The following is a 72,089-nucleotide window of genomic DNA, read 5'->3' as shown; positions in this document are numbered from 1 at the left end:
TTATACAAAAGGCAAAATATTCAGAAGCCACCAAGAACTTTTGCCAAGGGATACCTGAGTGGCTCTGTGGTTGAGTTCAGAGCATGATCCTGGGGTCTTGGGATCGAGTCCCACATTGGGCTCCTTGCATGGAGCCCGCTTCTCCCTCTGCCTGTGTCTCTGCCTCTCTTTCTGTGTCTCTCATGAATAAATATATAAAATCTTTAAGGAAGAACTTTTGCCAAAATAACAGCACACAGCAGTGCTTTATAGTCTGTATTCCAAGGATCAACTCTGATCACATTCAACGTCATATATCTTTTTAGCAAATACATTTTTACTTGCAGAGAAAGCAGACTCAGAAGCCACATACATCCTATTAAGGCCTTCAGTGAGACTCTACTGCACTAAAGGACCTGGCATTTGTGCTAATTTTAGAAAAAGACATATTTATTAGGATTTCTTTCAACACATTACAATTCTTCTGTGCTAACCCAGGACAGTGTCTTGGTAATTTATGTAACATTTCTTACATATTTCAATGATCAACCTGCAAACCATTCAAAGCTCCAAGTCCTCTCTGCAGCCTCACCCTGTGCCCTACCCCTCATCTAGAACTTCCATGCTATCACTCCGAGGGCTCCTGAAGTCCACTGTCTCTATGAAGCCATCTCTGATCCCCTGGGAGTCAGGGACATTTTCAGGCACCCTATCAGAAAATGAACTTCACAGAATTCCCCATCACTCAACACCCCACAGGCTGCATTTACCATAATGTAAATACTTTATTCATAATAGATATTTACTTATGTCTTCAATGTGTTTATTTATATCTCCATTGTATTATTGATCATGAGCTTATCAATGTCAAGGATCTTGTCAGATTCACTCAAATTGAACAACAAGGAAAAACCATAAAGCAAATGGAGCACTCATCATTCACTCTCCTCTGCTCTGGGCATGCTGCTTTTCAGACATCTAGTGCTGTAGAATACCTCTGACCTCAGGTCATCTGCTTTGCCTCCTTCCTTTTGCTTTTCTTTTCTTTTCTCTTTTTAAGATTTTATTTATTTATTCATGAGAGACACACAGAGAGAGGCAGAGACACAGGCAGAGGAAGAAGCTGGTTCTCTGGAGCCCAATGTGGGACTCAATCTCAGGACCCCAGGATCATGCCCTGAGCCAAAGGCAAACATTCAACCACTAAGCCACCCAGGCATCCCTCTTTTCACTTTTCAAAATGGATCTGCCCCTTCCTCCAGGACCTCAAAGCTCTGCTTTCTGCTAAGTCTTCAAATAACCTGCATTATAATGAACATGCCTTACTATGTCATCCCATCCACTTGCCATAAAATCAGGACAACTGATGGATATTTGATGTAACCCAACAAGGAGAGGCCTTTGGCTCTAGGAGCCAGAGCTGCTCCATCAGGCAGGAATCCATGTTAAAGTGTGCAAGCCAGCCTTGGTAAAGGTCCAGCCATGACACTCTGCAAAAAGCAAAGCATTAATAAGGGCTGTTGGAGTAAGAATCATTTCCTATACATGCTTCTTGTACTGTTTATAAAGCACTTTCACATATATTATTTTGTTAATGATGAGGTGATACACAAACACACACACACGTATGAAAATAGACCCTTAGAGTACAAATGCCTCTTTAAGCATGCCACTAGCATGTTATCATACAGGACAATTAAGCTACTTGTAGTTTCTTTTAAGAAAATTTTTGCAAATTTGAGGAAACTACTGTTTTGTTTGTAGGTTCATTCTTCTACTTCCTCTAGATAGGCAGAAAGGGATTTGGAGCCATTCTCGACTTATTTTCTATTCTATATCTCTAAACTATGACCATCCCCACACCTTGGAATGCTTGTGGGAGGGAAGGAAAAGCTATTTCTTCCTGCTAAGAAAACTGATCACAAGACAAGCAACATGTCAGGAAGCAGTATTCTTCAGAGGAAACACTTATGACTCTTTGATCCTCAAGGACTAAATAAGGGAGATATCCTTCTTCAACCTCTCCCTCAGGACGCCCCCACCACCACCACCCAATCAGGACCTTACCCACTGAGGGTGGGATGAGAGAAGTGACCTCAGGGAGAGGTAGAAGCTGTGGACCCAGGAAATTGGGGTTTGATTTCCCCGGGCATCAACAGCCTGTTAGACCCAACCCAAGAGAGGAGTTTCCAGCCAGGACCTCTACACCTTCACACAAACATAAACACCGCATGCAGGGGTGTGCCTGCCCAACCTCCAGGTGGTACTGCAACTCCTGCCTTCTCCCCAAACACGTACATTCACAACTCCCTGGATTCCAAATGGGAGTAGGAGGTAGAGAGTGGAAAGGCAGGTCAATCAGATACTTAAAGATGAAACATCCCAGGTGTGAGGCCAGAGGCCAGGTGGCTCTGCATGAAAGGAAGGTGGCAGTTTTTGTTTATCTAGAAAATGCAGGAGGGTAGGCCTGGCATTCTCAGATACCTGTTTCTCTATTCTTTTCATCCAAACTGAAAGTTCAGCTCCTCGAATCACTGCAAAAGGATGAGCTTTCACAACATTTTGTGGATTGAACAAATTCTAGCCACTGCTTATCAAAACCTTATTCTTTGCAAAATACCCAGAAAGATATAAAGGCTAATCAGGTTAGGGTTATAGAAGAGGCACCAAATGGAATTCAAGGGCATTGTACAGTTCATTATTTAGTGCTTCCAAAACCTTGCCCCATGGAATACTTAGGGCTCTACAGTCACACTATACTGGAAAATGCTCCATGTGATTTCCCCCTCATTAGAATTCCCAATGCCTGTGAGTATATTCAGTGCTTTGTGGATGGATGGATGGATGGATGGATAAATTAAAATCTTTATGTCAAAAAATACAAGAGATAACAAGTGTTGGTGACGACAGGGAGGAAAGGGAATCCTTGGGCACCAATATTGGGAATATAAAATGGCACAGCCACTATGGAAGAGGATGAAGTTTCCTTGAAAATTTAAAAATAAAACTATCATATGATCCAGCAATTCCACTTCTGGGTATCTATCTGAAGGAAATAAAATTGCTACCTTGAAGAGATATCTGCACTCCCATGTTCACTGCGGCATTATTTACAATAGCTAAGACATGGAAACAACCTAAGTGTCCGCTGACTGAATGGATAGAGGAAATAATAAAGAAATATTATCCAGCCATTAAAAAAAAAAAACACAAGGAAATCCTGCCATTTGTGACAACGTAGATGAACTTTGAGGGCATCATGCTAAGTGACATAAGTAAGACAAAGACAAGTAACATATGATCTCATTTTTATGTGGAGTCTGAAAAAATAGAAATCACAAAAACCAGTAGTTTCCAGGGGCATGGAATGAGGGACAGGGTGGGTAATGGGAGAAAGTGGTCAAAGGGAACATACTTCCAGTTGGAACATGAACCAGTCCTGGGGATATATCACACAACACTGTGACTATAGTTAACAACACTGTATTGTATATTTGAAAGTTGCTTAGGGACAGTAGATTTTTAAAGTTCTCAACACACACACACACACACAAATTATAACTTTGTGGGGCACCTGGGTAGCTCAGTGGTTGAGCATCTGCCTTCTGCCATGGTCCTGGGGTCCTGGGATCAAGTCCCGCATCAGGCTCCCCGCAGGGAACCTGCTTCTCCCTCTACCAATGCCTCTGCCTCTCTCTCTCTCTGTGTCTCTCATGAATAAATAACTAAAATATTTTTTTAAAAAAGTATAACTGTGAGGTGATGGATGTGTTAACTAACCTTATTGTGGTGATCATTTTGCAATATACACATTTATCAAATCACTACAGTTGTACATCTTAAACTTATATAATGTTACAGGTCAATTACATCTCAGTAAAGCTGGAAAATAAAATAATAATCTCTAGGTGGTTGCCTCTAGGTGTGCCCCCTGCCGGAACCGTTAGGTTGGCAATAGTTCTCTTTGTGAGCTCTCAGTGTCAACTAGGGCAGCCACCTTGGAGACAACGGCGCTCTTTATAGTCTGCCAACCTAAGACCTCTGGCATGTATTGAAAAGCGTGTGTCTTTTTGACACCTTGTAACCTAACCAGGCCCAGAAGAGCTAAATAACAAATTCAGCACCAGGGATAACAGGCACTTACCTGAAAAGTTACATGTTAGAAACTACTGACAATAAATCTGTTCTGGGGGAGGATGAGATCATTTCAAGAAGAATCCCAGTAAATTCTACTGCCAACAACTTCAAGAAACAACCTCAGGGAGATAGGCATATAGACTTCCCAGTCCTATGAAAGTCTGTTTATTCTCACATCCTTTTGACCTTCAGAAGTTGATCTTCTAAACTTCTAGCCTTGTCCATTTCAAGGAATATGCACTCAGATGACTGAGTTCAGTTCCACATTTAATCTAGATGTCTAGAGTAAGATCTGAGTCATGAACCTCTGAATCGTGGCACGTTCCACTTCTAAATGTTCTCTCAACCACTAATTTGCTGACATTTCAAACAAGTGGCGTCCACAAAGTGGATCTGAACCCAGGCCTTTACTTCCCAGGACCAAAGAACTGATTGAGCAAATGAAGCCAGTGAAGTGGATAAAAACAAAGTGGAGAGATGACATGACATAAATATTTGAGTGTCAGCCTCTCGGTTGCTCTCAGAACCATTGGACAATGATTGCCTGGCTCTCCTCCGTATGGCCTCCTTGCACTGGGAGCACTCCTTGCACTGGGCTGTGCCCAGAGCAGAACTCTGAATGCTGCAAACACAGCACCCACACCCAGGCCTTCCCTGGTCCACTCCCCACTTGAAATGACATATTCTGCACAACAGCATGAATGTACATAAGCCACAGATCTGTACACTTAAAAATGATTAAGATGGTAAATTTTATGTCACATATACTTTACCATAATTTTTCAAAGATTTCACTTATTTACTTGATGGACAGAGAGCGTAGAAGCAGGGGAATGGCAGAGGGAGAGGGAGAAGCAGGCTCCCTGTTGAGCAAGGAACCCGATGCAGGACTCGATCCCAGGACCCTGGGATCATGACCTGAGCCGAAGGCAGACGTTTAACTGACTGAGCCACTCAGGCACCCCTTACCACAATTTTTTTAAATGAAAGAAGGAATGTACTCATTACCAATTGAAGAGCAACTTAACATCTATAACACATTTGAAGAAAAATTAGCCTTTATAATAAATACAGTTAACCTTTACTAAGCCCTCACTAGGCTTCTCACTTAAAAGCAATCAATCTAGGTAATAACCCTATGTGGTAGAGACTAATATTATCTCCATTTCATAAATGAAGCATAGAGAGATAAAGTCACTTTCTCAAAGTCACACAGTAGTAAGAGTGGATGTACCAAAAGACTCTAAAGACATATGTAGTCCATTCGTGTAATTTAATTAAAAGATAATTTGAATACAAATGGTTTATCTATTAGCAGTCAAAAAAACAAAAACCTAAAAAAACAAACAAAAAAACCCGTTCACCTCTGGTAGGGCACCAAAATGTGTATCAAGGGGAGCCCAAATCTCCTGCCAATTCCAATGAGCATTATCAGGGCAGCACCACCTGCGGTATTTCTGGGGCAGTTATAGCATTCCAAAAACGACTTAGTAGTGCCAACTCTCCTTCAACTCACACGTTGGAACATTTCTGTTTAAATGCGTCATGTGGGCTTCACATGGTGTCTAATGGATGCTTTCAGCTGACCGGCTCTCCTTTCCTCCCCCTTCCAGTTCTGTTTCCTGAAAATCCCTGAGGCTGCCATTTCTGGGCTTCAGGTATTGGCTATTTCACCAATACAAAGTCCAACGAGTTCTCTGGAATTTTAACAACACAAGAATGATACCCATGAGATAGGCGATAAGACGAGATGACGAGGGCAAATCACTAAGTACTCATAAAGACAGAAAAAGGATGAGATTGCACCCGAAATTACCATTATTTTCCATATCTGAGAGACAGCATGACCCTCGACAAATGCTGCTTGAATGCTGAGTTTAAATTCTGATTCAATAACTTTCACCTTGAATCCCTTCCCCTCTTTTGCTTCCATATTCACCTCTATAAAATACAAGTAGACCTACAATCTACTCCACAAGTTGTTATGAGACTTGAGAGAAATGTCTATCAAAGTGCTCATCAAACTATTAAACAACATGTAAACAGTTATAGGTATCCTTCCTATGCAATTTGTATTTAAAATTCCATAAATTCATAACCATCAACACATTTCAAATCCAAAGACAGATTCTGCATTAGATTGTAGAAACAATCTACTCATCTTTGTTGTTTGAAAACCTGATGTGAAAGGCCCTTGACCACACAGGGTTTTTATTTCCATCCTATTTGTAATTCCCATTTAACTAATGAAAGACCTTAACTAAAATCATCAAGGGAGGCTAGGTTTATACTACTAATATCTTAGAATAAAGTAAAAAAGGATAACTGCTTACCCTTGGTTGATGTCATGGAGAATGGGCAGTCCCAACAAGAGATTCCTATACTTGAAAAATCCTCTATAAAGTTTACCCTCCATTCAGAAATATTAAAACGTAAAAACTGTCAAGGAGTTCCAGTCTCATTGCTCAGTGTCACTGATGGAGTATCTCAGTCATGTTTTTGGGTCACTACCTTGTCTAAGGCCCTGAATTTAACCTGGCACACAAAACACACTATAAAGTGTTGTTCAAGTGGATAGCACCCCCTTTCAAGTGTCTATTTGGCTGTCAATATCCCCAAGTATCACAAACCCAGACTCTTCCCAGAACACGTTGGTGAAAGCTCAGGATCACCCCGTTCTTGTGAAGACCTTTACCTTACTGGTCTTCCCATTCCATTCATTTCTACCTCTGAGAATATCTACTCACATCTTCCAATTACTAACACCTTACAATGACAACATTCCGAGTGCCAGCAGCTCTCTCTGTTCTCCATAGTACATGTAGAGGCATGGCCCTTGCCTTGAGGGTTTGTGACATAAGCAGGACAAGAAACAATATTTAGACAAGACATCAGATCGAGAGGCTGATAAGATTCAAATAGGAGTTGTTCTCCCCTCTCCATCCTTCTGAGGGCAGATCTTCCAAAAGGAGCCAGGACAGAAAAGAAGTATTGATCGTTCAGAGGAGACCCTTCTGGGGATGGGTGATAGATGTTCATGGAGTGTCCAAGGGGTGGATTGATGCTGAGGAAAGATGGTTGGAAGAAGGAACATGAGGAGAAGAAGGCAGAAGTATAAGTAGGAACTGAGGAGGGATAATTTTTTTTTAACATTTATTTATTTATTCGGCAGGGGGAGGTGCTGAGGGAGAGAGAATCTTAAGCAGACTTCTTGCTAAGCACAGAGCCCAACTCAGGGCCTGATCTCCTGACCCTGAAATCACGACCCTAAGGTTACAACCTGAGTCAAAATCAAGAGTCCAACACTTAATGGCCTGTGCCGTCCAGCCATCCCAAGGAGGGATATTTTAAAGGGACTGAGAAAGTATTTCAGAGAGCAGCACTATGAGATGGCTCAAAAGCACTGAGCATCCTCTTCCAGCGGGGACAGAAGCAGAAGCCTGGAACCATCCTTCCAGTAACCTCCTTTCAATTGTCACTGCTGCTATTTCCTTAAGGAAATGATTTCAAAGAGGACAAAGTTTCTACACACCAAAATGTTCCTGGCCATTTCAATAACAGAAAAAGTAGAAACAATCAAAATGTCCACCAAAGGGATTGGTTAGTACGTTGGGGCTATCAGTGTGGTCAAGTATTGTGCAGACACATTGTGAAAATGATCATTATTAAGGCAGTATATAAATGTGGAGAACATGCATGGTTAATATCAGGAGAAGACAAGCACAACACTAAATGGGTATATTATAGTGAACTTGCCACCAGTGCCCAACAAACATATATGTGGACAAAGACTAGGAAAACTGCAAATATAAAAAAGGTACTGCAGTCACATTAGGGTAGTAGTGTTATAGGTTTTTTCATTTTTTTCAAACTTTTTTAGCATTCTTTTTACATGCATCTTTTCAGTTTAAAACTTCAATGCTATGGTGGTTTCATTAATGGAAACATCCTTCCAGTGTTAATCCAAGTATCTCAGAGGGAGCAGAATGGAATGAGAGTTGTTCTTTTTAAACAACCACCTACACTGCTTCAGCAGGCAGAGGGGTGCTAATTAGTCATTTCTCACATTTGCTAGTGAATGAGCCACCTGGGGGGGGGGGGGCACTACTGAGGTATGGAACACAGGTCACTTGGGGGGCCCAAGTAAGTTATTGGCTTGGGATGGAAGCTGTGAAAGCCAAAGATACTAAACAGCAACTTGGACCATTTGCTTCCAATTCTGATAACCGGTCTTGTCAGCAACAGCCCAGCTTCCCTGAGGGCATCATGGCTTCACCCAGCTTCCTCACTGCTCAGAGGAGATCTGAGCTAGGCATCCCTCAGCAGAGCAGAGCCGTTTCACTCAGCTTTGTTTTCCTTGGTATTTTGTTTCTTAAAATGTAGCACTATGGCTAAAAATAAGAAAGGCTTAATTAAGTGCTTGGCCACAACAGCACAGACAAATGGAAAGAAAAAAAAAGTTCTTTTAAAGAATCCTTTTGCCTATTGCTTTCTACCCAGATCCTAGATCTCCCAAGAAAGTGTTTTTTGCACAATTGCAAACACACAGGGTTAACTTTCTCCCTCAATAGTTACCAAGAAAAATATCACCTATTTTTGCTGACCTCGTTAGTACTGAAGCAACACAGGAGAGACCCCCAAGGCTTAGGAGGCCAGAAACATTAGGATGGGGAAGAGCCCCAGAACCGTGGCCCATGTTACCCACATCATCTAGTAGCACCGAGTGCACACAATTCACTCCGCTCACTGAATTTCTCTTTCCACAACCCAGAAGATAAGCATATATAGCCTCTCTAATGCCATCATTCACCTATCCATTGACATGATTGTATCATAAGAATCCAATGAGGGCACCTGGGTGGCTCAGTCAGTTAAGCGGCTGCCTTTGGCTCAGGAGATGATCCCAAGGTCCTGGGATTAAGCCCCCACATCAGGCTCCTGCTCCAAGGGGCATCTGCTTCTCCCTCTCTGTCTGCCCCTTCCCTGGCTCTTGTGCTCATTCTCTCTCTCTCCTCTCTCTCCCTTCCTCCCTCCCTCAAATGAATCAATAAAATCTTAAAAAGAAAAAATCAAATGAGCTACAAGAATGAAAAGTTTTAAAAAGCTTTATACATATTCTAAGAATATATTAAGTAAACAAGCAAAAAAACCCAAGCAAAACACATAAAAGGATGTGTTTCAGGCATGTTAACTGCCCCTAGAAGTTGCCAGTGAGGGCACAGTTTGGGAAGTGGGCTGGAATGTCTGCATGCTGAGATCCAGGGCTGCCTGGTGTCAGCAGAGCCCTTGAAAGAGGCACCGCAGATCACAACCATCTAGGGAAGAACAAAGGGGGAAACAGAGCCCAGAACAACAGAGAGAAGCAAAAGCCAGTGCCTGGCACTTCTGGGCAGGCAAGAGCCCAAGAGCCCAAGGTGGGAGCCTCCAGGCTCTCATGACTGATCAGTACAACCGAAAGGGAACAGAACGTCCCCTGCCCCCTCCCACCAACTCCAAACCAGGGGCTGCTCACTGTCAGCGGTGTGGGTCCCTGAGTCACCCACACGTCAACGCCCTGGGTTTCCCTTGGCTGCTCTCCCACCCGTGTTGCCAGATGATGAGATCATGGCACTTGACAAAACCCTCTCTTTCAAAAGCACCTTTTATCCAAATGGATAAAAAAAGAATTTAACAGGCTTTATCTTTCTGGCTGTCCCATCGTTGGCAAGGCCTACAGCTCACATATTCAATTGTGTGTGTGTGTGTGTGTGTGTGTGTGTTTTAAATATATATTTTTAGAGCAGTTTTCAGTTCCCAGCAAAACTGAGTAGAAAGTACAGAGTTCCTATATATCCCTTCTCCCCGCACATGCATAGTGTCCCCCACTCTGGACATCCACACTAGAATGACACATTTGTTACAGTCAATGAACTTCCTCATCACCTACAGTCCACAGTTTATAACAGGATTCACTCTTGGTGTTGTGCAGTTTATGATATATTCAGTTTTCAAGGAAGGAAAGAGGCAAGAAGAGAGCAGAAATTCAAAACCAGTCAGTGAGCAAGGAAGGACTTCACTCTTTCATCCTTAGTAGAAGGTTTTCTTTCAACCACTTGATGTGTATTAACATGTGAGATACGTTAAAAAAAAAAAAATCGAGTTGTCTAAACCAGTGCTTCTCAAACTTCCACATGAATATGCAACCCTAAGAGTTTTGTTAAATCCAGACTTTGCTTGGATAGGTCCAGGGTGGGGCCCAAGATGCTCCAACAAGCTCCTAGGTGACACCCAAGCTGCTGAACACTGGACCCCCCATTGAGAAGTGAAACTGAATTTGAGGTGTGATAGGTAAGGGTTGGGAGCTTTCAAAGTTCAGTGTATTTGGATTCAGATCATAGCCCTGCCACTTACTGGCTGCCCCAGTATTGGATCTATTGGATCTATAAAAAACAAGATGACCAAATTTCCCTTATAGGTTTCACGAGGTAATAACTGCAAAGTTCAGTTAGAAAGTGAACTGAACAGTAATTGCCATTATTTGTTTTCATTGCTTTTATTAATGTTATATCTACTTTTTTAAAAAAAAAGATTTTACTTGTTTATTTATTTAGAGAGAACATCCAAGAACAGGGGGAGGGGCAGAGGGAGAAAGAAAATCTCAAGCAGACTCTGTGCTGCACATGAAGTCCAACACAGGGCTCAGTCTCAGGACCCTGAGATCATGACCTCAGCTGAAATCAACAGTCAGATGCTTAACTGACTTGAGACACCCAGGTGCCCCTGTTATATCAGCTTTTGATCAGTTTCTCCTTTACCCATCTTTGTATAAAAAGTATATTAATCACTTAAAGGTAAAACCTGTACATTTTTTGGTAAATATTTCACATTTCATCTCACTAATAACACCTCATAAAACTAGATCAGTACATGAGTTAATACAATTGTGTAACCCAGAATTTTAAACAGATCCCCCCAATTTTTTTCCACTTTTGTGAAAAATCAAAAGGTAGATTTTTCTCCCTACCCTTCTCCATCAAGGCATTTGTCTGTATATCATCAGCCTTTCACACCTGGCCTCAGACGTATTCATATGAATTACATAATGTTAGATTTGGACAAAATTTTCAGAGGTCTCAGCCCAACTCTTTAATTTTAATAAGAAAATTAAGGCCAAAGAAGATTAGGTTATTTTCCCAAAGTGACAGTTACATTTTCTTAGAACCAGAAGAAATTGGGTTTAAATAGGTTAAATTAATTAAAGGAGGAGGCCATTAGATTGAGGTGATTCCAACACCTTAAGAGCCTATGTAAGCAAACCAAACCCAAAGCCTGTAATGCCTCAAGGTTAAGAAATCCAAACCTGGACAACCAGTCACAACCAGCTAGGCTTTCCAAATAAGGGAACTACTTAATCTTTAGCCAATCAAATAATTTCCTTGCTTTGCTTCTACATCTTCCCTATAAGATTCTTGCCCTAAGACTTTAGGAGTACTCCTAGTCACCTTGGATTTATTGTGACCCAGTTCCAGTAGATTTTTGTGTAAATAAACTCTTAAAATTTTTAACATGCCTCAGTTTATCTTCTAACACTTTCTTTAAGACAGCTTTGCACATAACAAAAGGCAACTCTCACGTATAGGGGACAGATGGGGGAGAGTGATACGTAAAAGCATACTCTGAAACCACACACAAATATAAAGGCAAGGCTCTAAATTAGTACTTCTCACGATGTGGCATTTCACAGGCCAGAAAAAGGAAAAAGAAATTATAATTCAGAAGGAACTTTTTTCTGTAGTTATTATCATTCACTATCACCATTATCTCATAAAAGGAAAAAAATATTTTAATGCCAACAAAATAGAATGGACATAATCCTAGAATAAAAGGCATTCTTATAATTTCAGGTTTACAAAAAAATCAATTATAGCTCCTATTGTTCTCATTTTATTGTAAATGAGCAATCAGAAGTGATCACTGACTCTTAATCTACTTTGAGTCACACGTGCCTCTGAGAATATGATGAAAAAAATGGACCTTTCCCCAGAAAAATGTACATACCTACATACATACATATGATATTTTTTAAATAAGTCCAAATATTTGCAGGCCCCGAGTCAAAATCATCTCTTTTAGCTGATAATTTAGTCTCCACCTGACTCTCTAGTGACTTCATCCTCTGGTCATCATTAATGGATCTGAGGTTCTCTACCAACTGGAGGAGACTCAGGACAAGATCCCCACCCCCCAGATAAGGCTCTCAGGACTAGCCTTCTGCACAGTGGCCTCAACTTTCATGAGAGGAATAAGAAGGAGTTTCTTCTTTTGCCTGGATCCTGCCCATCAATGATAATGCCAAATCCAAAAAGATCCACCACCACCCCTCAAATAGGCCCCAAAACCAAAAGTTCCTCTGGGTCCAGGGCCAAAAAGCTCCACCTGGTGGTGTAAGGTCATGGGATTCTAGGAAGGAGACTAAAAAAAAAAAAAAAAAAAAGGAAAAGTTGCTCTGAATCAAGACCAAGGAATACAGATTTACATCTATCTGGGTCTCACATCCAGATCATTCTCAAAGCCCTGTGGAGGAGGCAGCAGAACAGCAGAAGTTAGGACAGCTAAAACTGGTCCAGGTTCAGTCCAGCAGTCAGTGCTATAGGAATGGGGTGTAGAATACCTAAAAATCCTCGAAGACACCCAGAAAATGATGAAGCATATGAGTGAAAAAATCATCACAGCCTGCTTTTGAGTGATGAGCAATGAGAGAAGCTTCTTGACCTGCACTGATGGGTAGACTACTCCGTTCTATTCAGAATGGCTCCTCAGCAGTGTCTGTCTTAATATGATCAAATCTACCTGCACCATCTATCCACCCAGCTTATAGTTCCTGAGGTTGCCCACACAGAACATACAACAATATCATTCTACAGTATCCCTCTGGAAAAGGCCAGACAAAAGAAAGAAAGAAAGAAAAGAAAGAAAGAAAGAAAGAAAGAAAGAAAGAAAAAAAGAAAGAAAAAAATAAAGAAAAAAATAAAGAAAAAAAGAAAGAAAGAGTGATCTTTGTTCCAAGCCTCAACTGTCTGTTAAAAAAAAAAAAAAAAAGAAAATCATACTTGCAACCTCCCCTGCCGTTCCCCTACCCTGAAAGAAAGGCATCTGTTTCTTCCTTAAGTCTATAAAATTCCTGCCTCTAACATCTGCAGAATTTAGGAAGAAACAGGAAGCTAAATAGATGTTATTCATAGAAATAGGTCTTCCTAGATGGATTATCAACCTGTTTTCTGCAGATAAAGGTTGGGGGAAATCTTTAACACGGTTGGGGTAGGGGAGAGGCTAATGAGAAGGTTTGGGAAAAGTAGGGAATCCTTCAAATCATTAAAACCAGTTCTTATCTGGGATGCCTGGCTGGCTCAGTCATAGAACACATGACTTTTCATCTCCAGGTTGTGAGTTTCAGCCCCACTTTGGGTGTTAAAGCTTATTTGAAAAAATAAAAATAAAGCCAATTCTTATCCAAAGAATGTCAAAAGAGGTGACAATTGGCATACTTAAATGTAAATGTATAGTGGATTCAGATACTTGATATTGGTTATTTAAATGTAGGTAACTGAAAACTTGTTTCTGGAGCAGCACAAGGGATTTAAAAATACCGGTAATGCTCTATTTCTTTTTTTAAAGATTTTATTTAATTTATTCATGAGAAACACACACAGAGAGAGAGAGGCAGAGACATAGGCAGAGGGAGAAGCAAGCTCCATGCAGGGAGCCCGACATGGGATTCGATCCCGGGTCTCCAGGATAGGGCCCTGGGCTGAAGGCGGCGCTAAACCACTGAGCCACCAGGGCTGCCTAATGCTCTATTTCTTAAGCTGAGTGACGGGACCTAGGTATTTCATTATTATTCTTTAAACTGAATATATGCAGATACATATGTTCTTTGGGTTATCTATTTCATTTTTTTTTTTAAGATTTTATTTATGTGAGAGAGAGAACACACACATGAGTAGGGGGAGGGGCAGAGGGAGAAGCAGACTCCCCACTACGGGGCTCTATTCCAGGACCCTGAGATCATGACCTGAGCCAAAGGCAGACATTTAACCAACTGAGCCACGTTGGTTAACATGGTGCCCCTGGGTTATATATTTCATCAAAATAAAAATATTTAAAGTCTTCTCTAGTCCTACTGCCTACTCTACTTGCAGTTAAAGGAATGAGCCAATTAGTGGATCAGATCTGAGAGTTTATCTTTTCTTTGTCTCTCTGTGAGGTCTCTCCCTCTGTACTTCTTTCCTTGGTGTGGCTTCCTATTTCCTGACCCTGCTGGAATGTGAGCAGCAAACAGTTAAGAAGAGAACCTGCAAAAAGAACTCAGGCCTCTGTGGTCTTTGTGTGTTCAAGAGTGAGGCTGAGCCACAGGCCCCCTGCCCTCCACTGCCTGAAGGCAGAGGCAGATCAGGCCAGTGGACAGAGGACTCTCTCCTGAGGGCACATCTACCTCACGTGAGAGCTAAGAAGCTAGTTGTTGGACAGGCCACAAACTCCAGCCTCTTGAAAGAAACTGGTTAATGATAATTAGCAACAATTTAGTGCTTGAATGAAACCAGGTGGAACTAGAGGGTGAATACGTCTTGGTCCAGCACAAATGATGCTGTAAAGAAAATGAAATGGTCAGACCCTTGTGCCCAGCCCTGCCGGACAGCAGCATGACCCAGCCACAGGCTGCAAAGAATCATACCTTCCCCATTTTCTGCAACTGGAAAAGAGCTTTTTTCCAGCAACCCACAGAAGCCTATTTTTAGTTATCATTATTTACCATTATTCCCATTGCTGATGGTATTCTAAGTCTTTTGCTACGAAGTAGCAAAATAGAATCCCAAAGAATACCAAAAAATAGAATACCAAAGATGGTATTCTAAGTCTTTTGCTACAAAGCATTAAACAAATTTATTTTTCAATATATAAGCCCCTTGTGGCCTTGGAAAGATCACAACAGGGATTAAAACCATGACAGGATGAAATAACTCTTAACAGGTCAACTCCAATCCTGGGATGCCCATCTCCGTTCTGACTTCTCCCGAAACTGTTCTCAACTGAATTTCTAGTTTTAATTACTTTCATTGGTAAGGTACTTGAGGAAAAAAACACAATACAAAACTATTTCCTGTAATGATTAATCACTTCTTCCTAGAATGGAAGTACTGCTGATTCCTAGAGTACAGACTGTCTGTTTTAAAAAAAGCAAAGCACTCCACAACCTAACCCTTCCTTTTCTCATTTGAGACACTCAGATGGTAACCACACCCGGATGTGGGGTGTTGGGTTTTTTTTTTTTTTTTTTAAGGCAGATAAATTCTTCTGCATCCTTGAAAGTAAGCCTCTTGCGTCAAACTTACTATTGGCACCATTGGGTGCTCCAGAGCTTCAGAAACAATTGGGGGGAAGAGAAAGGAGCTCATCTTTATTTCAAGTTTCCTCAGTGTCCAGAATGATGCTTGGCAGTTCACATATAGCATTTCATTTAATTTCACAACAGCCCCAGAAGTTATCCCATTATTCTCACTTTGCATATGAGTAAACTGAGGCTCAGGGAAGTTAAATATTATGACCACGTTCGCACAGCTGGTAAGTGGAAAAGCAGGGTTTAAGTCGAGATCTATCTTACTCCAAAGCCTTGGTTCTTTCCAGTATACTCTACAGTTCACTAAATATCAAGAAAGCTAATACAGATGGTGAGTCTACCTATCATTACCCTGGAGCTTCTCCTGGGAACATGTCTTTTTAATGAGACATACTCTTTAAAAATATTTTTTAATCTAAAAACACCTCTCAAGCACTGACTAGATGAATGACATCATCACATAACAGTGATAAAAAGACATCCCTTTTCTGGTTAATAAACATGTGATGTCAATTTAAAACCGAAAACATGGAGCCATATCCAAAAAAGTGAAGCAATCACAAGCTGTGAATTCCTAACAAGTCTCTGCAAATCTTGTACCAACACTAGAGGAGCAGAGAAATGCAGTGTTAAAAAGTGAGAAGAAAATGTAAGGTGCATCAAGTCTAAATGTCCAAGCTGAAGTCCAGAAGAGCCCAGTGACTGGCCCAGAGTCACACAGCTAGAACACGGCAAGCCAAGCAAAAAAACTGAAGAGGTGGGAGTCAACAGCTCCTGCACTTCAGGATAGCACTCCTAGGAAACTTCCCCTGTCCAGTAAGAAACCCAAGAGAGTCCCCACCCAGTACTAGTCTAAATGTGGCTCTGGAGGTATTGTTTAGATGTAATTAATATATAAACAGTAAACTGAGTAAAACAGATTACCCTCCATAATATAGGTGAGTCTAGTCCAATCAATGGGAGGTTAATACTGAGGTTTTCTGAATAAAAAAATCCTTCTCAGGAATGCAACATAGAAATGCTGCCTGAGGGCAGCCCGGGTGGCTAAGCGGTTTAGTGCTGCCTTCGGCCCAGGGCCTGATCTTGGAGACCTGGGACCGAGTCCCATGTCAGGTTCCCTGCATGAAGCCTGCTTCTCCCTCTGCCTGTGTCTCTGGCTCTCTCTCTCTCTCCCTCTCTGTCTCTCATGAATAAATAAATAAAATCTTAAAAAAAAAAAAAAAGAATGGAATGCTGCCTGAGTTTCTAAACTACTGCTCTGCAAAACTAGGCAAGGTATCTTTTTTCTTTTCATCTTTTTTTCTTTCCTTTTTTTCATCTTTAACTCATTTCTCCTCCCTCCCACTCCCTGCCTCTGGCAACCACCAATCTCTTGTCTCTATCCATGAGCTTGGGTTTTTTTAGGAAGACTTTGTTTTTGTTTTAGATTCCATATATAAGAGAGATCATACGGTATTTGTCTTTCTCTGCCTAACTTATTTCACTTAGAATAATGTCCTCAAGGTCCATCCACGTTGTCACAAACAGCAAGATTTCCTTCTTTTTTACGGCTGAATAATATTCACATATGGTTAAAATTAATGTGATATATATATGAGATATATATATGTATATATCATATACATAGTGCATCTTCTTTATCCATCCATCTATTGATGGATACTTAGATTACTTCCATATCTTGGCTATTGTAAATAATGCTGCAATGAACATGGGAGTGCACATATCATTTAAGTTAATGTTTTTGTTTTCTCTAGATAAATACCCAGAAATGGAATTCTTGGATCACATAGTAGTTCTATTTTTACTTTTTTGAGGAACCTCCATCCTATTTTCCATACTGGCTGCACCAGCTTGCATTCCCACCAACAGTGCACAAGGGTTTCCCTCTCCTCCACAGACTTACCAACACTTGTTATTTCTTTTTTTTTTTTTTTTTTTTTTTTATTAATTTTTATTTATCTACGATAGTCATACAGAGAGAGAGAAACAGGCAGAGACACAGGCAGAGGGAGAAGCAGGCTCCATGCACCGGGAGCCTGATGTGGGATTCGATCCCGGGTCTCCAGGATCGCGCCCTGGGCCAAAGGCAGGCGCCAAACCACTGCGCCACCCAGGGATCCCAACACTTGTTATTTCTTATCTTTTTGATAATAACCATTCTGACAGGTGTGAGGTGATAGCTCACTGTGGTTTTGATTTGCATTTCCAGTGCTGTTGAGCACCTTTACATGTACATGTTGGCCACCTGTATATCTTCTTTGGAAAAATGGCTACTCGGATCTGCTCAGTTTTTAATTGGATTTTTGTTTTATTGCTGCTGAGTTGTAGGAGTTCTTCATATATTTTGGATATTAGCCCCTTATCAGATATATAAATTGCAAATATTCTCTTCCATTCAGTAGGTTGGTGTTTCATTTTGTTTGATGGTTTCCTTTGCTGTGCAGAAGCTTCTTAGTTTGATGTATCTTCACTTGTGTTGTCTTTGTTGGTGTTTGACTGAAAAAAATTATCACCAAGACCTATGTCAAAGGGCTTACCACCTATTTTTTCTTTTAGGAGTTACATGGTTTCAGTTCTTACATTTAAATCTTTAATTAATTTTCAGTTAATTTTTGTGCATGGTGTCAGATAGTGGGCCAGTTTTGCTTTTTGTATGTGGCTGTCCAATTTTCCCAATTGGACAAATGTCCAATCATTTATTGAAGAGATTGACCTTTTCCCATGTTTTCAGCCTTGTTGTAAGTTAACTGACCATATGTGTGTGGTTTATTACTGGGCTCTCTATTCTGCTCCATTGATCTATGTGCTTTTATGCCAATACCATACTGTTTTAATTACCAGAGTTTTGTAATATAGTTTGAAATCAGGGAGCATGATACCTCTGGCTTCCTTCTTTCTCAAGATTGCTTTGGCTATCTGGGTCTTCCATGGTTCCATACAAATTTTAGGATTATTTGTTTTATTTCTGTGGAAAAAAATGCCACTGGAATTTTGATGGAGATTGTACCAAATCAGTAGATTGCTCTGGGTAGTATAGACATTTTAACATTGATTCTTCTACTCCATGAGTATAGAATGTCTTTCATTTGTGTCTTCTTCAATTTCATTCATGTCTTGTAGTTTTCAGTATACAGGTCTTTTACCCTCTCCTTGATTAAATTTATTCCTAGGTATTTTCTTTTGATGCAATTATAAATGGGATTGTTTTCCTATCTCTTCCTGATAGTCTCTTAGCAGTGTATAGAAACACAACAGATTTTTGTGTATTGATTTTGTATCCTGCAACTTCACCGAATTCATTTATTAGTTTTTTGATGGAGTCCTTAGGGTTTTCTATATATAAGTCATGTCTTCTGCAAATAGTGACAGTTTTACTTCTTCCTTTCCAACCTGGATGGATTTTTTTTCCTTATAGAATTGCTCTGGATAGGACATCCAATACCATAGTGAATAAAAGTGGTGAGAATGGGCATCCTTGCCTTGTTCCTAACCTTAGAGGAAAAGCTTTCAGCTTTTCACTGTTGAGTATGATGTTAGTTGAGGGCTTATTATGCATGGCCTCTATTTTGTTGAGGTATATTCCTTCTATGCCCACTTTGTTGATAGTTTTTGTCATAAATGGGTGTTGATCCAACATTATCTAACTCCAACCATTAGGAGTTACCAGTTTGCCAGCCTGCCCTATGGATTTCAGACTTGCCACCCCTCACAATCACTGCATGAGCCAATTCCTTAAGAGAAGAGAGAAGATATATATACACACAGATATATATATACACATATATATACATGCAAATGCAAATACACATACATGTGTACAAGTATATACATACCTACATGTACATATACACATATGGTTCTGTTTCTCTGAAGAACCCTGACTAACATGGTAAATGAATGAATGAGTGAGGTTTTTCCAGGTTGCACATGGGAAATAAAAAGCAACTAAATAAGTGAGTGTCTTTCCTCTGCCTATGTGTCTGCCTCTCTCTGTGTGTCTCTCATGAATAAATAAATAAAATCTTAAAAAAACTCTTAAAATATTAAAAAATAATAAATTAATTAAATAAATTTGTGTCTGTCTCATATGCGCACTAAAAGCATCATGCCCAGAGTTACAAACGCTGCTCTTCCCTTCACAAAGTTGACTGAGGCTTCAAGGCTGATGACAGGGCTATGAAATAGTAATCTTGTTCTCCTTTTTGAACACTGAACTCTGCATCCTAGAGAGTTTAAGTAAGTTGGTAAGCCACAGAGCTGGTGTGTGGAGCTGGGATTCAAACTCATGATTGCATAACTCCAAAGTCCACAGTCTTTCCACTTCATTGCACTCCTGATTTATTTATAACATCATGAAAAGTCAAAAGGGGAGGTTTCAGCAATAATAGAGTAGGCCACAAAGTCAAATGCCTTAAGGAGGTCAAGGAAGGAAGGTTGAATCAAGAAGCAGCTTCCTCCACTGCCCCAATCGAAGATATAGCCACCAACCAAAGGCTTTTTCTAGTCAGTTTCAAAATAAAAGAATCTCTCACTCATTTGGAAAAGAAAGGAGGCATCTTCTGGAATTTCTCCTGGGAGGACTCAACTAGAAATTTCACCAATGAATCTAGTGGTAATAAAATATCAGAAATGTTTGTTGTAGACTCACATATTCAGCAAAATGTAAATGGAAGAACAGAATAAACAAAAAGAAAGTCCTGGTAAGAGTGTTTAAGGAATCATAAATGTGTAAGAAAGAGCAAAGAGTTATAGAAATGTTAAATATTATGCAACCTATGCCAGTATGTTCCCCACAGACCAACTGCCATTCAATATTGGCTTTATGATAGGTAATACACAACAGTTGCTCCCAACATGATCTTCCATGAATAAGATGGCTTGTGTTCTCAAAATGTAGGGTGCTCTGAGTTAAATATACTGGGTTTACAAAGTTAATTTGACTAGAGTCATCACTCTCAGCCAACCTAGCTACTGGTCATTGCCCAGCTGATTGGAGCCAGAGATCTTCCCTCTGCCAGATTCAACAAGAAGGTAGCATAAAGAATGCAGTCTCTTATTTATAAGCTGTGAGGCCTACAAAAACTTTTCAGAGTGTATCTGTCCATTTGGTGATAAGTGATCTCCAGGGGCTCAGAAAGGAAAACTGTTTGGGTTAGCAAGTGTAGGTGTTTGTCCTGAGTTCCTGCTCTCACAATGCTTTCATTTATTCCAGCAAATGCAGCCTGATGATTCACTGAAGACCAATGGTCATTTGTGCTACTCCCTGGAGGTAACTCTGAGCTGGTGTTTGGGGACATATGCAATCTTTGAACAACTCTATTGGCCCAAGTCTCAGTAGCTTGTTAATTTCTAAACTGATTAATGAAGCAATGCTCAGAGTAGTAGAAGTTACTAGCCTCTGCCAAAGGCCAAACTTTTGCTCACAATGTTTAGTTCTCTAGTTTCATTTAGTGACCTCTCAGCCTAGCCCAGAGCCAAGACCACTGAGTCAGGAACCTGGAAACTCACTGTCCACGCTGGCCAGCAGGATTTAACCTCTCACGACTCAGTTTCCTCTGCTGGACCTCGGCAAGATCCCTTCCATTTCTAAAGTTAAATGAATCCATGATTTAAGTGAACAAGTACATTAAGAGGTATTGTATTTCCTTATTTGAACAACACCAAGAGCAAGGTTTCCCACTGACACCCAAGTCACCAGCAGTGCAAACAGAAACTGCATGCCCCCCCAGAAAACACCAGAGAATCAACCAAAAGAAGATAGAAAAATTCAGAATGATTCTGGGAAACAAACTTAATAATACACTTAGCATATGTAACAAACATTTAGAAAAGCGAGACTAACATCAGAGAGTGTGAAAGATCTAGGGATAAACATAACTGGAAACATGCATAGGATCTAAATGAAAAGTTTAAAATAATAATGAGGGATGCAAAAAAAAATCTAAACAAATGAAAAGATATACTTCATATTGGACTGGAAGACTTAATAAAATATATTAATTCCCCCCTAAGTTACCTTAACATTTTAATATTATCCCAATAAAAATACCAATAGGATTTTTTTTTAATGAACAAGTCGATTTTAAAGTTTGTATGGAAAATAAAGTGAAAATAGTGATCAAGGCCTCATTTTTAAAAAAGATTAATGAGAAGGGGTTAGCCCTCTAAATACATTGAATAGTCAAAGCAATTTGGGATCATAGCATGAATAAACAGATCATTGGTAGAGAATAGAAAAATCCAGAAATAGAGCCAAATATATATAAAAATTTATATTATATATATATCCACATAAGAATTTATACAAGAATACATATACATATGAGGATCTACATATTTTTTTAATTCCCATTTTGAATCAGTGGGAGGTAAATGGATTATTCAGGAAATGATACTGGGACAATTCGGTTGCCATTTGGAAAAACATAAGGTTAAATATATTCTCTACATATTACAACCACCAAAAACAAAAATTCCAGATGGAAACAAAATGTAAACCTCAAAAGCAAAACCATGAAAGTACTAGAAGAAAACATGGAATTAAAAAATAATCTTAACAGTGGAGAAGGCTTTCCTAAATATTACATAAAACTCCAAAGCCATAAAAAAAGAAGATTGAGAAACTGAAATACCTTTTAAAAAGAAAAGATCATCATGATTTTTTAAAAGTATAAACAAAGTCAAAAGAAAAACCAGGAATAAATATCTTTAAAGAGTATCAGACAAAAGACTAATGTCTTTGATATGCAAAGAGCTTCTCAAATCAATGAAACCAATAACCCAATAGAAAAAAACAGGTAAAGAATACGAACAGAAAGAGTTCACATAAATGGAACTACACATGGCTCTTAATCATAGGAAAAAAAGTTCAACTTCATTCACAACAAGATAAATGCAAAACAAAATTCAGAGATGTGAAAATGACAAAGATCAGAATGTTTGATAACAAACTTGTTTGGCTAAGGGAAAACATGCACTCTTGTACATTGCCTATGGGAGTGCAAACTGAGCCAACCTCTGTAAGACTAATTCGGCAATACCTATCAAAATTAAAAGTAGAGACATCCCTTGACTCAGTAATGCCATTTCTAGAAATTCACCTCATAGGTATATTTGCATATGAGTGAAATGACATAGATATGGGATAGTAATTGCAACACTGCTAGAATATCAAAAGAGTGGAAACAAATGTTCTTCAATAAGGCACTGATTAAATAATGAACTACCCAGACATATAAGTGAGAAAAGCAAAATGCAATGTGTATAGTATGCTACCAGGTGAGTAAAAAAAAAAAAAAAAAAAAAAAAAAAAAAAAAAATTTTGAGTATATATACTTGTATGTGCTTGTGTGTGCACCAATAGTCAATGCATATAATCAATACAAGAAATAAGAAGTTACATCTGGGAGAAGAACAGAGTGGCTGGGGAATAGGGGTAAGAAGGGCAATTGTTTTTCACTGCATTCCAACTTATAACTTGAATTTTGTACTATTTAAGGAATTTTCATTAATGCAAGGTAAAAAAAAAAAATGCACATTCTTCAGCCTTACAGATGACCTGCAGGATCAGATTCTCAGGGGAAAGTGTCAAGGGCTCTGCAATTTTAACAAACACTATGCATGATTCTCCTGTAAATAAAAGTCTGAGAACCCCTGACAGAGAGCATTGTTAGTAATGTACACTTATCAAAATAATAATAGCAACAATGATGTAAGCACTAATGAACACTTATTCAAAAAGATAAAGCCTAAGACATCACTGCCAACATCTTGCACAAGTTTTTCTGAAAAAAAATTCCTTGGCACAACCAGAGAAAGATTTGACACTACAATGAAGCATTCCTTGTTCTCTCGTGTTCAGTTTTAACCCGTTAATAATTTTGCCAGCTTTTTACACTTTGCAAAATGCTTTACTCTCATCTTTTGTGCCAGGTAAGGGCATAACAAGCCTTACTTGGAGTTCCACAAAAAGAAGACAATTAATTATTCAAATACGGCACAATTCCTCCAAACTCTACTTTCCAGCTAACAACTATACACTACCTTCTCTGTTCTAAAGAAATCGTTGGAAGAAACGTACCCATTTACTAGATGTCTTCAATCTAGGAATACCTGTGTTGCAAATCATAATTACCTATTTCTGAGATGCTCGGGGAGAGAGGAAGGACTTAGCCTCAAGTCTCAGGCAATTCTGCTCCCTTTCTGCATTCTTCAATCGCTTCCCCTTTAAATCAAGAGGAAAAGACAACATGACGGAGAGATTAAGAGCATTGCTTTGGAGCCAGACTGCCAGGGCTCAAATGCTAGCTGTGCCACTGTGTAAGTTTGCCACTTGGGCAAGTTTCTTAACTTCTCTGTAGACACATCTGTAAAATGAGGATAGCACCACTTAATTCATTTGGTATGAGGATTACATAAATGTGCGACGCTTTGTATAGAAACTGGTACGTAGTCAGTGCTAGGTAAATATTTGCTATTATTATTTCATACCAGTCTTGGAGTGTTAAAGGAACAGAATTCACAAAAATAGGGGTAAAACCCGGAAAGGGGTGGAGAGACAAGAAGGAAAACTCTTAATGGCTAAAGAGAAGACACAGAAGGCAAACAACAATGAAAAGTTGGTTGTTTCCAAGAAATAAAAAACCAACTACAAGATATTGAAGCAATGGGCCAAGCAAAGCAAAGCTGTTTTTTCCTTGTTCTGTGGACTGCTCAGCTGCCAGACGTTTCCATTTTCCGGTCTGGGTCCGTATCACTGTATAAGTTTTATATCAGGGGCCCCAGACCAAGCAGGTTTGGCATTAGGGAGTGGAGCAGCACCCCTTACAAAGCCCCTATGTTCATGGATGTGACCAGGATTCTCACCTTCTGTGGCCTAAGGCGACAGGAGGACATGCCCTCCATAGATCAAAACCTGAGGTGGTGAAGGAACCAGTAGAGAGCTAGGAGAGCCCAGCTCCAGCTTCTCACAGACGCGCCATCGCCTCTGCGTATAATCTACATGTGGACCTGTGGGTAGCAAATGCAGATGGAAGTGACCTCTGAGCAACCACGCTTGCTGCCTGATTTCTGCATTTTATGGCTGTGTAGAGACTGAGGTCCAGAGAGAGGAAATGACTTGCCCCAAAGTGAAGGGATACCCAGATGATGATCTTACCACAGGGAACCACTGATGATTGAAACATAAGCCCTTCTACTAATTAAAGTATTATTTCATCTCTAATTGCTATACGTTAGCCATTTTTTAAATGCTCATTCCTTAAAAGCAAACAACCCTAAAAAGGCTTTCCAAGCAAGATTATAGAGATGCAGATTACAGAGAGGCCAGCGTGCTCACTGGTCGCTTGCTCTAACGTCTAACTCAGATGTGTACCTGCCACACCCTAACTTTCCTTTACAAACTATGTGTATCAGCCATAATTTATTTTATCCAAAGGCCCTGTAAACTTACTTAGGCTTTCCAATCTCCTAATATCTGACATTTGAACCCGTCAAAGACACCATAGGATTCTTTTCCTCTGCAGGTGCTACAGATGGCTACCACCTTGTCCGGGTGCCCCAGCCCCCACCCACCACCAGGGTCCACATCAGAAGGGTCTGCTTTGGTTGCAGTTACAGGTTCAGCCACACAGAATCCATCTCAAAGCCTCAAGTAGCCAGCAGAGCTGTAGAAAAATTTTCCCACAGACCCTGTTTTGAAAGATTTGGTCTAGCAAATGTATTGATGTTTCTCATTTAAAATAATCAAATTCATATCTGACTCCCCATTAGAGCTTCCAAACAACAGGGGATCAGTCAGGAGTGCTGCCAAGCTGACATAGTATTTCAACCCAGAAACAAAACACATTTTAATTAGCAAGAGCTGCCTTACCCTGAATGAATGTTTGATCCCGGCTCCCCTACCTTGCCTCGCCCACACACACGCTATTATTTCCTTCTCAGAGTCGTAAGATCTGAAGACCCCATGAAAAATGCCAGTACATAGAATTGAATGCGCCAAAGCTACTGCACTACCCAAAATTAAAAGCAGCCTGGAATCTGGCTTAGCCACCAAAGACTTGTTGTATTGCCCTCCCAGCAGCTAATTTATCTATGATCTGAAATTACATCAAATTTCCAAGGACTGGGGAAAACATTTCCCATGAGCAAGAAGTTAATTTATTTGCAGGGGGAAATGAATGGCTCCCTTTGCTTTCCTGGCCCTCCCATAGGCACCAGGAAAGAACATAAAGTGGCCCCAAAGAGAGACCCCAGACAGGAACCTTAGTTATGTAAGGCAGCCTAAAGTCAGCCACAGGCAACAGAGGACAGAAATTCTGCAACCCATGGTAATGGGTCTAAGGACTCTGTAAGATGAGGTGTACCATCTATTTAAATGCACTCCCTTTTGAGAAATGACTTGGTTTTTTTATATGTCACACTTTGGAGGAGCAGTGCTGAGATCATCTATTTGGAACAAATTATCAAACTTCTTTATGTATAATCACAGGTGAGAAAGTTACCATTGAAAAGGCCTAGTTTAGGAGAGGTCATTGTGTTAAGACAGGCTACAAGAAGCCCTGTTCCCCTTGTTCTTACTCCTTGTAATTTATTTTATGAAAGCTTGATTTCTTTCCCTTTATGTTCTAAAAAAAAGAAGGAGAGGAGGAGGAGGAGGAGAGCTTTAGCAACCTAATGGTGTCTTGGGTTTGAAGGAGTAACATCTGGGACCATCCCCAGAAAAAAGATTATTTGGAAGCCCCAATAAGAAAAACTGATTTTCTAACCAAAGCATTTCAACTAACAATTTCCAACCCACCCACCAGAAAGCACTCAAAGTAATGAGAACTGTTAAGAAGAGAAAGGGGGAAAAGTAGTCTGGGATAATAATTTTCTTTTGCTGTCAGACCAACCCTGTTCTATTAAACAGTCAGCGGAACTCAGACTGGTGTGTCTCAAGCATGCTCCCTCCCTCCAACTCTACTGTTCCCTGGGCTAGAGAATCCCTCATTTCACTCATCCTAGCCTTGCTCAAAAAGTGCAAGTAAATCGAGGGACACCAGACCCTCACAGACAATAAACTTCTAAATACGCCACAGGGAATAAGACATTCAAAACACCCACGTGGGGGCAGCCCTGGTGGCTCAGTGGTTTAGTGCCGACTTCAGCCCAGGGCCTGATCCTGAAGACCCGGGATTAAGTCCCATGTCGGACTCCCTGCATGGAGCCTGCTTCTCCCTCTGCCTATGTCTCTGCCTCTCTCTCTCTCTCTCTGTCTCTCATGAATAAATAAAATCTTTAAAAAAAAAAAAAAACCCACGTGGTAAGAGCTCCTGCTACCCTACTTCAAAGTCAGCACTTCATGCTTCCTATGTGCCAGACACTACTCTCGGCACTTCATATGGATTATCTCACATATCCTAAGAGTTATATGTTAATTGGACTTAATTTTACAGACGAGGAAAATGAGAATGGGGTGACTTGTCCAAGGTCAGAGCTCATGCATGCAGAGCAGAGACCTGAAGGCATGTGGTCTGATGCCACACCCAGACCACTGTTCTATCTCTGTTTGGTATCAGGGTGTACGCAGGATTCAGCAGCTTCCCCGGATGCACATTCTCCCCAGCTTAGAGTCTCACTTGCAATACAACCCATCACAAGGCAAGACTTCCTCTCTCTTGGAAGACTCAGGCTGGCCCCCATAGTATGACTATAATCACGAAAAGAAGTAAAAAATGCCTCACACTTAAGGAGCCCAAAATGAAATGCCACCATTGTGTTGTGAAACAGTCTCCCATGTTATCATAGAATAGTGGGTCCTTTTCACTTATAAAAATTGCCCCCAATGCAAATAGAAGGTGACAACTCCATATGCCAATTTCAAATAAACCAAGGTATGAAGCAACTCCCAAAGGACAATTTGTTGAAAGGAAAGCCGAAAGGCAATTTGCAAACATCACATGCACTTGTTTTATATGAATATCTCTAGCCACATACAGTATCAAAATGAAACTAAAAGGGAAGGAACTCACTGTACAGAAGACAAAACAATACCCTTTTTATTTTCAAAACTTTGGTGAAATAGGTTTCCATGACATCCCATCTTTAAAAAATTAATGTAAACCAACCTGCCTGTGGGTTAGTCACACTATAGACTTCATCGTAGTGTGTACAGATGCCTAGAATATTTACAAATGTTATTTGTTAGGTAGTAAAGTTTTGTTGCAATTTTTCCAGCACATATTCCACAGTAAAATAAAGAGGGGATATTCGTGTTCTTGTATAAAAATTCTTAACAAATGGATATAGGCAATTTTCCTGAGAGAAGATTTGTTCTTGAAGTATTTTTCTTTTACAATCGGAAATATAGAAATGGGATGCAGTTGTCAAAGAAGCATAAGAATGTCTAAGTTAACATTTTTTCTTTTAAATTATTTAAGTACCATTAAGTTAAAATGTTTACATTCATTATAAAAAATGTTGTTAAATCTTATGCAAATGATTTAACACTGATTGCTGCAACGCAAATTGCACTTTTTAAAAAAATTATTGTTTACATGGAAGAAAAATATCTTGTTTGCTACCCTGTTTACAAATCCCGACTGACTTCAGGTCAGTCACACAATATGAACTTTGAGAAACGTCAGTCACAGTGTACGTTACAGTTCTAACGCAGTCTTGCAAACTGAGTAATATTTTTGACTCAGCCTCCAGAAGTGTGTACCAAATGGCCTCAAATGGTCTTCTCCATGAAAGCATGTGAAATTCAGGTGTGGAAAAAGTACGAAGAAATTCTGGAACAACCAAAACCGATCAGAAGAAGCACATGATTTGGGGCAATACACATAAAACCTTTTTTTAAAAAAATCTCTCTCTCACTATTCCTTAGCAGGCAAGGCCCCGGTCCTAGTCCCGGTTTCTGGAAGTGGCCCAGCGGACATCAGGTCCCCGGCGGACCCAGAGGCAGGCTGGCTGGCAGTGGCCGGGCCGCGGCGGGCTGCACCTGCGTCCTCGGAGCTCTCCGTCTTCTCTCTGGCTCTTCAGGGACAGGGCCAGCGAGGGAAGGCAGAGCAAGCCTCCTGGGAAATACATCTCTTTCAGAATAAAGGCACGGAAATCACGCATCAGAGGAATGTTCCGTCAGCACTGTCAGCATACTCGCCCTGGTTGGGACGGCTGGACAAAATCCCCGCAGGCCAGGTGCCCTCCCGCTGCGGCGCGCGGGCTCAGGCCAGGGCGAGGGCGCACCAGGAATCCTGCCTCACCGAGGACGTGACTTCGGCCGGGGAGGCCAGGCTGACGCCTATGTACAGCCCATCTTGACCTGAGTACTTGAGCTCGCCGCCGCCGTTCTCGGGATTAGTGCTCTCTCCTGCGCCGGACAGCACCGAGGCGCCCGCCTGGCCGAAGAGAGGGATGGGGAGGAGAAAGAGAAGGGGAGAGAGGGTTACCGACATATTTGTCAGGCGGCAAGTCACACGCGGGGACACCTGCCACGGCGCTGGGGCCGGGCGAGAGCTGCTCCCTGCGCGCCGCGCCCCCGGCCTAACCCTGGCAGCACAAACTCTTAGAAACATTCTCCCGTGAACCTGAGGCCTCATGGCAGCAGCCACCCAGCGAGATGTGCAGCCGGACAGAGGTAGGAGAGGGCAACCGCATGAGGCCTAGCTATAAAGAGTGCCAGGGCAGCCCGGGGGCTCAGCGGTTTAGCGCCGCCTTCGGCCCAGGGTGTGACCCTGAGAGACCCGGGATCGGGTCCCACGTCGGGCTCCCTGCATGGAGCCTGCTTCTCCCTCTGCCTGTGTCTGTCTCTCTCTGGTCTCTCATGAATGAATACATACGTAAAAATCTTTCATAAAGAGTGCCAAACCCTCAGCTCTTGGACAGCGAGGCAAACCATACCACCTGGGTGAACAGGTCTTGATGATGCCCACACAATCTAATCATTTCCCAAGAGAAAACAAAGTAACACACACACACAGCAGAGCCACAACCTTAGCAGTTATGCCAAAGTCTAAAATGGAAAGCTACACAGCTCAGCAAGGCCTGATACATGAAATTTTTGAGCACTGACTTCATGGAAAAGTAACCCGTACACAGAGGCTTTAATATCTACCGCATTTACCTTTAAATTATTTTCAAGGAGAACAGGCCATTTTGAGAGCAGAGCATATTATATAAAGTAAATGCTAACATCCTGTGTCTGTCGTGGTTGTGGCAATTACCTGAAGCAAAATATCACTGTTCTGTTTCATTCATTCCTTCCATCCAAATGAAAAAGGCAAATAGAAAACATGATATAATTTCATAGAATCATACCAAAATAACCAAAATCATGTTTAGACTACAGTTTGAGAAAACCGTTGCCTTTGGCTTTTTTCTTAAATCTAGCCCTGACTAGCATGATGCCCAAGCTGCTCAGTGTGGCTCCAAGGACAAGGTCAGTGACATGTACATCAGAGAGACAGTGCCCCATCTGCACACAGTGCCCCCAAAAGCTCCGACATATCAAAAATAACAAGTCTTCTTGCTGTATCCTTTACTAATATGAGTGCAGGCACATACTATTCTTGGGTGTCAGAACTCAGCCTGTACACATGAATCAGCCACAACTTCAACCTGCAGAACACTCCACTGTTCCTTCCAGCAACATGTGGTGCTGACAGGCAGGTACAGAAAACACGGGGGTGTGTCCCTCAGGATTTATATGCATGTTATACTTGGTTAAGAAGTTAGAGGATTGAGGGGTGCCTGGGTGGCTCAATCAGTTAAGCATCTGCCTTCGGCTCAGGTCATGATCCCAGGGTCCTAGGATGGAGCCTCACCTCAGGGTCCCTGGTCAGCAGCAATCTGCTTCTCCCTCCCCTTCTGCTCTTGCTCATGCTCTCTTTCTCAAATAAATAAAATCTTTGCAAAAAAAAAAAAAAAAGAAGAAGAAGAAGAAGAAGAAGGTAGTTACAGGATATATAGAAACCTCACAAGTCACATCCAGGTTCCTGAGGGAAAGAACAGGTGCAGTGACAGCTGATGCAGCTAAGAAGTCTATACATATGAGCCTTCCTTCCACCTGAAAACACCACCCTGTCTGCAACAATTGCATTTCCTTCCAAAGAGAAAGACAGAGGAAAGACCATCACACTCTCTCAACCCTTTTGGAAAAAGAATGGAAGCCCCTGTGGCCACAGAGGAGCCACAGGCCAGTATCCTGTTGACAAGATGTCACATTCTCCCGCTGTGATGTGAGCAGGGAAATCACCTCTATGGTCTTCTGCCTGAAAGCCCAGAACCTCGCTTTAAGTCAGACAGACCCTAAATGAGGCTCACTGAGAAAAAACTCACAGCTCAGAGCAGGCTCAGAAGAACTGCTCTGCATGAAGGGGGGCCCTTGCCAGGCCAGGCCTGAGATGGATGCCTGGGGCCAGTGGCAGGGGGGGCGGTGGGGGAGAGATGGTGCTGAGCCTGCAGCAGTCACAGACCAATGCTGCTTCCATGATTTGGACAAAACATTGTGGAAGCCTGAGAGGCTAACATCTGGGGAAACTGAGTGAAGGTTGCCACCTCTGCAACTTCTCCATAAACCTAAAATCACTCCAAAGTAAAAAGTTCATTTAAAATAATCTAGGCATGAGGGAAACCTGGGTGGCTCAGTGGTTGAGCGTCTACCTTTGGCTCAGGGCGTGATCCCAGGGTCCTGGGATCAGGTCCCACATCAGGCTCCTCGCAGGGAGTCTGCTTCTCCCTCTATCTCTCTCTGTGTCTCTCATGAGTAAATAAATAAAGGCCTAAAAAAAAAATCTAGCCATGAATCCATACTTAAATCATGGCTTTTTCCTTCTAAAAATTTCAGAAATCTGTTATTTCTTCCTACCTTTCAGAGTTTCATCCCATAAATTACTGGATAGTTTCCCCCTGACACAACATCCATTTGTCTGGCTGAGCTGATGTGGCATCTACTTCAGAGAAACTTTGGGCACCACACACAGGCTGAACTGAATGGAAGGTATATGCTGAGCCCCCCTTGGCTCCAATTCAGGGGCCTGGAAGTCAATGTAGTCCTGCTCTCTCTGGAATCAAAAATCTGGTTCTCTCTCTAATCCTCACAATACCTGCATGAGGCTGGGAACAAGGGCTTCAGGTCTGGTCGTAGGACTTCCTATCTGCCCATCCCAACTTCCCAATCCAGCCCCTCAGGGAACCAATCCTTCCTTTCCTGGCAAAAATGAGGGTTTGTAAAAATCCAGTCACAACAGTACCACCACACTCAAACTTCTTTTTTTTAAGATTTTATTTATTTATTCATGAGAGAGGCAGAGACAGAGGCAGAGGGAGAAGCAGGCTCCATGCAGGGAGCCCAACATGGGACTCCATCCCGGGTCTCCAGGATCACGCCCTGGGCCAAAGGTGGCACTAAACCACTGAGCCACCCGGGCTACCCTCAAACTTCTTTTTAAATTAACAGGAGACTTAAACTGAGGGCTTTGGGTGCATAAAAAACATTTCACGAAGTCATTGAGATGTCTAAAACTTAAAACAGACTTTGAAACGGCTCAAAGAATCCTGTCAAACACAAAGCTATGGTTCTAGTTACCCATATAAATACGGTAACCAACTTTAACCATTAATTCCAGAAACTCCACCATAAGCAAATCCAACATGGACTCAGATTTAACACCCAAAGTAATAAACAAAAGTTTATTTTAAACAAAAATTCAATTACACAGAAGGCCTCATTTTAAGAAGGAGCTACCATAACACTAATAAAAAGAGTGAATGCAATTATAAATGATTTATGTCACATCCAATCTCATAACTGATCTACCTATTCCCAGAAAAAGCACATGTGCATTTATCTGACTAAATCTGAATTCACTACAGCAAGTGTTATTTTCTGAATCAAAAAGGGATACCTGGATTGGCCCAGAATGCAGCCCACCTCACATGGCCAGACATGCTGAGATAGCAGAGGGGTTGATCACTACCACAAGTCAGCCACGAGAAACATTAGCAAGATGCTTATGAGAGCCAGACACCAGGCCCCAAAGACACGGTTGTTCCCTGGATGAGCTCCCAGGCCACATACACACTGGAAAGTAACAATGATCAACTTCCTATCATGAATGACAAATGAGAGGCTGAGATATAGGGTTGGAGCAATAGGTCAAAAAAAGGACACAGAAGGGAAAGGATTCCTGGGGACGGGCTGCACGCAGCTTGCAACAGTGGGGACCAGTGTGGACAGACTTCTGAGTACTATCCTGGTTCAGCCACCTACTGAGTAAGGTCACCTCTCCAAGGCTCCTCCTGGCAAAACTTGCCTTCACATCAACCCTCAAGCAGGGCTGTGACAGTACAGTGCTTGTGAAAGCATCAGCATGTTGCCTTGCCACGGTAAGCAGACTAGTGAGGAAAGGGTATTGAGCATGGGAGGTGTGCAGGACATACCAGAGACCTACTCTTAAGCAAAGCCAGCAGAAACAGAAGGATAAGCAAAGGAGGCAAGGAGACAATGCGGGAGAGGTAAACTAGAAGGCCTGAACTAAAGCCCTGTGTCTCAGGTTCCTCACCTAGAAAATTGACATTTTTTTTAAAGATTTTATTTATTTTAGGGAGAGAGTAGAGGAGGAGGGACAAGCAGACTGCACTGAGCAGAGGCCAATGTGGAGCTCAATTCCAGGCCGCCAAAATAAAGACCTGAGCCAAAATCAAAAGCTAGATGCTTAACCTACGGAGCCACCCAGGCACCCCTAGAAAATGGAAATTTAAAAGAGGCACCTATGTCCTAAGGTTACTGCAAGAATTAAATTCATTAACATACATAAAGTCTTTCCAACAGTATCTGAGATAACAGGAAAGACGACACAAACATATGCTATTAGTATTATTCTTAAGGAGCATAGACCTAACTTAATCTCCAATTATTTTTTTCTTAAGATTTTATTTATTCATAAGAGACACAGAGGCAGAGACACAGGCAGAGGGAGAAGCAGGCTCCCCACAGGGAGCCTAATGAGGGACTTGGTCCCAGGACCCCTGGGATCATGACCTGAACTGAAGGTAGACGTTCAACCACTGAACCACCCAGGTGTCCCTGATCTCCCCAGTTCTACCCTTTTCCAGGTGAGTTACTACCATCACCTAATGGGAGCAGCAGTGGAACTCGTTCAGAGCTAAGTGAAAACCACCTATCCACGTCAGCAATGACTTTCTTCTAAGTAAAGAAATTCTAACACCTTGTTCTTCACACTTGAGCAATAATTCCAAAAGCTATCAACTCAAATATATTTGTCTTCTTTGTCCAGTCAAAAATGTTAAGCTATACTGCAGACCACCACTGCTACGTCAAAGGACAGGCAAACTGCAAATTATGTGAGCAATGCATAGCTCATTTGAAATCAAAAGCCACATCCGACTTTCTCAGAAAAAAATGGAAAGAGGTGCTTGTACCAACACTTGAGAAGCTTATTTATAAATGGGGATATGGTACTCAAACATGAAATACTGCAGTGGGGCCACCTGGGTGGCTCAGTGGTTGAGTGTCTTTGGCTCAGGTTATGATTTTGGCGTCCTGGGATCAAGTCCCACATCGGGCTCCTTGTAGGGAGCCTGCTTCTCCCTCTGTATATGTCTCTGCCTCTCTCTAGTCTCTCATGAATAAATAGTCTTTTTTAAAAATTAAAAAAGAGGGATCCCTGGGTGGCGCAGTGGTTTGGCGCTTGCCTTTGGCCCAGGGCACGATCCTGGAGACCCGGGATCGAATCCCACATCAGGCTCCCGGTGCATGGAGCCTGCTTCTCCCTCTGCCTGTGTCTCTGCCTCTCTCTCTCTCTCTCTCCCTGTGACTATCATAAATAAATAAAAATTTTAAAAATAAATAAATAAATAAATAAATAAATAAAAATTAAAAAAGAAATACTGCAATGTACAGCTTTTGTGTACCAATCATATCTTAATAAAAAACAAAATTTTTATGTCACAATACATATGAGATCATAGCGATGAGATCTGTTGAGACCGTGATAACCCCAATCCCCTCATCCATGGCCGGTGGGGCTGTATTCTGGTACATGCCTTAGAAGGCAGTTCGCAAAGCCAACAAGAACTTTATACCCTACTTAGCTCTGTAATTTCACTTCTGGAAATGTATTTATAAGGAAAGAATTCAAAGGAAGGGAAAGGTTCCACAAGGGAAGACAGCCATTGCAGGGTAACTTATAATAGTGGAAACCATGGAAATAATCTTAATGCCTAATAATACGGGTCGGTTTGGAAAAGCAAGTTACATCCGCTCAATGAACTATTATGCAATTATTAAAAATAATAAGATCATGCAGCAAACTGGAAAAAATCCTGCAATGCAATGTTAACTGAAAAACAGCAGGATACAAATTCTAACTATGTCATCATTACAATTCCTGCACATGCAGAAGTATTTCAAGGGAACCAGGTAGAGTTTGGGGACAGAGGACCATCTATTAGTCATCAGTACCTTCCTTTGAATATTTTAACTGAATGGCGTAGTGCAGTGTAACTTTGGGGAAGGTAGAAAACATTAGCACCAGAAATATAACGCACAAGCACTCAAGGACAGGACAAGCCAGCCTGGAAAGAGTCATGAAGTAGCGGGATCAAACAGGGAGGAATCAGAGCGGAGGCACGAAGAGAGAGAAGAGAGGCCCAGAAGGGGATCCCAAGCAACCTGAAGTCACCTACATCCATGCCACCTGCCATTGGCTGGAACCTGGATGATGTGAAACATGGGTCCATGGATGTTAAAATGGTATAATGGGTGCATTAGTGTAACCTGAGCTCTTGCAACAGTATTCTAACTGGGTAAGAAATCTAGAATTGGCACAACTCTCCTTATGAAACCTGGCTTCTCATATCATTGTTTGTCTGGAGTGTCTTTCCCTCTTTGGTGATGTTCTAGAGCTACCTATTGAGAATCAGTGCAACTTGGAGTAAAAAAATTTCAGAGAAAATGTATGGACCTGGATTCTGTACCACACACACAAAATTACAAGCTTAAGTTTTGATTGGTTAATGTTTCCCCGCATCTAGTGGAAAAACCTTGAAGGTTCAGATCACGGACATGAGAACACAGCCAAAGCAGACACTTCCCTAACCTACAACCCAACCCCGCCAGGGTTCCTGAACAGAAGCTCTGAGGGGAGGGCTGTGGAATGCCCACAGCTGCACCATCCTTCCCTGTCCTGGTGGGCAGTGCACACAGGCGGAGGTCCTCGCTCTTTCTCTGATCAAAGTGCATTATGAGGGTGGGGCCGAAATCTGTTCTGTGTTTCCATTCATGGCTTATCTGCCCTCCACCCTCCCACAGACAAGTGAAAATGGAGGCACTTCCTGTTGAAAGAATGTGTTATCAGCACCAGACTCAGCCCGGGCTTAGCACTGAACTCAGGCCAGGTTAGGTAGGAGACCTGGCAGGATGGCTGGGCTGGAAATCTCCCTCTTAAAGGAATAAATGACTTCAGGGACAACCCGGGCTTCTGCAGGCTGGGTCATGGAAAATATCTACTAGCCTGCAAAGTAGGCACAATTCATCTTCAGATCACATGGTTGGTTTTTTTTTTTTTTCCTGTGAGAACAACTTTTGGACATATATCTGAAAAGTCAAGAATTTCTGATTTGATAAAGTCAGAGTCAGTGCCCAGTAGTGTCTGGCTCGCAGTGGCCTCAGCAACACTGGCAGCTGTCTATCTTTCCCACTACCTCACAGACCTGGTAACAGGCAGGCCCAGAGACAGCTCCTCAGGCAGCTCTGGCTATCAGAGCTCTTATCAGAGCCAAGGAAACCCTTTAAAGGACACAGCCACTGCAGAACAACGTAGTTTCTATAGCCTGTGAATTATAAACATCAATTTCATTTTTGAGGAAGGAAACCGAAAAGGAGTCAACTGGGGTATGTTCTGTCCTCTGTGCTGTAATCACTTACTGGAGCCCTGATCTGAAGAAACAAAACACAGCATCCCAGGCAGGTTGAGGGTGAGTGTGTGATCATTCCCAGAGCTTAAGACTTTGATGATGATCACACTGACTCCTTAGCTCGAATTCAGACTGTCGGCTTCCATGGCCTCTGATCTGTCCTTCCTACACATCTAAGTAAGCTTGTGGTTATGGCTTTCTCTTCTGTGAGGGGAAGCCAGCCATCCCTCACTGCCAACACTCTCTTCTCTGCTTTTGTAACCTCTAGGTTAGGCTCTCCCAGTGTTTTATAGCGGCCTGCCTCAAAAAAACTATGCGTAAATTCCAACAAAGGAGAAACACTTTCAGATAAATAAACTTTCACTCTAAAAACTATACTCATTTCGGTTTGGAGGGAGACATAAAAGTGACTCACTAATAGTTTAGGAAGTGGCACAAACGCACAAGCGTTCTGTCTCCATCAGGACCCGTAAAAATTGTCAATCAAAACAAAGCCCTTTATGTCTCCCGTAACAACTCAAAGCAAAAGAACATAAACACCTTCTCTCGCAAGAAGGAAGAGTCACGGTCATTGTAGACAATGACCTAATTCAGTTTTTAGCAAAATGTTTTAGTTATTTTTGTAATTTAACAAGCAATTCTGTAATGGAGAGCTCACTGGCTGCCCCCCTTGGGCCCTTTCGCCCCTTCTGGGCCTGAGTAGGCCAGGTTCTATCCATACCCCAGGATGCTGCCCTTTTCAAGGAGGGAAGAGCAATTCTATGCACACGATCTACCCTGGGCAAAGGAGCAGATTGTTTTATACATCTGTACACATTCAAACAGCAGGTTTGTCACAGTGAAGAAAGCCACAGCCTGAAGTTTAAGTGCCCTTGGACTAACAGTAAAATGCTGATTACAGGGGCACCTGGGTGGCTCAGTGGGTTAAACATCTGCCTTCAGCTCAGGTCATAATCCTAGGGTTCTGGGATCGAGCCCCACATAGGTCTTCCTGCCTAGCAGAGGAGTCTGTTTCCCCCTCTCCCTCTGCCCTACCCCCTGCTAGTGCTCATGCCCTCTCTGTCTCTACACTTTCTCTCTCAAATAAATAAAATCTTTTTTTTAAATGCTGATTACAAACATAAATGGCGGTGGGATGAGCACTGGGTGTTATACTATGTGTTGGCAAATTGAATTTCAATAAAAACAAATGAAATGAAAACAAATTTTTAAAAATGGCATGGGGGAGTATTTGCCCCACAAACTGAAGTCACTGGTATTCTAAAGAAAAAGTTTATCTTCTAAAATAAATTAAAATGGATGGCTCTATTCTAGTCAAAGTGGTAAAGGATCCCAAGGAAAGATTTAAAACTTGGTGAATTATGATCTTTTATAACAAAACTTTCAGATGGATAACTTAATCGCACCATCTCAGAGAAAGCAGACCATGATCTGAGAACCAAGCAACATTTACAAGAAAGCATTATGAAAGTACTAAGTGTCACAAGGAGTGAAAAATTGTGGCTATCAGAAAAATAAAAATATTTAAAACATGGTTACTTTGGGGGTACCTAGGTGGCTCAGTCAGTTAAACATCTGCTTTTGGCTCAGGTCGCAATCTCGGGGTCCTGGGATCGAGCTATACACATTAGGCTCCCTACTCACTGAGGCATCTGCTTCTCCCTCTGCCATCCCCCAACCCCACACACATGCTCTCCCTTTCTCAAATATATAAAATCTTTAAAAAAACAAACACACACACACGCACAAAACACACAAAAAAAAAAACCTATCCATGGTTACTTTGTTAATGCAATAGTTCTACATCTCTTCATTTCCCCCCACCAGGAAAGTAAGGATTTATTTCTAATGTCTTGGAATGGGGAGGGGGTGGGTGGGAAATGCCATGTGAATAAAGCACAGCACTATTAACTTCCAAGATTATATTTAAATAGTGCTGTTCTCCTTGAGCTTCAAAGAGGTCTGCAGGCATCTCCCACTTATGCTACACAATGCTCTTAAGGACCAGATGGTAGGAATTACTTTTCTCTTTTAGTAGGAGGAAAACAGAGGCTTTACAAAACCTTGGCAGCTAACTAGAGTCACACATAGAGCTGGAGCTAGTGTCTGGCTGCCTGAATCTGTTTCCTTCCAGCTGCTAATCTGTGAACCCCCAGAAATAAACTTCAGACCATACCAAGGCTTCACCATGAATCAAGCAAATAAGCTTAATCAGAGCTTTAATTAAAAATATGTGTCCCTTAATAAGATAAAAAATATGATTCCAGAGTGTGCACCCCGGCTCTAGTGAAACCATGCCATGTTAACAACAACGAAAACAGCAGCACAGCAAGTAAATTTAAACATCATCAGATATTGACTTGGAACTATTTACTCGCAAGACTCCAACAGGACACTGAGATCAATACTTGTCGTTTATTTGTTCAAGTCTTTCTTAAAATCCGAAGTCAATAAAGTAATTTGGTTGTGCTCATTCCCACAGATTCCAAGTGCTGGGTCTGGTGCACTAGGTTACTGAATTATGAATTATCGCACATGCCAACACCTGTCTTTGGAGATGCTTTTTAAAATTATTAAAATTTCAGGAAAAAAAATAACAGGTAGCTCTCAACATGAACAAAGCTAACAGATTGTATTGAATTCATATCCATTAGATCTTCATATTGCTAGTAACTCTTTTGGCAGACACCCATGAAATGCATAATAAATTACTTTCGTTCCAGTAAAGGAATTCATTTTCTTCGAAGATTCATTTAGCAATAACATTTCAGAGCATTCTAAGCCAGATTTCTTAAATTTGGCCATGTTTCCCGTAACATTATTTCATGTTTTGTGACAATTTGTATATTCTTACAGAGGCAGGGCAGGGTGGGGGGGTGGGGTGGGGGGGAGACTACAAAGAATCTGTAATCTACAGAGAAACGTTGTGTTCTAAGACGAAGCCGCCCAACCCGAGGCCGTGAGAAGGCACACGACATTCTACCCACACTTCTTCTTTACCTAGCATTCTGGCTTTCAGATTGTGATAATGAGTCACTTATTAAATAAGCCACAGTCCTATGATAAATTGGGTGGACTTACATATTATAAACTATTTAAAGAATGATATACTTGTGCTGACCTCTATACACACACACACACACACACACACACACATAAAGGCATTGGGTATTACTGTAGTGCAATGCATTTCTAACTATTTCTCCTTACTATCCTCCCCATAACACACAGGCACGCACGCACAAACACACACATACAATACAAAAAAACGGGAAGTCTAGAAAAGGCCTTGAGATCAAAATGAAAGTATGCAAACTCCACATGCTTCCATGTTCCTTGCCAGGTTGGCGTGTGACTTTCTCAGCAAAGGCCAGTGTGGTCAGACAGGAACGTGAGTTATTAAGAAGGAACTGAAAGAAGAAAGGGAGCCTGGCACATAGGGAGCGTGAAGATAAAATGCCAACAAAATATTTACGTTCATGGCTTGCAGCGAGTGGCAAGTGGGATATTAATAACTATGATGATTGGTCAGCTCCCTGGGAGTGGTAACTGCCCTGGAACTGAGAGAGGCAGGAGACATCGGTTCCAGTCCCGGCTTCAACACCGGCTGGTTTTGTGACCTTAGGGAGTCACTCTGGATCCTGGCTTATAAATGAGGCAATTATAAAACCTAACTGCAGCACTCTCACAGACCGCTGTGGGAGACTGATGACTTTCTAACTCTCTTTTTATTCATTTAGAAAAGAGCATCGTGGACTATAAACTCGGGCGGGGGGGGGGTAATGGACACTTGCCTATTAAATGCTTTTTCAATGATTTCATAAAAACCGGAGGCAATTTGAACATTCTGAACAATTCCAACTAATTTAGCACTTATCAGAAATCACATCATTCGAAGGATGTAAGTACTGCCTTTTAATAATTACCTTAGGTACACCAACCACAGCCAATTTCACTATGTGTTATTCTTTTATTATCCAATTGACATAGTCTTAGCACTGTAACACATTTTATTAGAAATACATGAAAATTTGTACAAAATTACAAATATTGCCTTATATATTTGGTTATAAGCAAATCACTTCTCTGGCATAATTTTCCCACCTGTTTCTGCAGGACTTTTTTTGATGCTCAAATTACTAATGAAAATTAGATTTCTTTCAGAAAATATTTTTCTTTCTGAAGATTTCAATATCACATTTATCATGTCTTAATCTATGCCTTACTGAAATGTTAATTAATTGAAATTTTGAAAAATAAAAGGTTTTAAAAAAACTCTAGCATGCCACAGGTAACAACTGACTGCTAGACTTGGGTCTAAATCCTGATTCTTAATACATACATAATCTTGAATAAATCTTTAAAAAAAAAACACATACATAACCTTGGGCATATTACTTTGTTCGAGTCTCACTGCCCCCCTAAATCAAAAATGGAAATAAAACATAGGTAGATTGATAATTATGAATAAAAGAGAAAATGTACACAAAATACATAAAGTACTTGATAGAAGCAGGCTTCTGCTTTTCTATGTCCAGTATCTTGTAAATAATAAATACAGAAAAGGGAGAATTATTCTCAAAAGCAAGAGGACAATGATAAAATGCAAGACTAACACTAATGCCCTGCTCTCCTGCAACCTAAAGGCTCTCATAAAATATTCAACTTAAGAGATGAGCGGTAATTTTTTGACCCTCTCCAGGAGTCTCATATGAATCAGAACCGCTCTGCAGAATCAAGTTCCTCTGAGTGAAAATAACTCATTGTATATGAGTCCTTCATGAATGTACCTTTCAGCTACTTAATTATGGTAGTAGTAGTTAATAACAGGAATTATTATTTTGTGACCAATCACAATGCCTTAGTAAATCCAGTATGATCTAATCCCTTGGAGAAAAAAAGACAGTGGAGTATAAATTTGCTAATAAAGAAGAATAAGCTGGGGCACCTGGGTAGCTCAGCGGTTAAGCATCTACCTTTGGCTCAGGGCGTGACCCCAGGATCCTGGGATGGAGTTCTGTATCAGGTTCCCCACAGGGAGCCTGCTTCTCCCTCTGCCTATCTCTGTCTCTCTGTGTCTGTCATGAATTAAAAAAATGAAATCTTAGAGGAAAAAAAAAAGTAATAAGCTACGTGACTAAAGTGGTGTTTTCCGTTTTTCAGCATAGGATGCAAATATTAGCACATAAAACCTATAAAAAGAACTTTAAATATTAACCTACAAAGCACCTAAACTTTCTTCAGAAGGCCATCTGAGGACCCACAGATACCCTAACAAGTATCAGTCCCCAGTCGCTGCTGTGGCCACAAGCACTAAGGTGCGCATTTATTCTTTCAAACCACTTGGAGCCCCAAGATTTAGCACCATGCAGCTCAGAGGAGGTATTTCTTCTGACAAGGTTTTTGAATGAAGTTACTACCAAGGAGTGACTACAGTTGGGAAACAGCTCTATCTAGGCACAGAGCATCCCAGAAGAATAAATAAGGCAAGAATGAAGATACCTACTTTGTATCAAAATGACCAATCAGCAGGTAAGCGCCCCCACCCCTCAGCCAAAAGGGCAGAATCAGCCAGCATCAAATCTTAAGTCTGCCTCTCTTCGTGGCAGTTGTCTATTACCAGCAATGAACCACAAAAGGTACAGAAAGATTTCCTATCTCCAACACACCATGCCCAATATGTCTCCATTCAGAAAATTCAGCAGGCCACCCCAAACCATCCTGCCCTGAGAAGCCCTGGGGATAGAGACACCAGAGCCCAGGCCTACATCATAGTGCCATGAGGCCAGTGCATGTCACCAGCTCCGAGGGAGTCTTTTCCTTACTAATGATGAGGGGAAACCCTGCTTATAAAATGTACAAGCAGGAGCATGCCAGTATTTGTTTACATCAATTATCAAAATACTCCCTTAAGAATGTTTTAATTGGGGAGCCTGGGTGGCTCAGTCGGTTAAGCATCTGTCTTCGGCTTAGGTCAAGATCCTGGAGTCTCAGGATTGAGCCCTGCATCAGGTTCCCTGTTCAGTGGGGAGTATGCTTCTCCCTCTCCCTCTTCACTCCACACCCCAGCTCGTGTACTGTCTTGTGTGTACTGTGAGCTCTCTCTCTTGCTCTCTCAAATAAATAAAATTTTTTAAAAGTGCTTTAATTGTTGTATTCTAGCATGGAAAAAGAAACACATTTGTCAACACAGATGGGGGTTAGAGAAAGTCCATCATTTAGAAATGAAGACAACTGGACCCCACTTAAGGCTGACTTTATATTGATGTGAACCAGTTTCAAAAATGTACCTTCCACTTACTTCACCAGTCTCACTTCCTACCTTTGGCTCCACACTCTATGCTCCAGCAACACTGAACACTAAAGCTATGTCCTCAAAGCATCACAGTTGCCCATGCTCTTCTTTCTGGAGGATGTCATCCTGGTGCTTTCCTTGCCCTGCAAAAATCCTATCCCACTGATTCAAATGTACTCTGTGAAGCCACTTCCAACTCTGAGGTCAGAATTAACCACTCCCTCCTTTCAACTTCTACCCTACCCCGTAGCTCATTTAAGGCACTTCCACACCTGACCAGCAGTGTGGTCCCTACCACTACCACCACATTATAAACAATTCGAGGTCAGGTACCTTGTTTCATTCAATGGTAAACAGGGCCTCTCAGAGCACAATACTTTTTAAATGGAACAACGACTATAAAGCCAGGATTAGTCTGCTAGAGTTCATCTCCAACATTTTATGTTTTATGATGACTTCAACATTATATTTGCAGTTTTAATAGAAACTTAAGTGGCTTTTAATTTTTTAAAGTAATTATTTATAGAACTACTTTTAGGCAGGCAATATGTTCAGTGGTATCTTATTCTCAAGACATTAAATCTCACCGCTATTTTCATCCCCAAATTAATCCTTCCTGCCACAAAGGAAAAATAAGAGAAATGCCTTTTGTCTATAAAATTTGGGGACTGAGCTATAAAACATAAGCTTATATATACGATGTATGAAGTGTATGGATAATAATGAGCATATATGATGTATAATATGCACACATATATACACATCTATTATATTTTTATATATGTAAAGATTTCTCCAGTTTTACTAATTTTTAGTTACAAGTCATAGGAAGGGTAAGAATATTTAGAAATTATTAAATCTTATTTGGAAAAAATAAATCTTATTTGGGAAGTGCTAAAATAGAACACTGTTCCCATATTACCCTTCTAAATAATAACAAAAAAAAACCTAGTGTGATTTAGTCAATAAATGGAATTCAATGAAAGATTTAAATATTCTCACCATCCACCAAGAATATAAATGCTAAAGAAAATCTGTTATATATTCAAGTCAACTAAATACATATTTTTCAGTAAACCTACACGAGAGAAAATTTTAGTACATAAGACTTTTCTTGGAAAATGCATCTTTAAGTTCAAAAGGCACAAAAAATAATCAACTGTCTATCAAAATGTAAGTGTGGCATATTTCTTAATCACAAAAATTCAAAAAGAACAAGCCAGGGGCTATTTTAATACTAGGCTGCATAGCAGTCAGCCTTCCCAATCTCAGAGAGGAAACACACTGCACACTGCCCTCCCTGTCTCTGACACATAACACACCACACAGAAAACCTACAGAGAAACTGAGTCATCAGGTAGCTGAGTCAGCAACCTGATGATGACCATTAGAAAGAATGTCTTCTTTTTTCCAAGAGATCTAAGTTAAAACACAAATAGCAACAAATACATAAAGCTAAGACATTGTAGCTTCATGACAAATAAGGGAAGACATAAGGTCTCAGAGCACCACAAAAATGATTTCTGTGGCCCTGAGACACTTGTCAAGGAAGAATGCCAAATGCTGCATGCTAGGAATCCTGCCCGCACCTTACTGCTGCCCCGGAGGGAGCCCTAGAGCCTTTGCTCTCAGCAGCAGAAAACTACCCTCCCTCCAGAACGTTCAGGTCCTGCCAGGCTAGCTCAGGAACCAGCCATGGGAACCTGTTGCCCCCCCCCCCCACCCCACCAACAGGAGAGGGAAAGAACAGAAGGATTTAAAAGAAGCCTGCTGGGAACGCCTACTGATCATCTCCTACACTGCTTTTCTGAGGGTGGTGGGATTAAAAAGGAACAGCAGGTGTGCTGTGGACCACTGCAACAATCTGACGTCCTTGCTATTACAACCATTAAGGAAAGATGGGAAAAGCAGCTATGTTGCCACTTACACCATGTGGCCTCCCCCCCAGTTCCGCTCTTCCACTGGGAGTATGCCTGAGATGACTGTTTTGTAGCTCGGCTGACCCTCTTAAAGTGAAATAACCCTGAACTACTCATTTCCACCACGTCAACCACCAGGCCACACTGGAGATCAGCGGGACATCAAAGGAGGCTTAACCAGGGTGAGCCAACCAGGGTGCTGCGTACTGCATACCAGGCGCAACCTTGCCGGGCGGATGCAACATTTTCTTCACCTACAGCACCTCCCCAAATCCTGTAATCATCCTGGCACAACACCAGCTGCCCTCCAACATCATAAACTGACCAAAATGGGAAAAAGGACACATCTTGTCGGCACAGCCACCTTTTTCAAGTGCTTCCCCCAGTGGCTCAGGGAGCTCCCTGCCCTCCGCCCCCCAAGGCCCTCCTCAAGGCTCCTCAGGGCACACACCAAAAAGGTCTCCACCCAGAGAAGGCCTTGAAGGTACTCAGGGACCACGGGGCACACACACACACACGGGCACTCCTCCGTAGGCGGTCACCTGGGGAGACCATTAGGGTCTACAATTATTCTGGGAGGGGACACTTTCCAAAGGCAGCCAGCAGATGGGCTTCTGTCCTGTCGGCCTGGTTCCCCACCACAGCCATGTCACATAGAGGCTGCTAGAGACGTGTGTGGTGGGCTAGCGGACCAGGGAACCCCCAAAGCCCAGGTGCCTGTGGAACCCAGGCCAGAGAGTGGGTCCCTGTATGTAGGGAGAAGGCAGGCAGTCTGTGCCCCCTGCCCTGGGAAAAGGTGTTGGGAAGCCTTTGAGGCCGCTGGGGCTCTGCAGGCTCACACACTCACTCATACACAAACCCTGCCTGGTCGGCAGCTCACACTGCCGGCTCCCACGCAGGCTGCTGCTTGGGCTAAGGAGTGCTGGGGGCTTATAGCCCAAGACCTCGCCTGGAACTGCTCTCAGACTCCACCAACCTCCAAAGTCCTGCTCGCCCTGCCTCCCGGCCTCCAGCGCAGGACAGAGAGTTCCTTCGAGGGGTGAGGGCCGGCCAGCTGCCTCCAGCATGCGAGGCCCCGGGTAGGAGGTGCCCCCAAAGCAGGCGGAAGATGGCCAGCACAGCTCCTGAGACCCCCTCTTCCAGGCAGGCCAGAGCCAGACCCCTCCCCGACTTTCTCCCCAGCACCTGTCCGGTGAGGACAACCGATCAGATTCACAAATAGCCAGTTCTGAAATTTCACAGCACAAAACCATGAAAGCAAAACAAACCCCGAGTCCCCCAAGTCCATTGTTGGGCAAATACTTGTATTTCTGTGCCATTTATCATTCAAATTTGGCCTTTTCCAGGCTTAAGCCGGCCTTAACAAACAAAAGTGACCCAAAGCTGGCAGTGATCATTTCAGCTACAAGAGACCAACACCAAAGCCAAAAAACCTGACGGCTCCCCCAGTGCTTTCAAAACCAGCGCGTTTAGCTACTACCTGCCTCATTTAGCTACTACCTAAGTGCTGCTGAGGACTGAGGACATAAAGAATATTTTAAAAATAATCTTTATCTTTTCATTCTCACACAAGTAACCACTTTAGACTCTTGAAATCACAACTAACCCTTTTGTAAAAGATAAATAAATAAACAAAAAAAAATCTTACAGAGTCCACCTTTAAAACGGCTAGAAGCCCTCTTTAACACCTTATCTGCAACAAATGAAAATGACAGAAAGGCTCTTTGCCTTGTGAAACTGAACATACTTCTTGCATCATTAAAGCAAAAGAAAAAGCCAAAAGAATTTGGGATGGAGGAAAGACAGAAATATCAAACTTAAAATTTTTTAATGTTTCCCTTTTGCTTGTTTAAGCCATTCAAAATACAATGAAAAGAAACCGGCTCTGTGGTTCCTGAACCCAGGTTAAAGACACCTCGAGGGCAACAGTTTCAATTTCACCTGGGGCGCTTATGCAAAAACACAGCCTTCCAAGCCCCACCCCCAGAGACTCTGACTCAGAAAATCCAGGGTGGGGCCCAGGAATCTGTAGCATTTCAAAGTACCCCAAACAGGGCAAAGCTAAATGTAAAAAACAATTACTAAGTAAATAGGGATTTTAATGCTGGTGTTTTGACTTAAACCAGTCTCAGCATAATCCTTAAAAAAAAAAAAAGTCCTGCGGCCCAGATCTCGCCCCGGATCACACTGAGGTCTAGGGTAAGGCCTGATCATTAAAAGAGCATTCCCGGTAAATTTGGAAAACAAATTTACAGTGGAATGTGCTCAACACTCAAGGAAAACTGGGTTTCAATCACACCTTTACAGAAACTGTGATCTTCACCAAGCCCAGGCATCCCTATCCTTAGGGGTGTGAATTACTCAAAAGCCAAATTGCTCCCAGGCTTGTGGCAAGGCTGAAATAAGCCAAGGTACAATGAAGGTACCTTAGAAGGCAAGGGCCCCCAAGCAGAAGGCCAGTGGGTAAGATCAGTGACTACAGCAGCACAGAACACATTATGATGAGTTTTGCTTTTTGAAATGATTTAAAAAAAAAAAAAAAAGGAAGAGAAGAAAGGCAAGAAGATGGAGTCGCTACGATAAGCAAATTTAAATGCCATGGGCACCGAGATATATAAAACCTGAGTTCATAGTGTTCTTGATCTACATCAGAAATACATCTATACAAGCAGCTAAAGACAGAAACCTGGAAATAAAACAACTTCAAGCACTTCACACCAAAACTCCTTGCTTTTACTTGGGTTCATTTAACCATAAAAAATGATATAGATCTTAATTAAGAGGTTTGTAAAGTACTTAGGTTTGTCATTTTGTTGACATTCAAATGTAATCTCCTCTAAAAACTATTCCTAGGTATCAGCTAACTAAACTGAACTGTTGGTTTAGATTATTGTACTACCAGATAAGATAAAACTTGTGATAATATACTAGAGAGCAACCCACTAGCTTAGAAAGCGTCTATACTGCTTTAACACTTACCCCTGAGGCTGTTGGTTGTGTTGTAGGGGAAGTATTTTTGCTGCAGTCATCTGAGTTAGAAGAGGTGGAAGTTGGAGTCATAGGAACAGAATTATTGCTACTACCTGCAACAGTCAAAATTAACCTCATAAATACACACATACTCGACCGTTACAGTTGGCCAATACTTTACAATCAAATAGCATTTTATTGTATTTACCAGAGCAAGCCTTTGACTTATTTATGTTCTTAGGTTTTCTTTTCCTGGTTTGAATTCCCTCTTTTTTCATAGCAAGCGGTCGAGGCACCTAAAAAAAATTTTCAAACAGGCCTGAAGTTGAATAAATAATATACTGAAGAAAAACTCAACTTTAAAGACTCAACATCAGAACTGAAAGCCCTCATTTAAAAGAAGTTGGCATAAATTTCAGTCAATTTGTATACATACTCAATAGATCCCAATCTGTACAAAGACTATACTTTCCCCAGCAAATGCAGATTCCTTCAGAGAAAATGAGGTGACTTGTCAAGGAAAATTTATTCCTTCAACTTACTGTTTATTGTTTTAAACAACTTCAATCACAGAGTAAAACCACTAGGTACATATTTTTATTGCAAAGAGATTGTGTATTCTCTTCCTCCTACACATACAAGGTTAATTTCCTTTTGAAGATTGATGTGTTTATAATATTTCATGGTTTCCTCCAAATGAAGGACAGTGTTGCTAACTATAACTATCAAATATATTATTGCTCCTTTACATAAATGTACTTGATTGCATCAAAAATTTTAAAGTTAAGGTATAAACTAGTTATGCATTTATGGTTGGTGCCATGCTTTTTTTTCTTCGAGTATATATATTTTTTAAGTTACTACTATGTTATTGATTCTAAAATGCACATTTTTCACATTTTAGCATTTCTAAAACTGAGATGTCTTAAAATGGATGTGTGACAGTTTAACTGGCAGCATTTCTTTGTTTCTTACTGATATGTAAGATAATGGTTTATAATTAATAACATCCTAAATTCAGGAACGTGCATATAGGAAATCAGATTCTTCACTTTTATCCCCTCTCCTTGGCTGATTTTTTTTTTAACTGAAACTATGTACAAATAAGATTCTAAACACGTATACACATGAGCAAAATACGTGGCGCACCCCATGGAGTTTCATGTAGAGTCCACAAGCATTGCACACAGGTTCACCCTCCGCATTTCTGCGCCACAAAGTGGTGGTCGTGGTGTGACAGTTGGCACAAGACAATCCAAGCCGCCGGGAGGAAGGCTAAAAAGTAGCAGAAGAAAGTGTACAGATACAAATGACTTTATGTATATGCCACATACATCAACGTATCATTTCCCTGTCATCAACAAGCATGGATCTTTTATTTACAATAATTTTAAAATATAGGGAAAAAATTAAAGTCTGATTAGACTGAACTTCTTGAATCAAGAAATTGGAATTTTATGTAGGGTGCTCCATCCCACATTGTTTGGTTTGCTCCAGGATATTCTCCCAGCGTATAGAATAACGGGGACAATGTTGGCCAATAACTGTGCTCACTGTTTTCAGGTCTGAATTATAAGAGTCATGAAACACAATCACCAACTGCCTGCCAGTGTCCTAAATGGCTTTGGGTGGTCTCCACTTGTCATTTGTAATCAAGTCTATTTCTCAGATATGTGCAGAGGAATAACCCAAAAACTTTAGAAAGGCAGGCAGCCAGGTAGATAGACAGACTGACAGGTATAGATAAAGAAACAGATCTTGTAAAATGTACAAAATTTTTATAAAGAAATATATTGTAATACATATCATAATTTGCAAGGTTGCCTGCTGCCTCTAAGTTTTCGTATTATTCTTTTTACAAAGTATAAGCAAATTTTGTGGCACTGTTTTAATGCTGGCAGTCTTATTTACGGTGACAGGGATATATTTTCTTTGTCTTATCAGTACAGTATTCAACTTCTGTTCATACAAAGATTTAAATGATATTAGAAAAGGCACTGTCATTCCGATTTCCATGTGACCTTTATGCCCATAACATCCTTAAGAGGGAATTTATCTCATCTAAATTATGTGTGAGTGATAAAGAAGAGTTTAAGCTAGTACAAGTTTCTCTCCAAAAGGCCAAAATCTATATTTGTTTTTAAATTACCTAAAGAGGCAACTAAAACAGTATTACGACTTCAGTAAAGAAGCTGTGAGGGAAAAATCCAAGGACCAAAATAAGTCGAAAATTTTTTCAACAGAATTTGGTAAGTTAGCTACACCAATTAATTTCAGAAAAGAATAGTCTTGTACAACAAAAATACGAACTGGGGGTGTGTTGAATATTCACAGGTTAAAGGACAGATTTACCAAATCCTTTGCTGACATATTTAAAAGATAAAATTGAATTTTGCATTTACAATTCACATCCTATTGATGACTGTAGCATTATTCTTTACAGACAAGTCATAAAAACAAGCAGACACTGGCAAACCCTTAGCCCTACAACATTTGTAAGAAGTCAATGCTAAGAAAAATCGATTTGACTTTTGGTTGAAATGAACATGCATGGCTGACAGGCAAACCATCTGTGGAACTGTTTTGTTAAAATGATAAAAAAAAAAAACAAAACTTTTTGCATGTCGAGATTTGTTTCTTTCTTTTAAAATAATTTCCTAGGAGAGCACTCCTTTTTCTTCATAAACGTGAAATCAGTAAACTAGGGACAAGAAGGTTCATTTTATAAACAGGTCATTTATGACAGTTTCCAGTGGAATTTGAAGCCAATGTGAAGTAAACTTGTTATCAGAATTTACCATTATAACAAAGAACTTTATGACCGTCAACTGCAAATCATAAGTGAAGCCAGTCTCCATAAACATGTGAAATGAAGGTGAATGGGTTATAAAAGTTCCTTGTAACAAGTGATCTCAGTTATATTCATCACTGACAAGGAATTCAAGTTACACCATAAATCTCTTATTTTGCAATATATTACAAGTTCAAATTCACAGTGATTGGTTCTGGACTTCTAGCTAAACAAACTTGGGTTCAACATCCTGAGAACTAAGCTAGATCCATCAAGACCATAAATAAGAAGCCCACAAGAACTAATTGATGAACACACCCTTCAATTGGTATCATTTATAACCCATTTACAAAGCACAATGGCTGACCTTGGTCATGGCCAAGACACCTGCCACACAGAAGGGAAACCAACAAATTGAAGATGTCAAAAACTCTTTTCTGTTAAGTTATTTTTACTGGTAAGTGCACAAAAACAAATGGCACTATCTAAATAATGGATGTTACTAGATCAAATTTAGAATGCAACTAGAACTTAATCAGCTACTCTTCTACCAGTTTTTCCCTCAATCTCAAGAAAAGGTTATCTTGCTGAACTCAGCTAGTATTCAGCTCAATGTACCTTTCCAAAAAAAAAAAAAAAAAATCAGTTTCACTGTTGACACACCAAAACGACAAACTTCTTGGGATAGTTTCTAGCCACTACTTTTTTAATATGATGCATAAGAAATGAAAACCATAGGGAGTCAGATGCTGAAGTTAAGGATGCCCTCTGAAGACAATTTCAAGCGGCAGGAGGTTGTAACAAGTTTAAGGCACATACTCACATTAAATTAACCTCAGCCACTTTATTTTAAATGCATTAAAAACAAAACAACCATAAAACTAATTGCTTCTCTTTAAGGTGTCAGACTTCCATTGTGATGCAATTTCACCCTAATCTATTTAACACAAACAACATGTGTAGCATTTGTTCCTGCTAATTACAGTATAACAATTAAATAAATTACTTGGATACTTAAGATGTCTGGCATCTCACTGTAAAATATTTTACTTTAAAAGGTATTAAAGAGTATGAGTGCTTGGTTAAACAAATGTTAGCCCTACAGTGGGGCCTGTGAACACTTTCATTTATTTTCTCTAATCACTACAGCAGTAAATGCCCTCTCCTAAAACCACACCTAACTTCTGAAGAGATTTATTCCTGAAAAAAATCAGAATTCCCATAATTCAAAACACATAAAATACATTTAAAAATGTGTTTGGATTGGTGAAAATCCCCAACTTGGGAAGCACATAAGACTGCATTTTTTTTTCCCCTCAAGTGCTATGTAGTTTTCTGAACAGCTAGATTTCAAAATAACAAAGGTCAGAGTAAATTTTGATCAAACTCAAAGACAATCCAAAAGATGGATGGAATTTGGGGCTACTGTCTCATTCCCAGGAGGAGAGGTAAAAGGGATCCAAAAGTATAAGGAACAGAATCAAAGGAACCCTGAATGAGGGTGTAGGGGAATGGGAGTGTGGGTTTGTGGTTGTGATACTGTAAGGCGAGAGGGAGGGGGGTTCGAGTCTCAAAAATAAAATCCAAACCAGACCAAACAGTACAGAGTGAAAAACGTCTCCTTCCTTCATCTGACCTGGTTTCGGTATACTCAGTTTTTTCTCCCCAGGGGGTACCGTCATTACTAATTTCTTGTGTCCCCTTCCAGAATGATTCTAGTGCATTTGGAAGTACATCCAGAGACATATAAACACAGACTTGTTTTTTTTAAAAAAAAAAAAAGGCAGCTCCCTGCACGTTGCTCGTCCCGCACTGACAGACACCCTGCCCTAGGTGGACTGCGGGGAAGGCGGTCTCCGCTCGCGGCCTCGGGCGTCGGGGCAGCCCGCACTCGGGCGCTCGCGGGCGGGCAGGGCACAGCTGGGTCCCGCCGCACCTGCTCCCGCGGGGCGCCCGGGCCGCAGCGGAGGGCGGCGCTCGCACTCACCACGCGCTTCTGCGGCTTGATGAGGGGCCGGCTGAGGCCGTTCATCTTGCTGTAGAGGCCGCAGGCGTTGCACAAGTAGTGGCCGGTGCCGTCCCGCCGCCACAGGGGCGTCTGGATGGAGCCGCAGTTCACGCACTCTCGGCTCTCGGGCAGGTCCTCCAGCAGGTCTGCGGCGAGAGCGGGGACGGGAGCCCCGGTGAGGCCGCGCCGCCCCCGCCCCTCCCGGGCTCCCCGGCCCCCTGCAGCCCGGGCCCCAGCTCCCGCCCGCCTCCGCCTCCGCCCGCGCCCTTCCTTCCCCGCGGGTCTTTCCCGCTGGGCGGCCGAGCCGGGAGCCGGCCGTCGTCTCTATCGATCCGCTGAGCCTGTATCCAATACTTCTGCAGCCCTGGGCGCGCCCAGGAGAACCCCAGAAAAGTGGCAGGAGATGGTGCTGGAGGCCGGGCCCGAATCATCTCATCTGCCTGGTCTCCAAGGACCTCGGAATGGAGAGGAGCTGGGGGCAAGCTGGTTTGGGTGCCCTGACCCCCTCCTTTCCGGCTGATCCCAAGCGTTTCAAAACTGAAATCCATCATAATTACAGTGTACCACCTGCCAAACCCCAACCAGCCATACAATATCAACACTATCACTGACCCCTGCAACCAGACCCACAAATAACCTGAGATACAGGCCGGCTACCTTATTACTTTTATCCCAAGTAATTTTTATTTTAATGTATTTACTGTATCTGTCACCCTTCCTTTTCTCCAATTAAAAAAAAAAAAAACGGACAAGTGAAATTAGAAATATGTTCTTAGGCACTTTATCCATTAATTAGAAAATGACTCCGGTCTCCTAAAGGGGGAAAAACGCACCAACATTAACAAGCACCGAGATAAATGTTACATTTTCTTCTCACACCACAAGGAGCAAACGCTAAAATATTCTGAGTTCCACTGCTTCCATCTGCAAAATTCCTACGAACGGTTGATATCTTCTTGATTCAGGACATTACTAAAATCGTTTAGTAACACTCAACAAAACTTTCATACTTTCCTACACTGAACTTCAGTTTAGGCAATCTATCTAAATTGCGTTTGTCATTTTGCTTTTGGTTAGTTTTTGGTGTTTACAACTAACCCAAGCCTGTTATTAAGAAAAAAATCTTGAGAGTAAATAGTTGTAATATTTATTACTTCCACTTAAATCTGTTAAATATGAATAAATAAATACTATCTAAAATGAGATGGGTACTTACTAATTTAAAAAGTGCTTTTAAAATAAACTTCATAAAAAATAAAAATATCCTTTTGTTTAGGGTTATTTATAAAGGACTTAAATGTCCAAATGTGGCTTTACCAAGAATTTCTGAACCAATTTTTAAAGTAAATAAATGTTACATTTTAAAACTTTATTTGAAGATGTGTGCCAGCAAATCTTTATGTTCTTTCTCATTCCCGAGGAGTGTACAGCTTGTTCCTACCATCAACTACTTGTAAAGATATTTAAATATGTTTTGGGCATGAATACTCTCTAAGTCCATTAATGCAATTTACGCTACAAAACAAGTCTCTTTCCTCCTCAAGAAATAAGTTTAAAAGAAACTAGCATCCTACATAACTGGAGTTCAAAGTTGTCACGGGGATACCGCGACTTACAACACATCACAAAGATTTATTCTTCTCCACCCTAAAAGCCACTATTGACTACGGTAATCAGTAAAATGCTCAGGACTTCAAGGACACTGAAGTTAAACAAGGTATTTGTCTTAGTTGTTGACTTTAAAATGTTACCTATCAGAGACCCTCTCGATAGAGGAGTGGGGCATTCCCTGGAGAACCCAGCCCTATGCCTGGCCTCCTTCCCCCAGGCTGGAAACAATAAAAGTTCCCAGGAGAAGACAGTGTGAACTCTCCAGGTAAATCTCTTTAGTCATCTGAAAACCAAAAGCCCCTTTGGATAAATAAAATTTAGGAAGTTTGTTTGTTTCATTAAATCGAATCTAGAGCTCCCAACTTTCTCCCTACCACTCACCAAGCAGCTATAATCCTTCAACGGACTAAAATAAGAAAAACTTTTTTTTAACAATTAGAAAATCTGATTGCACTGGACTTTCGTTCATCAGTTTCCCCCCTACCTACTCATCATCGTCTCCCAACACAACTGCTTTGGATTCCCCTAGGAAAAAAAAAAAAAGAGGCTCCAGGGAGAAGGGTACGGCCAGGGAATGCCATCCCAGGACCCAAAGAATGGAACACAATTCAGCAGGAGGTTAGGAGGGCGCTGGTCTCGGGGACTCAAGCACTCAGCATAATCACCCCAAGTTTCCCTACCACCCATCCACCACCAAAATCAGGGAGAGGTGTATGGAGCAGGTAACTGGAGTCCTCCACACTGTGTAGATTGAAAAGGCTCAGTGCTCCCGGGTTTTAGCCCTTCTGCCCAAACAGAAGGCAAAAGAGTGCCTTCAACAATGGTCCGTTTGGGGGGCGCTTTTTTTAAACCACCAAAATGGAGAAGGAGAAATCTAGCTAGGAAGCTAGGAGGAGAAAGGGGTTGGAGGTCAAGGTTTCCCTCGAAGGAGAACACCTCTGAGGACAAGCAAAATTAGATCTTTTGCTCCCCCACTCCCAGACTGGCTGATTCTCAGTAGCTTCCTGCTTTCTTAAAAGACTTTTAGGCAAAAGGTGTGTATTCCCAAAACCCTTCCCATTTTTTGGTTGTTTTTAACATATGCTGGATCTATGGAAGATTTTTCTGACTTTGCAATGTCCCATCCAGAAGGTTGAAAGTTGGTGAAAGAATAAGCTAGGTTTAAAATGAAATTTGTAAGTCGCCTGCAATTGCACACTTACGGCCCCTGAAAAGATTTTCTATACTAAAGAAGTTGCTTTAAATGTCGGAAGACTCCAATTATGTCTTTTGGGACTACTTCTCTTCCTCAGTCCTGTGAAATGCCAGAAGACTGGAGAAGAGGGGTACGGAGACCAGCCTAAGGTGTGTCCTGAAACAGGTGGAGCTGTAGGATCTCGCCCCTAACCCAACTCATGTACCCTTTCGGATTCCCCGTTGGATTCTTGGCTGACAAAAGCCTCATCCTCACAACCCCCAACCTCCTTCCCATTCTTTGAAGATTCCTCATCTTCCAGTCCCTCAGCTCCTGCCAGGGAACCAGCCGTGCGTCCCTATGCTGCTCTGCTCTCAAGTCTCTCCTCAGCAGGGCTCTCCACACCCACTCTACACAATGGTGAAGATGTCTCCAGGGCCAGCTTCACAGAGGAAAGAGCGAATTCTGAGACCAGAATCTTAGGAAGTAGAGAATGAAAGGAAGAACTTGTTACCAAAACGCCTGTTGCACCCTCCCAGTGTTACCAGCAGGGCTGTTCAAGACACATCCTTCACTTTGGGGCCCCTGGCATTTCCAGTATGTCTTTTGAATACAAGGCTGGCGATTCATCACTTTCTCCTACTAGTTAGGGCCCCTAAAAGGCTTGTCCCAAAAAACGAGCACTGAGGCTCCATGAAAAACCCAGATCTGGAGTGTGAAGACACCAGGTAGGATAATTTAGGCTGACATGCCTCCTGCCTCTTTGTCACCTCTGTGACTCCCACACCTCCCCTCAAACAAACAATACCCCTACCCCCCACCCAAAAGGTTGTCTTAGGAGTCTGTCGGGTTATCAGGTTAAATACAAAGTAAGAGACCTGAGAACGCACCTAGAAGGGCCCAGAATGCTGCAGCTGCCGAGAAAAGAAGCAAGAGGGCCTTGTCTTACCTACCCCCCACCCAAAAGGTTGTCTTAGGAGTCTGTCGGTTATCAGACAGGTTAAATACAAAGTACGAGACCTGAGAACACACCTAGAAGGACCCAGAATGCTGCAGCTGCCGAGAAAAGAAGCAAGAGGGCCTTGTCAGGCCAGACAATACCGATTATAACCTCCTCTGCTTGAGCACAAAACGTTTTTCAAAATGGGGGTGCTTCCAGGTATTTGACCACTGTTTTTTTCCCAGTTCACCCAGCGTTGCCCCCAGACACTGGAATGAAAGTCTGGGTGGCCTGGAAAACTGAAAAGTCGGTGAGCTGAGCTCTGGAGGAAGAAGAGATGTGGGAGCTCCAGGATCCCGGGCGGGGTGGGGGGGGTGGGGGTGGGGGACAGCCTGGCAGGGGCAGCAGCAACCCCAGACAGTTCTGCTCAGCTGATGTCAAGCAAAAGGAGCCCTCCGCCAGCTTTCCCTCGGGACAGTCAGGAGGCTGACCAGTCCGGGTAGCCTCTCTACTCTCCCTCTCACCTAGGAGGAAGCCAACCGGCTCCTTAGGTTCTTTTCCACTGTGCAGCTCTTAAATACTCTCCTTGAGGGACACACAACTCCTCACCTCTGGGGAGCTGAACTGGGTGAGACCGTATTCGAGGAGGGGTGAATCAACATTTCCTAAAGTGACCCCCCCCCCCCCACAGAGTCCTATTCTTCTGCTTGGGCAAATCAGGGCCTGTGACAAGTCTCAGGCCCTGTCAGTTCCTCCCCATCCCATTCCCTGTTCACGTCCCCCGAGCTCCTCTGAGGCACTGACACGTCTACGCGCACTAAGTCTCCTTCGTGGAAAGGAACCGAAACAACAATCCGCCAAACAGAAGCACCTCGCCCAGACTGCGGGCTCTGGGCGGCCCTGCCAGAGTTCTGCGAGTCCTCCCAGGGCACCCAGAGAGAAAAGCCCTGGAACAAGGCCCGAGGCCACGGGCTGCTCCTCACCCCCGTGCGCCCCGGGCCCCAGGCCCCCTGCTCCGCTGCGGCGCTCCGCTTACCTGCGCTGGGGCCCCGCGGCACCGGGAGGGGCGCTCCGGCGCGGCTCTGCAGGCTGTGCAGCACCGGGGTCTCGAAGGGCCCCGCGGGCCAGGCGGGGGCGAGCGGTGCACCCACGTAGGGCGAGTAGGGGTTCGGGTGGTGGTGGTGGTGGTGGTGGTACGTCCCGTTCAGCGGCCGCGCGGCCGACAGCGAGCTGTACTGGTGCTCGCGGCCGCCCATGCCCGCCAGGCCGCCGCCGCCGCCGCCGCCGACGCCGCCCGCGCCCCCGCCCCCCGCCGCCGCGTAGCCCCCGGGGTCCCGCGCCGCGCCGTTGGCCACCGGCGGGCTGGGCGAGTAGGGGAAGCGCGCCGAGACGTGCGCCGCGGCCGAGCCGGCGCCCCCGGGCCCCGCGGCCCCGCCGCCCGCCGCGCCGCCCCCGCCGCCGTACGGGGGGCTGTCGGCCGAGGCTTGCGGCCAGCCGGGGTGCGCGCCCGCGCCGCCCGCGTGGTTGGCGGGCCCGCCGCCGGCCCCCTGGAGGTACGGCAGGCCGGGCAGCATGGAGCCCACGCGGGTGGTGGGCACGTAGACCGGGGAGCTGGCCGCGGCGGCGGCGGCGGCGGCGGCGGCTGCAGAGTGCACGAAGCCGCCGGGCGCGCCGTCGTAAGCGGCCGGGCCCTGGCTGGACAGGGCGGCGAGGGTCTGGTACATCTCCTCGGGCTGCTCGGGCGCGAAGGGGCTCAGCTTGGCGCCGCGGCTGGACCACAGCAGCTTGCTGGCGGTCGCGGCCTGGTCGAGGTCAGTGAAGAGCAGCAGGTCCTCCCAGCTCGACAGGGCGCTCCCGGGGCCCGCGACCCCGGGCGCCGAAGGTCCGTGGGGCGCCCCGAAGGGATGCGAGGCGTAGGGGCCGAGCAGCAGCGAGCGGGCCGGGGGTCCCGCCGCCGCCTCCGTGTCGAGCTGCGGCGTCCTGCAGCTGCCGGCGCCGCCGGGGCCACGCTCCCCAGCCCGGGAGCAGCAGGAGGAGGAGGAGGAGATGGGGGAAGGCGGCGAGGAGCGCTCCCGCGCTGGAAAGGCTCCGGCGTCGCCCGCGTCCGCGGCGGCGGCCCCGAAGCGCTTCGGCAGGCACCAGCCGCCGTCAGTCAAGGCCATCCACGGTCCGGCGCCTCTCCGAGCTGACTCCTAGCTCCTGAGGCTGGGCGAGGGGAGGCAGGGACGGGAGGAGAAATCAAAAAGGGTTACCAAACGCGCAGGCCGCGCGGCACCTCGCTCCCACTGCCCTTTCGAGCTGATGAGACTCCTCCGACATCCCGTCTCCGGCCCGGGCCCGGGCCCCGGGCGCGGGGCGGGGCGGGTGGGGGGTGTCGGGGAAGGGGAGGGGAGCGGAGCCTGGGTGTCCGCCGCGGGGGCCTCCCCGGCCCGGGAAATCCGCCCCGCCCGGCCTGCACCGCCCGGGGGCCCTGGCCCGGCCGCCCACCCCCCCCGCAGCATCCTCCATCTCCGCGCGCCGGTTCCCAGGGGTGACGGGGAGACCCGCCGAGGTTGTCCTTCCGCCCCAGAGTGGCTCTCTCCCGGCCGATGCGCACAAAAGAACTTTTTAAAGTTAGTTGTGCTCGTCGGCGCTGCCTTCCCCCGCCTCCCTGCGGGAGTCCCCGCCCGGGTCGCCTCAGTGTGAGGTCCGCCCGAGTGACCATCTTTAGCGTAAGGAAGGCAACCTGTCCCCGAAAACGAAACCGCCGCGTTCTCCCACACCGGCTTCCCCGGAGCTTCCCGGACCGCCCTGGACCGGACGCAGCGCGAGCTCCAGACTCAAGTGCACTGCAGCCCAGGGAAGGTGGGGCGCCGGGGCGGAGACCGCAGGCTCTGAGCCTCCGGGCCCCGGCACTGCTGCGCGCCCGCGGGGCCGCAGTCTCGCGCCCACCCCTCCTCCCCGTGGCGCCGCACACCTTAGGCACGGCTCGCGCCTGCAGCCACCAGCGCGTGCGCTCACGCCGGCGGGGCCACCCCCGCCCACCCCGTGGTCATCCCCAGCCGCGGAAAGGCCGGGCCGTTCCGGAATCGGACGTAGCGGGGTGGAGCGGAGCGCTGAGAAAAGGAGGGGGAAATGCAGGGGGGGGGGGGGCTCGAGGCGGGAGCGGGGGGGCGTGAGACCGCCCCGGGGCCGAGGCCACCCCAAAGGGGAGAGCAGGAAGAGAGACGGGGAGACGCGGAGGGAGTGGGGAAGGGAGGCGAAATGCAGCCAGGCGGGCCTCCTCCGAGCTGCTTTTCCAGATCGCTTCGGCTCATCGGAGATAACCATACTAAAATTAATGCCCACACACAGACCCGGTCTAGATAGCAAGAAAGAAGTCTCCCTGCCCGCCTGACTGCCGGCTCCCGCCCCTTTGCGCCAGATAACTCGGAGATAAGGCTGCGCGCAGATAAGCGCTTTAGAGAGAGAGGAAGAGGCAGCAGAAGTTGGTCCGCGGTGTCCCGGGAACCTGGGAGCCGCGACAGAAGAAGGGAGACACCCTCCGAGCCGACCGCGGCCCGCAGAGGGCCGGAGAGCCCGGGGCCGAGGGGCCCGCGACGGGTTAGGGGGTAGAGGGGAGGAAAGAGGGGAGCCCGAGCGAGCGAGAAGGCAGCCGAACCTCGGGCGCGCGCTGCGCATGGAGAACGGCTGCGGCGGAGAGTGCTCTCGAGCGCGGAGAGAGGCTGCGGGCGCCGGCAGGCGAGCGCGAGTCCGGGGTCTGCGCGGCGCTGCTGGTGAATAAAAAGGAGAGAGGAGGCGCCTCTTACTGCTCTGCCGGAAAACTGCAGCCTGCGCTCCTGATTGGACTCATCCGAGCCCTAAACAAACAGCGCTCGCCGAAGGGTGCCAGGCTGTGGGTCGGAACTGCGCGGTGCGAGCAGCTGGGCGCTGGAGGTGAAGAGGAGGAGGAGGAGGAGGTGGAGGAGGAGGAGGGAGCGAGGGGAGGAGAGAAAAGAGGGTGGGGAGGGGACCTCGGGCGGCTGGGGGAGGGGAGCGCGCCGCCGGGGCAGACAATGAGCGCCGCGCAGCCTGCGGGTGTGGGCCGAGCTGCGAGGACCTTCCTGGGAGTGGGGGCGAGTCCACCGAGGGGGCGCCGAGCCCCGGGACGCACGGGGAGGGGCGGAGGTGGCGGAACGCTTGACCTGGCTGGCGACCCACACCCATCCGGCTGCGCAGCACTTTCCTCCGCCCCCAGTTACACACGCACTTACGGGGGCGGGGGGGGGGGTGCGGCACGAGAGGAGTTGGCTGTGCACAGCCCTGCGCGGCCACCACGGCGAGAGGGACGCGCCAGCTTTGGGGTCAATGTGCCCCCAGAATGAGGGGGAAAGTGCTTTACTCCGCGGCCCTTCCCCTCGATTCCGTCCACGTTAAAAGAGCTTTTTGCTCTGCCTTTGTATGTGAACTACCTTAAACTCTCCCCGACCTCTCCTCGAGACCTTGGGGCTCGGGTCGTGGTGACCGTCGGGGACTGAGGCTCCAAAGAATATGGAAAAGAAGGAAATCCAGTGCCCAACTCCCTATCTCTGCCAGGCTTTTTAGAAACAGACTAAATTCCTAGGAGGTTTCGGGAAGCTCACGTCGACACTTACCAGCTGACCCTTGGGAACTCTGAATTCGGGGTTGTGGTATACGTAAAGGCTAGTCCCGGAAGGTGCGCGTGATGAAACGGGCTTCCACCCCAGTCGCACCCCGAGATGCTTTCCAAGTTTTCGTGTCCCCGTTTGCTCTGAGCTTATCCCGGAGAACTGCAGGTAAGTCTCGGATAAGTCGTTGGAAAGAGGGAGGGGGTTCACCTTCCCTGGACCCAGCGGGAAATACCGCTTCCCCACCCCCCACCCTCACATACACACCCCTTCTTCGCTCCCTCCAAATGGTTATCACAACTGTGTACAAACTGATACGGCCCCGAGCCGGCGAAGGGACTGGAAATGAACGTCGCGGGGTTATCAGCGCGGATCTGTCAGCAGCGAGGCGCGCGGCCGCAGGTTCATCCGCCGCAGGAGCAGTGATATATGTCTCGGTCCCTTTCGCTCACAAAAAGATTTCTTCCGACAGATGTGACCCCAGAAGGCAGCGGACAGAGAATTTGCTTTGGGAGGATGGATTTTTACATTTTTTTTTTCCCCAGGTGAATCGAAGTAAATGATTTTCTAAAGGTCAGTCTCCCTGAAAGCATTTGGGCTCTCTCTTTTTCTGTCTTTCTTCTTCTTCTTCTTCTTCTTCTTCTTCTTCTTCTTCTTCTTCTTCTTCTTCTTCTTCTATTTTGTGTTTTTACACTTGGGGAAGGGAGAGGAGCCTAAGCAGAGTTGAACGGGCGTAGCTAGAGGCATTGTAAAATATGATTTTGAGAGATTGTGAGACCCCTATCGTTAAAAGTATGTTTCCTCTCAATATAATTATGAGCTGTGAACCTGTGTGTCCTACGGGGGAAAGGGGACAGGCCCTGGCAGTGAGGGGAAGAAGCGGAATCGAGGAAGTTGGCGAGAACTCTTGGTTGGTTTTTTTTCCCCATTCTTCGTTGTAAATTGCTGCTAAACACTTCTGAATTCTAAATTGCTATTACGACTGTCCATAAACCGTTCTCATCCAATTTAGTCACTTTTATTACATGCCTCTTTGCTTCCCCCAATCACTGTGGTGGCTCCCAGTTTCAATGTGGCCTCAATTCGGGTCGAGTGAAGGTAGAAAACTCTGGAACAGAGATTGGCCACCGGAGCAGGATTCAGGGCTTTAAAATTTAACCTGAGTTCGATCGAATGGGACTAGCAGAAGAAATGACCTGGAGTCCGCCTTCCGCTTAACACTGGCCAGGGCTTCCAATACCTTTTTTTTGGGGGGGGGGGGTTATGTGAGTTCCGACCAAATTTTTAAGTAGACTAAGTTTTTTAGAATCTCATTTGCGAGCAGTTACAGAAATGTTGTGGACATTTGACTTTCTTTTGAGTCCAACTGTTTTGAAATGATTTTCAGATTTACTCTTAAAAGCAGAGGAGTTTTTTTTTTTCCTTAATTCATATCTCAGTGAGGTGATTTTTAATGGAGATGAGTTTTTTAAAATCCTCTGTTAGATTCCAAGCTGTGAACGGCCTCCAAGCCTGAGCCCTGAGGAGACCTAGCCCGGAACCTGATTCCTGTTGAGTGTGTTTCTTTATATCAGCAAGTATGAAGGTGTCTGGGTGAATTTCCTTGGACAATAGCTAAACCCCCAGGGACCTGCTTTTCCCCCCGCAGCTCCAGCTCGCAGCAGCTGGCTCTGGCACCGCTGGAACAGAGGTGAGCAGCCAGGCAGACTCTGACCAACTCGGCCGGCAGCCTATAGTTCCTAAGGGCTCCAGAAGGGACCCGGCATTTTAATTTCCAGATTCCCAATCTCTTTTTAAAACTGCCTAAAACAAGGGCGGGAGGTTGTAATTTGCTCCTTTGCACCGTCAAAAATTTTTTAGACTGGTTTTCCAACTAAAGGGAGGAATGGATGGTAAAATGTTTTTCTTTTCAGTTAACTTTAAAACAAAACAAAACTGTTTATCCCGCAGAGTTTGTTCAGACAGAAAGGCAGGGATGCCAGACTGACCCATCCAGTTTACCATTTTCCCAATGCATTGGATTTGGCCCTGGGGAAAACATCCCCGGGCGGGAGCGGCACATTTTCAAAGCCACCCCCTAAGGGACCTCAGGTCCCGCGCTCCGGGTTTCCTTTGAGCACTGCAGCTGGTCTAGGTAGGGGGACTCAGTGGGAAAAAGTGCTCCCTAAACTAGGGAGGAACCCTAGAGGTGGAGAAGTCCCTTTCTCTTTAGAAGTTCTATTTTCTTCATCGGTGTCCCCCCCCCCACACACACACCCCTTTCTTTTTTCCTTTCCTTTTCCTTCTGCCGTTCTCCTTTTTGGTGAGTTTGCTAATCTGAAACGAAATTTTTTCTCTCCCGACTATCTAGACTCAGGGAGTGGCCCCTTCGGAGTGAGCCTTCCGTCCTGGAGCCGCCCTCCTCGTCCTCCGAGAGGTGCTGGCTCTGGGACGCGACCTGTCCCCGGGGCTGATTCATTTGGGTCGCGCCACACTACCATTCGCGATTCAAATCCAGCCAGAATAAAGCAGCCAATTGGGCAGGGGGCGGAGGCTTTGTCGCCAAAAGCGAAGGGATGTTTGGGGACCCAGTCGCGCCCTGCTTCCAGAGGAGCTTCGAGACCCGGGCGGAGACCCGCAGAACGACACGCCTTTACCCCTGCAAACTTAAGCTCATCGCGTTGTCAGTTCACAAAGCTCCTCGCTGCTCCAGCGACGGTTCAGAAAGAAACAGTACAATTTCTGACTTGAAAACATGGTTTTCCATTGAAAGCGTTTAAAAAGCCAGATCTCTGGGGCCTTCCCGTCTATACCGGATTTCTCCCAGTCCCTGGGACGCTTGTGCCGAAGGACAAGGGTCACCCCGGCCCTCCTCCGCCCCCGCCCCCGCCCCAGCCATCCTCCCGGCCCAATAATCGGGTCGGGGCGGCCTGTCTGGCGACTCAGCGGCTGTCAATCCCATGCAGGCGCGTCCTGGGAGCTCTGATCGCGTTTGGGGCGGGGGCGGGGGGGGGAACGGGTTGTTTTGGGGTTTGGGGGTTGTTGGGTTTGTGGGGTCTTTTTTTGCGTTTTTTTTTTTTTGTTTTAATTCTCGAAACCCCGAAAATACTGTTTAGACATGTCAGGTGGTGGCGGCGGGAGCGCGAAAAGTTGGCAGCGGAGGGAACCGGGTGGCCCCCACCTCCTGGCGTGGCTCCCCGCCCCCCTGCCCGCCGCGGGTCACTCGGGGTGAGGAGCTCGCAGCGCGGACGCCGGGCCGGGGCGCCCCGCAGCCCCCCGCAGCCCCGCAGCCCCGCAGCCCCGCAGCCCCGCGCGCCCCCCGCAGCCCCCGGCGCCCCCGCGCGCCCCCGGCGGCCGCCTGCCCGGCGCGGAGGTGGGCCCGCGGCGGCGGCGGCGGCGGCGGCGCGGAGAGGTCACGGCGGTGGCATCCCTCCCCGCGCGCTGTTTACGGGACTTAATGTGCTGCCTGCGCCGCGGTAAGTCAGCGCCGCGATAAGGGGGCGGCCGGAGGAGGGTCGCCGCGAAAGCCGCGCGCTGGGCGCCTGCTCGCCCTCCCCTGGTCCATTAACCTTTTTACTTTCTTCTTCCCTCTCTCTCTTAAAGCTCGTTATCTAGGCCACCCATGACCGACGAAAGATCCCCCCTCCCTGCTTCTCCCAAGGCCGCTTTAAGCCAAATAAATTCAGCTATTAAGGGCCACGATGCCTGACAAAAGATCGGAAGGTGTCTCTCCGCGATCGCTCTCAGAAGCGGGGGAGAAGCTTGTGGCTCTCTGATCCCGATAAAGACCTTCCGCTCGGCGCCGGCGCCCTCCCCGCGGCCCGGCACCTCCGCTCCGCGGGCCAGACCTCCCCCGGCCCGCGCCACCTGGGTCTGCTGTCCCGGGAACGTGGAGGTGCCCAGGCCTCGGGGGCCCCGGAGCCGTGGGACTCCAGGCTCCAGGGCCCTGGGCCCGCTTGGCAGGAAATGTAAACCCAGCTCAGGAGGGCCTGAGTTACTATCCCGTTTTGATGATTTTCTGATGCTGAATGATACTACTACTACGGTCACCCCACCCCTGCCTTCCCACTCTCCCCCGACCCCCTGCGGTTTTGCCTAGGGTCCGTGTTCCTCCGAATCTCTGGTCCTAGGGAGCAGAACTTTTGAGTCCCGGGCCGCCAGCCGCCGGCCAGAACCCGGTGGGTGGAACTGGGCATCCAAAGGAGACTGAGGCCGATGGGGAGGGTGGGGACTGCCAGCACGCAGGTGGGAGGCAGAGGTCCCATGATTCAGTCATCGCCAGGTTGGGTTTGGTTATGAAGTGTGATATTTATTATCATTAATTACTGCTGGCATCACCACACAAAGCCTAGGGCTGCCAGCTGGGCGGAGGCCCTGCCCCTAGAGTGCTCCCATCGCTCTCACTAAAGCTGAAGCAGGCAATATCCACTTTCCTGACCCAGGACTGGGAACTGGTCTTGGGGAGCCAGGTGCCATGTTTTTTGGGGGTTTCTGCAAGTCATTTCTTATCCCCCCCCCCCCCCCCCCAGGTAGCTTTCCCCACTCTAGGCTCACCTAAGCCTTTTCTACCTCTTTGCAGTATGGGTGGATAAGAACCTTGGGGTGGCAGATTAGAGAGACTGCATTGGCTTCCCTGCAGTGGGGATTCTTTCCATATCTTATGCTGCCCCCCATGTTCTATGGTGAAGTTGGAGACTGGGCTCTGAATTCCAAAGGGCAAACCAACATCTTCGTCACCTCACGCTGGGCCCCGGAAGTTAAAGATGCCTCTCTTTTCTCATGGCCCCACTCCAAATAAGGTGAACTCCAAACCCTTCCACCTTATCTAATCCTTCCCCCTCACCCAGCCTCCAGGGATAGGAAAAATCAGGGCATCAGAAGGAAAGGGATCATTTCTGCTCCCCAAAAGGTGGAAGAGATACATAAATTTCCAACACACTAGACAGACAGGATCTGGGCTTCCCCTGGAGTTTGCTGGTATCACTAGATGTGCAGACAATGCCAGTTCTAGGGTCAGAGTCCAGATGCCACTGCCACAGAGCTGGTCTCAGCTCAGAGACCTTTCTGACTGTTTTACTTTTCTTGGGCCAGGTGGAGGTGGGGGGGGGGTGCTAAGGGGAAGCAGAAAAGGAGGTGATAAGCTTTTAGAGATTTGCTAAGTAACTCATGCTCCTTTAAGTCAATTAAAGGGGGGAAAGTGCCCCCTCAAATAAAAAATTACTGCATTTGCCACCCAGAATTACAACCTCTGCACTCAGTCATGTTGAAAATATGCAGAGAATCAGAACCAAGAGTTGTCTGCCCATATGCAGCCCTCCAGTTTCCTGCACTTGCCCAATAGCACTGCGTATATACTCCACAAAGAAGAAGGGTTAGCAACTAATTTTGAAGTGTTTACAGTCTAGAAGGTTGGCGCTTCTGTAGAGCCGGTTAGGCAAAGTACCACAGACAGCTTCGAAGATGGAGAGGGATGCTTGATCCTTTCTCTGCAAATGTGCCCAGGCTCACATTGTCCTCTAGCCTTCACAGTGAATTTGTAAAGAAGGGAGTCATTCTGGTCCACAGACTGAAGGAATTACCTCTGTTGGAATCCTGACGCCACCACTTTCTAACTGTGTGACCAGGGCAAATTGCCTCACCCTCTCTCTGCCTCGGTTTTCTCATCTGTGACATGGGGATGATAAAAGTACCTCCCTTTCAGGATTGTTAAGGGGATTGAATGATTTCTTATATGTAAAGTGCTAAGAGTACCTGGCACATAGCAAGCACTCCGTAAGCGTGAACTATTATTACCGATAACTCTACCGTAATAGACTCACATGTACCACAACAAATTTCAATTTCTTGTGTGACCCAGCTGTTCCCCGGAGCTAAATAATTTGCAGGTAAGAACTTTTTTGAGCACCCATTCAACTTGAAGTCCTGCCATTCATTAAAGGTCTCAGGCTTTTTCTACATACCAGCAGTGAGGATTTTATTTATTGCATTATGATAGGAAGGAATGGGGTGAGACACATATAGATCCTTTCCTTGCTCTTGGTTCCTTTGAAGAAGAAACATTCCTTGTAGTTCTCCCTTACAAATGCCAGCAGCAGACTCCAACATCTTCTACAGGACAGAGATAGTAAACTCATCCCCTGAGATGAGTTTACTCATCCCCTGAGAAAAGTATCCCAGTCCACAACAGTACCCCCTGCCTAGGAATTTCTTTCTGGTAACAGATGGGAGTGAGTTAAAAGATGAGGCCATGAAGGCAGGCAGCTGTGGACTGGCATTAGATAGGAGGGGTGGGAGGCGCTAATTAAATTGATCTGAACATCTGATCCTACTCTCAGGCTTTGTGCCTTTCAGTTTGGTATCACTGTATTCAGGAGGCTTATTCTACTTTAGTTACATTTTGTTAAGGAATAGAAAAATAAAGATCACTGAGAAACTATGGAACACATAGCTGATAGAGGAAAATCCAGGCCATTCCAGCCATTTTTCAACTGATTTTCCTTCTGAGTTTGGTTTTTCTTTTCTTTTCCGTATAGAGCCCCATCTTCCAAAACAAGATCTAAACTTCAATAATGAAAACGTAAAGAAAGAAATCCGTGGGACAAAACAAAGAATACTGTTCTTTAGATAAAATGACAGGGAAAGAGATTTGTTTTTCAGAAGACACAGTCTGGAGGGAACATAAAAGTCTTCTCCTGCCTGCAGGTTTTCAGCGGGGTTTGTGCCCAGAGCCTGTTTTTCTCTTGTCTCTGACAGTCCTGATCTTCTCTACGTTTGATTTACTGAGTGCTGTCATTTCTCTGCTCTTTACTTTCACAATCACACATTCAAACCTGATAAAGTTCAAGACCCTGAATACTTGAAGCTTTCCCAGATTTACAGTCCTCCTGCCCCCCACCCCGGCCAGCAGCCCTAAGGCTGATTGAATCCTCATGGATGGAAGCCTTGGGGGATCAGCAGAGAGCCAGCCGGTCCGAGAGGGTTGGGTCCGTGGGGACAATGGCCCCCTTGCCAGCTCTGTTAGCCAAAGCAAACCTTGGTCTCTTCCTTCCCCTAGAAAATGATTGTCAACATCCTCTCATTGTAGTTTCAACTTCCAGTTTACAACCTGCCCACGGGCAGGTACAGGAACTATAACTTGGAAAATTTTAAATCGGTGAGAAATAAGTGTAAAATCATGGTCGGCTTCTGTTGGTGCCTGACTTGCCTGGATCTACTAAACAGCTCTGTGATCGAAGGCAAGCCACTTAACCCCTTAGTGCCTCAGTTGCTCCATCCATAAAATGGTAGAAATATTACTTTCTATAAACGTTAATCACAAGCTAATGACTTGGGCCCTCCTCCCTGCATGTAGCTCTGTCGGAGCCCCAGGAAAGACTGCTAGCACATATCTGATCTGGCTCTTTGGACTGTGTCAGGTTAAATACAAACCTACAAGTTAATCTAAATACTATACCAATGGGCTAAACAAAAGGAATGATTCATCTCCAAAGACTAAACGGTTAACTTAGGCTCAAGTTTGCAAATCACTGAAATGTCTTTGGATGAAAGATGCTATCTAAATAACCTATTTTTTATCTATAATTATATAATAAGTAAACTTAAATCACAGGGCACTGATAAAAAGCAACCACTGATGATGAATATTTTATTTCCAATATGGTTACTATATAGGGACTTTACATTTACTAAATATTTTTACGTGATTTAGCATTTTCATTTATCTTCAGCTCTCAGAATGTTCAGAGTAAGGTAAACATTTTAGGCAACAGTGGTTTAAGTAGGTCTTTAAAAAATATCATTGTTCCAAATCCATGAACTAAAAAAAGTGTGATTCCCCCCCCCTTTTAAAAAGTCATATTCTAGGAGAGCCTGAGTGGCTCAGTTGGTTAAGGGTCTGCCTTCAGCTCAGGTCATGATCCCAGGGTCCTGAGATGGAGCCCCAAATCTGGGGGCGGGGGGACCCTGCTCAGCAGAGAGCCTGCTTCTCTGCCTTCTCCCTGCTTGTGCTCTCTCTCTCTCTCTCTCTCTGTCAAATAAATAAATTTTAAGAAGCTCATATTCTAGAGAAAGCTAAACTCTTGTAATATCTAAAGGGAAAATTGTACTCACTGGTTAGGGAAGCAAGCAGAATTGTTCCCTACCTTCTTTAGAAGGTTCTTTTGTTATTCCCCCATCCTATCCAGTCAGGAGGCACCCATTAGAATACATTACAACGTTGCTTTTTCTGGACCATAATAATATTCACCTCTACTGAGGTGAATAAAAATAGCAGCTTGACTTAATGGATATCAAATAACGTTTTCTGGCTACTCCTAAACCAGATTACTGCTCTGTTTATAATACCACAAATTAAAGGCATGCAATTATCCAACAAAAACAGTGTGAATATTACACCATTTTTAAAGACTGACTACCACATAGCTGGTGCCCAGCTGACTCCAGCCAAAAACCACAGTGTAGATCCACAAATAAAGCTGTCAACCTTTGCATTTCAAAGGCATCTTTCTGTAAAGAGCTCAGTATGCTCTGGGCCAAAGTGAAAAGCTTTGGTAAGTAAGGAAAAAGAGACTACCCAGTGGTTGAACGGTTGAGCTGGTGGACCTGAGGCAGACTGTATCCACACTTTAGTGCTGTGGCTGGACTCAGCACCCGTGTGGAGGTTGAGAGCATGGATTTCTGGGTTCAAATCCCAGCTCTTCAGCTAGCTCCCTGGTTGTGTGTCCGTAAAGATGTTTTAAAGATCTCTACTTCCCACTTTTCTTATCTGTAAAAAGGGGGCAACAATAAGAGTAACCACTCCAAAGAATTGTGAGTTGACTAAGTAAGTTGATTTTTATAAAATGCTTAGAAGAGTACCTGGCTCCATGTGCAGATTTGAATTGTTTGATAAATAAGTATAAATGCAAATTTCTAGTTCAAGCCACCTCTTAAGGGAAAGAGAGATGAGGGGGAAGAGAGAGGGTATCAAGCACTCAAAAAGTTAAGGAGGAAGGCAATCAAAGGCATAAAGAAAACTAAAGATACAGAGAAAAGGCTTTGAGAATATCCGACATTTCCTATTGGGGAATCATTTAAGATCATAAACTCACCCTTTTTATATGGCACCTTCCGGTGTGCTGTCCTCACAGTGACAAATGTTCCAACAATTTGACCTGTGAATGGCGTCCTAGGATTTTTTTTTAAGGTTTTATGCATGTATGTACGTATGTATTTATTTATTTGAAAGAAAGTGCATGGGATGAGGGCAGAGGGAAAGGACACGCAGACTCTGCTTTGAGCATGGAGCCCCACATGGAGCTCTGTCCCACGACCCTGAAATCATGACCTGAGCTGAAATCAACAGTCAGATACTCAACCAACTGCACCACTGAGGTGCCTAGCATCCTGGGCTTTTGCCCACCATAGCATGTTTACATCAGAGGCAAAACTGAAGGTTTCAGAGGCAATGAAACTCTTCCAGGTTGCAAATATTTTAATGTCTAACGAGCGTAAAAGAGTCTTCTTTCTGACAGAGCCAATAACCTTTCTCCCTTGGAGAAGCACTGCATGATGGCTAAAATGTGGCCTGGGGTTTCTGTACCTGCTTTGTGCTCATGAGCTCTCCCAGACTGTGTCCACAGTCACAACTGGTGTGTTTCTAATGATTGAAAAACCCACCCCCAAACCAGCAAAGACCATCACAATATGTCTGTACCACAGAGGAGCCCTCTTCTTCCTCCACCCACCCAACCACACTCTCATGATTATGGCTGCCACCTTTATGCCTAGGCAACATTATGGTCATTGTGACACATAGTGAATCACAGGTGGCTTGTTTTGCATCCCTGTGCTCCTCTAGTCTGTAAGACCTGAAGGGCACAGATCATGTCTCATTCATTTTTGTCTCCCCATTAACACACTGTGTCTAGCACAAAGCACTCACTAAATACTCATTGAATAAACTGTTGAGTGTGACAATATTGAAAATTTCAGATGCAGTGCTCCCAACCAAAGCATAAAATCCAGCATTATCAATACCACATCATTTCACAGTAAAAACAATGATCTCTTTATATCATTTCCTAAAATTCAATTTTTTTCTTCTACTAAATAGACTCCTCAGCCAGAGTATTTGAACATCAACTTTTGCAGGGGAATTTATATTGAATAAAGCTGATTATCAAATGATATCTATGAGTCATTTTCTGACTCAATAATCTTAATACAAACAAATCATGACTGTAGCTTGTGGAAATGTGTACTATTTAAAGAAGCTATTATGAGGCTATTATTGCAGCTGAAGCTTTGTCTTGGTTTTTATGGACTGCATACTTTCACAATATTCTACAACCCTTCAACTTCAGAATACTCTCCACATAATTCCCCCCTAATCCAGCCACTTAAGAATATTATATTGTCTGTATTCAGAATTCTGTATTAGCCAATAATTTATGAAGCCAATTGGAAAGAGCACTTTAAGAGAATTAATGGCTAATTGTTCAAATCAGGAAGAATTTAGTAAACATCAGCAATATCTCCAGCACCATGAACATGAAGCAAAGATGTCACTTCCTTTTTCCATGCTGGCTGCGTGCTCCTCTTTTGTTTCCAGCATGTCGATATTAAAGGAACAGATTTCAGTCTTAAGAGCAATGCCTTTTGCCATTAAGTGTAACACAAAGGAACAGATTTATGACTAACTGGTGCACACCAAAAATAGAATAGGATAAGTTCACACCAAAAAGTGGAGAAGAGTACAAGAGGCACTTCTGAAGGGCTTATTCAAGTACAATGTCAAGTTCCTTTCATTTTTGCTAAATTCAGTTTAAGAGTACAGTCATTTATGTTTACCACTGCGTTGTTCAGGGTAGTCAAAATTTCTTTTCATTGGAGAGGATGTGCCTAGTGTGAGGCCTGGTGTCCTGTTGGAAGAAAACCAGCTATCATTCACACCAAGGGTCCTCCCTTCCCAGAAGCCCTCAAATACATGGGAAATAGGGCACCTGATAAAGAAATTAAAGTCAAACACATTCTCACAGAACACCAAAAAAGGTGGAGGGTGGAGTATCTTACAAGAATGCTATAGATAAAGGTCCTGCCGTACAGATTCCTTTTTTAAGGAATTGTCACCATAAAATATCCTACCTAATTAGCTGTACCCCAAATAGATTCATTGCCCACATCAGTTCAACTGCACTTCTTTCGTTCCACAACATCAAGAACCAACATCAGTATCACATTTTCTCTTACTCGCTTCATCTCTCCACTGATACAGGGACTGTGGGCTGGAGACAAGGATGAAGCAAAAGAAGAACTGTCTCTCACTTCCTCCCTCTATGCACCAACTTAGGGGTTCACTGAAGAGGCACTATTTCTGGACATAATCTAAGTACATCATTTAGGC

At 44.2% G+C, this 72,089-nt stretch overlaps 1 protein-coding gene and 1 long non-coding RNA gene across 3 annotated transcripts; one reads left to right on the top strand and one right to left on the bottom strand.

Annotated features, from left to right (window-relative positions):
• Positions 1-27,506: 27,506 nt before the first annotated feature.
• GATA6 (GATA binding protein 6) lies at positions 27,507-60,035 on the bottom strand. Of its 2 annotated transcripts, none has more exons than XM_072735072.1 (7): positions 59,909-60,035; positions 57,157-58,325; positions 52,375-52,541; positions 48,746-48,871; positions 47,805-47,892; positions 47,606-47,709; positions 27,507-28,872 (listed from the first exon to the last, which is right to left on the bottom strand). In XM_072735072.1, the coding sequence occupies exons 2-7, from the start codon at positions 58,280-58,282 to the stop codon at positions 28,699-28,701; spliced, it is 1,785 nt and encodes a 594-aa protein (XP_072591173.1). In that variant the 5' UTR covers positions 58,283-58,325; positions 59,909-60,035; the 3' UTR covers positions 27,507-28,698. The 2 variants fall into 2 exon arrangements, with proteins under 2 accessions (XP_072591173.1, XP_072591172.1); XM_072735071.1 differs by lacking the exon at positions 59,909-60,035 and adding an exon at positions 59,761-59,902.
• Positions 60,036-63,768: 3,733 nt separating this feature from the next.
• On the top strand, positions 63,769-64,422 carry LOC140595223 (uncharacterized). Its single transcript, XR_011996748.1, has 2 exons — positions 63,769-64,182; positions 64,310-64,422. It is a non-coding gene; the product is annotated as an uncharacterized lncRNA (long non-coding RNA).
• The last annotated feature ends 7,667 nt before the right edge of the window (positions 64,423-72,089 follow it).

This window comes from Vulpes vulpes, chromosome 13, assembly GCF_048418805.1.
Source record: "Vulpes vulpes isolate BD-2025 chromosome 13, VulVul3, whole genome shotgun sequence".
NCBI classification, from domain to species: Eukaryota; Metazoa; Chordata; class Mammalia; order Carnivora; family Canidae; genus Vulpes; species Vulpes vulpes.
Note: the sequence above shows the minus strand (reverse complement) of the source record. Positions and strands in the feature narration are given on the sequence as shown.

Coding starts and splice junctions, on each gene's coding strand:
- GATA6 (XM_072735072.1), bottom strand. CDS start 58,282: ATGGCCTTGACTGACGGCGGCTGGTGCCTGCCGAAGCGCTTCGGGGCC. Junction 47,710..47,804: donor TAAGTCAAAGGCTTGCTCTG/GTAAATACAATA, acceptor TGACTGTTGCAG/GTAGTAGCAATAATTCTGTT. Junction 28,873..47,605: donor CACAACCAACAGCCTCAGGG/GTAAGTGTTAAA, acceptor CTCTTCGGCCAG/GCGGGCGCCTCGGTGCTGTC.